The sequence below is a fragment of the Prunus persica genome, chromosome G8 (assembly GCF_000346465.2).
Source record: "Prunus persica cultivar Lovell chromosome G8, Prunus_persica_NCBIv2, whole genome shotgun sequence".
Taxonomy (NCBI): Eukaryota; Viridiplantae; Streptophyta; class Magnoliopsida; order Rosales; family Rosaceae; genus Prunus; species Prunus persica.
Genome location: NC_034016.1, coordinates 1,487,588 through 1,555,470, shown reverse-complemented (window position 1 = coordinate 1,555,470; position 67,883 = coordinate 1,487,588). Strand labels below are relative to the sequence as shown.

General features: G+C 35.1%; 7 protein-coding genes across 22 annotated transcripts; 5 read left to right on the top strand and 2 right to left on the bottom strand.

The window, feature by feature from the left end:
- Positions 8,972–13,378, top strand: LOC18766862 (protein MAK16 homolog). 3 transcript variants are annotated; one of them, XM_020553683.1, is made up of 9 exons: positions 8,972–9,239; positions 9,363–9,472; positions 10,136–10,254; positions 10,368–10,465; positions 10,662–10,749; positions 10,840–10,992; positions 11,141–11,249; positions 11,460–11,590; positions 12,979–13,378. In XM_020553683.1, the coding sequence occupies exons 1-9, from the start codon at positions 9,178–9,180 to the stop codon at positions 13,198–13,200; spliced, it is 1,092 nt and encodes a 363-aa protein (XP_020409272.1). In that variant the 5' UTR covers positions 8,972–9,177; the 3' UTR covers positions 13,201–13,378. The 3 variants fall into 3 exon arrangements, with proteins under 3 accessions (XP_020409272.1, XP_020409273.1, XP_020409274.1); XM_020553684.1 differs by lacking the exon at positions 12,979–13,378 and adding an exon at positions 11,928–12,368; XM_020553685.1 differs by lacking the exon at positions 8,972–9,239 and having other exon boundaries at positions 9,471–9,538.
- Positions 14,597–19,345, top strand: LOC18766850 (phosphatidylinositol N-acetylglucosaminyltransferase subunit C). 10 transcript variants are annotated; one of them, XM_020570769.1, is made up of 6 exons: positions 14,863–15,047; positions 16,412–16,582; positions 17,325–17,404; positions 17,504–17,607; positions 18,146–18,534; positions 18,625–19,345. In XM_020570769.1, exons 5-6 carry the CDS (start codon positions 18,163–18,165, stop codon positions 19,231–19,233), a joined length of 981 nt encoding a protein of 326 aa, XP_020426358.1. In that variant the 5' UTR covers positions 14,863–15,047; positions 16,412–16,582; positions 17,325–17,404; positions 17,504–17,607; positions 18,146–18,162; the 3' UTR covers positions 19,234–19,345. The 10 variants fall into 10 exon arrangements, with proteins under 10 accessions (XP_020426364.1, XP_020426358.1, XP_020426360.1 ...); XM_020570771.1 differs by having other exon boundaries at positions 17,501–17,607; XM_020570768.1 differs by lacking the exon at positions 16,412–16,582.
- Positions 20,698–23,388, bottom strand: LOC18766322 (ribosome maturation protein SBDS). The gene is made up of 5 exons (XM_020570670.1): positions 23,170–23,388; positions 22,589–22,718; positions 22,302–22,502; positions 21,658–21,825; positions 20,698–21,474 (listed from the first exon to the last, which is right to left on the bottom strand). The coding sequence occupies exons 1-5, from the start codon at positions 23,301–23,303 to the stop codon at positions 20,971–20,973; spliced, it is 1,137 nt and encodes a 378-aa protein (XP_020426259.1). The 5' UTR covers positions 23,304–23,388; the 3' UTR covers positions 20,698–20,970.
- Positions 23,427–32,273, top strand: LOC18766786 (small RNA degrading nuclease 5). 2 transcript variants are annotated; one of them, XR_002273015.1, is made up of 15 exons: positions 23,561–23,767; positions 24,121–24,177; positions 24,312–24,377; positions 24,719–24,852; positions 24,959–25,071; positions 26,555–26,662; positions 26,759–26,829; positions 27,543–27,602; positions 28,370–28,425; positions 28,903–28,963; positions 29,134–29,401; positions 29,725–29,906; positions 30,006–30,301; positions 31,533–31,955; positions 32,095–32,273. XR_002273015.1 is itself a non-coding variant. In XM_007198929.2 (14 exons), the coding sequence occupies exons 1-14, from the start codon at positions 23,654–23,656 to the stop codon at positions 31,654–31,656; spliced, it is 1,710 nt and encodes a 569-aa protein (XP_007198991.1). In that variant the 5' UTR covers positions 23,427–23,653; the 3' UTR covers positions 31,657–32,184. The 2 variants fall into 2 exon arrangements, 1 of the variants encoding a protein (XP_007198991.1); XM_007198929.2 differs by having other exon boundaries at positions 23,427–23,767; positions 31,533–32,184.
- On the bottom strand, positions 33,162–36,547 carry LOC18767651 (scarecrow-like protein 1). 4 transcript variants are annotated; one of them, XM_020570669.1, is made up of 4 exons: positions 36,427–36,546; positions 35,945–36,006; positions 34,953–35,258; positions 33,162–34,832 (listed from the first exon to the last, which is right to left on the bottom strand). In XM_020570669.1, exons 3-4 carry the CDS (start codon positions 35,197–35,199, stop codon positions 33,439–33,441), a joined length of 1,641 nt encoding a protein of 546 aa, XP_020426258.1. In that variant the 5' UTR covers positions 35,200–35,258; positions 35,945–36,006; positions 36,427–36,546; the 3' UTR covers positions 33,162–33,438. The 4 variants fall into 4 exon arrangements, with proteins under 4 accessions (XP_020426258.1, XP_020426256.1, XP_020426257.1 ...); XM_020570667.1 differs by having other exon boundaries at positions 33,162–35,258; positions 36,427–36,547; XM_020570668.1 differs by lacking the exon at positions 36,427–36,546 and having other exon boundaries at positions 35,945–36,402.
- Positions 53,836–55,773, top strand: LOC18767161 (transcription factor MYB44). Its single transcript, XM_007201075.2, has 2 exons — positions 53,836–54,278; positions 54,568–55,773. The coding sequence occupies exons 1-2, from the start codon at positions 54,131–54,133 to the stop codon at positions 55,503–55,505; spliced, it is 1,086 nt and encodes a 361-aa protein (XP_007201137.1). The 5' UTR covers positions 53,836–54,130; the 3' UTR covers positions 55,506–55,773.
- On the top strand, positions 58,532–60,594 carry LOC18767781 (basic blue protein). The gene is made up of 2 exons (XM_007200058.2): positions 58,532–59,339; positions 60,061–60,594. Exons 1-2 carry the CDS (start codon positions 59,162–59,164, stop codon positions 60,258–60,260), a joined length of 378 nt encoding a protein of 125 aa, XP_007200120.1. The 5' UTR covers positions 58,532–59,161; the 3' UTR covers positions 60,261–60,594.

Genomic DNA, 67,883 nt, shown 5'->3' with positions numbered 1-67,883 from the left:
TCACAAAGGTATATATATATATATAGAATCATGTGCGCTTAAATTGTTTCTCAAGTTTGTTTTACCAAATAAAATGAGGCATCCAAGTTCAATTTTAGTTAACATATTTTGTGCAAAATCATTAATTTGTTTGATTCTTTTTCTCATATCTTTCTCACTATTTGTTCATGCATATGCGGCCTTTGGAACTGATCCTCTTGTTCCTATAGGGTATGCTTGTTTCAATGCGTTTCCATCCAATGAGACTTATGAGGCAAACTTGATACAATTACAAAGAAAATTAAGTAATATAATTGATACAGCAGAACAGTAGAATATGGAAGTGGTGTCGTGGGCACGAAAAAAAGAACTCACAGTGTATGGGATAGCACAATGCTAGAATACAATCTCCTGCAAAGACTACAAAAAATATATGAGTCATGCAAGCCAAGAGCTTCGACTACTATTGTGCCCCAATAAGAAAGGAGCTATAATTTGGTATGAGTTTAAAATACTCAAATGAAAATTTCTTGCGAAAAAAATGACATGTATAACGCAATGAATACAAACTTCATTCATGGTGATCCTAATTTGTTCTATAAGAAAGTCCATTATTTGTTGATGAAAGTATGTGGCAAAGCTTATGCAAAACAAGATTTGTATGTCCATTACAAGTTACGGCTTGGGTTGTCGATCTCGAATACGATTTATGATGCAGCTTAATGTACTGGTGATCTTTCTGGCATAAATTATAAGATGTATCTTGATGTAGCAGTAACTGAACTTCCAAATAAAATTCGTGGAAGGATTGGTGGCAATGCATATTATAGTAGTTGTTAAAAAAATACTTTTTTTCCTCTCTCTTGAATGAGAGCTTCTCTCTCTAGTATGAGAGCCCCTTGACCTCTGTGTGTGACTATTTCCAAGTAAATCCACCAGATCTTGAGTGTTCCATCTGGAATTGAACACAAACAAATCCGCAACACCTTACATCTTCTATCAAAATTAAACACCATCCCACACCCAACCACCAACCCCCTTTTGCTTTAGTTTTTGAAATCCAAAAAGTGGGCAGAATAAACACTACCCACCAAGCCGAAGAGCAGTAATGGATTCTAACAGATTTGATGCCCAAGCCAAGTTTTAGCTTTTCTTGCTGCCTTAATTTTGTCTCCAAACAGGTCTGATGCCATTTATTTGCCCAACCACCAAATCTAAGTAATTTCCCCTCTTTGTTCCCCACAACTCCTGCCCCCTGCATGTCTTTCTCCCCCATATCCTTATTTAATCCCCTTCCCACCAACTTGCAACCCAAATCTTGTCCAGTCAAATCTCTGTACCTCCACTTTGTCCCCTCTATCATGAATGCATTTCAAATTCCTCGGATCCTAGGAAGAAGTAGCTGTTGCCTTAGGAACTCCATTAAGTTATCTCTGTACTCTCCACCAACCAGCTCTTCACAAAACCACAGCCAAAGCATTAACTCTCATATCTTTATAACCCTCGTATATGTTCTTTTCCTAATGGATCCTTACAAATATGGCATGCACTTGAAAGCAGTAAAAATCCACATATCAGATCAGCTGGTACAAGCAAATTCAGGAAATAAGGGCTCAAGTCTCATATAGAGGTATCTCTGACCTCAAACCAAGCCTCGACATGAGCATGACTAGGGAACGTACCAGACAAAGGTCTAGAGACAATCCTTCTGCAGAGGAGCTCACTATTCAGTTAGAAGAATCTTTGGGAATCTCAACCCTGGAGTATTGTGCCATTGTAGATATTAGACAATTAATCATCTCATTTCTTATGAATATCGAACGTTCCACAAAAGCTAACATAATTTTTTTGAGTACATCAAAGGTGAACACGAGAATAATAACTCCGTTATTGGGGTTCTTGGAGCCTGAGTATGCTTTTATAAATTTAACTTCGTAGTGAGGAATGCTGTGACTTGCGTTCATTGCAAAGGATTCTTTCATAGTAGCTTGAAGAAGAAGAAAAATTATGTAATGGGCGAGAAGGGTTTGAATATTAACTTCGGTGGTTCATTGGAGGGAATAGATGTTACATATCAAGACAAGTCAAAAAATGATGATTTTCTTGACATTAAAAGCATGTTGGGATATTTGTTCGAGTCGTTGCTCGCACTCAAAACTTTATTTTTGAAGAAAAAAGCAACGAATTTTGACCTTAGGAAAGAATGGATTGAGGCTTATAGGTTTCTTAAGCTTTTTTTTTACTATATTCATATTTGGAAGTGAGTTCGATTTTTTGTTTTAATGGATGCATGAATTTTTTGTCATGACTAACCTTATTAGTATTATGCAATATGATTGATTTTGAAATATGGATAAATTTTTTTTCTTCAAGTTTTCAGTTATGCTAAGTTTGTTTCCAAATTGCTTGGGCATCCATTCTTGAAGAGTCCACAGCATAGATTGGAGTGAATTGCAAGCAGAAGATGTGTTTCTACTTCCTCAGTTTCTTCTATCTTAATTAAAAGAAACTATTTATCATTTATTAGTGTTGTTGAAATCCAATGGGGGAATGAGAAACATTAACAACTCTAGTTGTTTTTCATCCATCACCCTCTCATAATCATACAATAGACTAAAAAAGATATCATGTTTAAACTTCTCATTTGACATACTCACACAAAATCTTATATGCATCCCTAGCATCCAATTGATCTTCTTTAATGCGTCTTTCAAGAGCTTATTAAAAACACATATTTTTTGAAAATAGCGTGATTAGCTTCCCCTCCAACTCTACTTCACGAATCAGTTCCGGAAACAAGGATTTTTCATTAGAGATTGTGCCTTTGTAGATATGTACTCATCTTTGTTTTAAGTACTAGACAATTAATCATCTCGTTTCTTATGAATATCGAACGTTCCACAAAAGCTAGCGGAGTTTTTTTGAGTACATCAAAGGTGAACACGAGAATAATAATTCAGTTATTGAGGTTCTTGGCACCTAAGTATGCTTTTATAAATTTAACTTCGTATTGAGGAATGTTATGACTTGCGTTCATTGCAAAGGATTCTTTCACGGTAGCTTGAAGAAGAAGAAAAATTATATAATGGGCGAGAAGGGTTTGAATATTAACTTCAGTGGTTCATTGGAGAGAATAGATGTTACATATCAAGACAAGTCAAAAAATGATGATTTTCTTGACAATTAAAAGCATGTTGGGACATTTGTTCGAGTCGTTGCTCGCACCCAAAACTTTATCATCGAAGAAAAAAGCAACGAATTTTGACCTTAGGAAAGAATGGATTGAGGCTTATAGGTTTCTTAAGTTTTTTTTATATTATATTCATATTTGGAAGTGAGTTTGATTTTTTGTTTTGATGGATGCATGAATTTTTTGTCATGACTAACCTTATTAGTATTATGCAATATGATTGATTTTGAAAGATGGATAAAAAAAATTTCTTCATGTTTTCAGTTATGCGAAGTTTGTTTCCAAATTACTTGGGCATCCATTCTTGAAGAGTCCATAGCATAGATTGGAGTGAATTACAAGCAGAAGATATGTTTCTACTTCCTCAGTTTCTTCTCTCTTAATCAAAGAAACTATTTATCATTTATCTGTGTTGTTGAAATCCAATGGGGGAATGAGAAACACTAACAACTCTAGTTGTTTTTCATCCATTACCCTCTTATAATCATACAATATACTAAAAAAGATATTATGTTTAAACTTCTCATTTGAGATATTCACACAAAATCTTATATGCATCTCTAGCATCCAATTGATCTTCTTTATTGCGTCTTTCAAGAGCCTATTAAAAACACATATTTTTTGAAAATAGCGTGATTAGCTTCCCCTCCAACTCTACTTCACGAATTAGTTCCGGAAACAAGGATTTTTCATTAGAGATTGTACCTTTGTAGATATGTACTCATCTTTGTTCTAAGTATTAGACAATTAATCATCTCGTTTCTTATGAATATCGAACGTTCTACAAAAGCTTTTATAAGTACATCAAAGGTGAACACGAGAATAATAATTTCGTTATTGAGGTTGTTGGCGCTTGAGTATGCTTTTATAAATTAACTTCGTAGTGAGGAATGATAGTAAAGACAAGGTATACGAGGGTGGTTTATATTATGAGAAAGATGGTGAAATCATGCATGTTAAGTTTGTTAAGGTGGATAAGGAGGAGACAACTAGAAGTGCTTTTAAACATTCTTCAAGAATATCTGAGAGGAGATTTTATGCTCGCGGTTTTATATGTTTTGTAAGCAAAAGCATTTTGAGGGTTTACTTTATAATGAAGAGTTGGTGAAGGATGTTTGGACGGTTTGTTATGACCATTATGATGAGTCTTTATATGCTTGGGTTAGAAGAGTGGTGGGAGAGAAGGGTTCTTCCTATACTGAAAGTAGCAAACTCCATATTAAGAATGCATGATACTGTTTCCATCTTTGTAAGATATAAACGATAAGGTAATTTTTTGAACTTTGTCAAGAGTTTTTGTTTTGTTATGTTTATATTATCTAATTTATGTGTTTTGTATATATTGTAGTCAATTGACTAATGTTGTGACTAGTATTCATGACAAATGATTCTTTCACGGTAGCTTGAAGAAGAAGAAAAATTATGTAATAGGTGAGAATAGTTTAAAGATTATTAACTTCGGTAGTTCATTGGAGGGAATAGATGTTTCATATCAAGACAAGTCGAAAAATGATGATTTTCTTGATATCAAAAGCATGTTGGGACATTTGTTCGAGTCGTTGCTTGTACCCAAAACTCCATCGTCAAAGAAAAAGCAACGAATTTTGACATTAGGAAAGAATGGATTGAGGCTTATAGGTTTCATATTTGGAAGTAAGTTCACTTTTTTGTTTTAATGGATGGATTTTTTTTCTTCATGTTTTCAGTTATGCGAAGTTTGTTTCCAAATTGCTTGGCCATCCATTCTTGAAGAGTCCAAAGCATAGGTTGGAGTAAATTGCAAGCAGAAGATGTGTTTCTACTTCCTCAGTTTCTTCTCTCTTATTCAAAAAAAATCATTTATCATTTATCTGTGTTGTTGAAATCCAATGGGGAAAGAGAAACACTAATGACTCTAGTTGTTTGTCAACCATGACCCTCTCATAATGATACAATAGACTAAAAAAGATATCATGTTTAAACTCCTCATTTGACATCTTCACACAAAATCTTATATGCATCCCTAGCATCCAATTGATCTTCTTTAATACGTATTTCAACAGTCGATTAAAAACACATATCTTTTGTAAACAACTTAATTAAATTCCCTTCCAACTCTACTTCATGAATCAATTCCGGAAACAAGGATTTTTCATTAGAGATTGTGCCTTTGTAAATATATGATCATCTTTGTTCTAAGTATGAGACAAAAATAATCTCGTTTTTTATGAATATCGAACATTCCACAAAAGCTAGCAGAGTTTTTTTTAGTACATTAAAGGTGAACACGAGAATAATAATTTCGTTATTGAGGTTGTTGGCGCTTGAGTATGCTTTTATAAATTTAACTTCGTAGTGAGGAATAATAGTAAAGGCAAGGCATACAAGGGTGGTTTATATTATAAGAAAGAGGGTGAAATCATGCATGTTAAGTTTGTATATGTTGTAGTATAGAACCGGAACGGGAACCAATTCGGTTTGGTTTTTTGAATTGGGTTTGACTTTTTGGTCAACACTGTTTTTTTCGATTTTTTTCAGTTTGATTTGGTTTGGTTGATCGGTTCTTAAGTTCCAATGTCCACCCGTAGTGGCTAAGGAGTTTTGCCGAGAGAAAGAGTTGCAGAGAGAGAGAGAAAGTGAGGTTATTTTTATTTTTATTTTTGCTTTTCAGTTTTTTAATACTTAATAATTATTTAAATTTAATTCTATTTTGTCTAAATTATTTTATTTCAATTAAACAAAACGTGGGTCCCACGCGTGCCATTTTTAAAGTAATGTGATTAACTCTGTGAAAATTTTTTTTTTTTGAAGAAGAAGTAATTATAAAATTGTTGTGGAGAAAGTAACTTAATGTAATATAAGACATTATATATGAAATTTTTTTTTTCTCTCATAATCCAAATCACCAGGATTTCTAAAAACTCATGAAACTACCTTCTAAGTTTCTCATACACGATACTTCCCAAAATATAAAATGAATTCATAATTTGTTTAGTTATGGAGCATCACTACATACACCAATTAATGTTGTCTCTATAAATGTCATAATTAACTATATACCAAATGATTGAACCACATTGTATTAACGTACAAAAAATTAAAACTTGTCAATTATCGACTAATTATTACTAAATTATTGATTACAAAAATAAAAATGTTGTGAAAGAGATTAAATAAGATAGTGACACCGAATATGATAATAGAATTGTGTTTATTTTGCGCTGAAGAAGAAGAGAAGTTGCAAAGAAGAAGTCATAGAGAATTAGAAGAGAAGCCTCCAAAGGAAGAAGACATGGTAGGGAAAATCTTGAAATTTTTTGGTGTTGCAGAGCCGTAGGAAGTGCGCTGGGTTTAGGGTTCAAGAAATTACTTTGCCCATGATTTTGACCCCTCCCCATAAAGATCTCATCGCTCAAGTCACAATGGTTCGGGAAACACCACTCCCTCTTCCCCCTTCTCCTAACTTCAACAAAAAAACAAAAAAAGTTTAGAATTTGCACACAATTGATAAGAATTTGTATGACTATACGTGCAATTGCATGTTCGTACCTGTAAATACATAACGATGATTGGCAATTGCATGTCGCGGGTTAAAAAATAGCATATTTAGTATGCCCTTGCATATTCGCGTATGCAGTTGCACCTTGACCATCATGTCATATTGTTCGCCTACATGCAATTTCCCATAATTGCATACAACGGGTCGATTTTTGCACAAATCTAGGTGAAATTGCATATACTATTTCTTGAAATGACGTCAACATATAAAATTTGATCACAACAATAGTACTAGAATTGCGAATATTCTAATGTCTTAATTCGGAATGAAATAGCTCTTGTGTTACATTTAAATCTTTTTTATTTGGAGTTCGTAATAATTATAGAATCTTTTTAAATTTTATTCGATCCAAATAATAAAGAGACGCGTTTGTGGGTAAAGGTAGTGAAAATGGCAATTTTATCGTTTAAACGTGCACTTTACTCAACGAATGCAAGGATGGTGTTTGAAATGTAAAAATCACGTTTAAATGGTAAATTACCAAGCAAACACCTCCATTACCATATAAATGTCACCCCTGTGTTCGATGAGTAAAGAGACACGTTTGTGGGTAAAGAGGAAATTTTACCATTTAAACATGCATTTACCATTTAAACGTTTGTGGGTTCGTTGTCGTTGTGCAGTACTCTAGAACAACTAGCGAGGTCCTTGGCTGTCGTTTCCACCAAGATGACTTGTCGAGATCAAGATTGAGGTTCCTTTGATATCACTGTAAAATTCCACCATAATCTCAATCTCATACCTTCGTGCACAAATCCACAAGCAAAAACAAAAACATGAAGACGAAAGTATAGGAGACCGAACTTGGAGAGATCAAGATCGAGATCGAGGTGATCTAATTTGGCGAGCTGAGGCTTGATCCCTTGAAAAAGTGTCAGAGCTAGCAAAGGAGAGGAGACATAGACATTTGCACAATCCAAAAAGTCCAAAGAAAAAGATAATTTCAAAACAAGAAATGGAAGAACAAAAACTGAAAATTGGGCTTGAAGATGAAGATGAGAGACTGGAGCTCGTAAAATGAGCTCAGCTCTGGCTTCAAGGCCAGATAAAGGGATTAGAATTCTAATTATATGTTAAAAGGGTAATAAAGGTATTTCATCTTATTAATTAAATTAAAAAATATACTGCTGCCGATTTTTGGGTGTGTTTATAGTTTTTAAATGGTATAGTGTTTTTTTATTATAAAAATATGTCTAAGATTGGGTATATAACTAAATTTGTATTATAATTTCAAGTTTGTTTTATGTAGTTTTACAAAAATTGAATTCATGTTCTATGTTATTAACTGAAATATTTTTCTCAAAATTACTAATCCTTCCAAGTCTCTTATCTTTCTTTGTTTTTGTTGATGCTCAAAATTTTGTTGGTCACATTGTTTTGGTCACATAGATTTTCTAGACGGGGAGGCATATGACGAAATCTTGGTGACAATACCCACAAGATTTGATGGAGCAACTCCTAAACCAAGAAATGTGATTGTAATCATTCACAGACAAGAACCGAATCAAACTTTATATGAGCTCGCTAAGTGTTGGGGATCAATCGTTTCAGATTTTGACCACATATCTTGTAGAAGATGTATCGGTATAGCTAGCCTAGAGGTTAGAAAGCGTTGCCCTCAACAGTCAGGAGCTATAATTTGGTAAAATCGACAATGTTAACGCGATTCATTTGGTGAAAACTATAGTGGATGATCATCCACTGTTGTTTTATAACCCAAAGTTGATCTTACCAACTGTGGCTAATATCATTTCACCTCTAGTATCTCATTGCATATAAATCGCGAAAAATAAATCTGGTTGCACTTAAGCTGTGAAAAATTATGAATTGGCAAATAAGTTGGTATACAAATTTTCTTCATAACCAAATTTTCTTCATAACCAACACGAAAAGTTGGTACCCCAAAAAAAAAAAAAGAAGGATCAGCCCAGAATATAGATCAATAACTGTGATAAAAATAGACTCATTTGAAGGACACAAAGAAACATGGGAAAAAAAAAAAAACGAAAATTACCAATGTTTTTCCAGAACGGTGAAATCCAATTACTTTCCTGCAACAGATCAATCCAAACATAAAATCTTTTAATTATGTTTTCACAGTTTTACCCCCATTTATATTGATATTTTTGTTTTGGTGTTTTTAATAAAGTAAGGGCATTTTTGGGGTTTCTGAGTGTTTCACTTTTAAGGCGTTCTGCGTTTTTTCGCATCCCTAATTTTCTTCTTCTTCTTCCCCAGCACATCAAAGCGCCTCTTCTTTTTTCATAAAAAAAAGGCGCCGTTCTCTCTCTCTCTCTCTCTCTCTCTCTCTCTCTCTCTCATTTTTTAGCCGAACCCTATTCTCTTTCTCTCACTCTTTGCCTCTGCAACTTGTATGGGGTTTTCAAATTTATTTATTTATTTATAATATACTGGGTCCGTTGCGGTCATCCGCTCAGCAAAAATCGAAATCGAAAGTGTCTGATTAAATATGCAAAACGACGAGGTCATATGGCAGGTTATCAGGCACAAACACTGCAGCTTCATGTCCAAGTACGCCATTTTCTTTCTCTAATGTTCTTTTTGTCTGTAAATTTTTATAATTTACCTTTTTTTTTTTTTTTTTTTTACTGTTTTTGAGTGTTAATTGGTTTTTTTTCTTCCTGTTTTTGTCAGAATTGAAACTGGGATATTCTGTAGAAACCCATATAACGTCACTGGGATTTGTAACCGAAGCTCGTGCCCTCTGGCTAATAGTCGCTATGCCACCATTCGCGACCATGATGGTACTTGTTTCTCATTTTGCTTCGTGAATATTCTTTGAAGATGGCGAAGAATGACTGTATTTTAAGGTCATTTCCTGATTTAACAAAGTGGCTTGCTTAATATTTAGTTGACACTTGATCAGAGTTTGATGGAATTTAGGTAGAGCTACGAATTTGGAATTTAGGCACTCTTTAGTAGACCAAAGTCAATTATGTTAGCAGATTCTTCATAATCCTTTTAGCTCGGGGCCATTTTTTTTAAATCCATTATGAATAGGCACCCATATAACTTTCTCCTTGATCAACACAAAAGCCTCTTAGCTGCTTCCGTTCACATACATAAACCTTCTGCCTTTCATCCATGGAGATGCCATCTTTGAACACGATATACTGTATGTCAAAAAGAAGCATCTAGAAAATGCTGCGCGCAACTTTCCCCCTGCAAAACTAAGAGCACTTAATGTACGACATCTTACAACTACAATATAAGAGATCAAACAGTCTCCAATCTCCTTTGAAACCTATTTGTTTTCTAACATTATCCGAAAAGCTTATATGGTCTTGTTGATTTTCTAAGAGTGTAAGTTTACTTAAAATTTCTAATTATGCTGATACCAATGAATTTGTTTCTATACAAGCAGCAATGCATATAATGTTTTCCTATGTTATGTTTGTGTCCTGCAGGAGTCTTCTATCTTTATATGAAAACTATAGAAAGAGCTCATATGCCAAACAAATTGTGGGAAAGAGTTAAGTTACCCAGGAATTATGAGAAAGCACTTGAAATTATTGACAAACATCTGGTATTGAAAATCTGAACCCTCTTTTTAACTGTTTCTGATTAAATGTATGTTAGTTTTCATAAAGTTAGAGGTTCTTGAAGTGATTAATCAGCATGACCTTCCTGAATTGGCAGATGTACTGGCCTAAGTTTCTTGTGCACAAAACAAAGCAACGGCTGACTAAAATGACCCAGATGAGGATACGCATGAGGAAGCTTGCTTTGAAAACAAGGTCTGTATCATCTCATTATGTAATGCTTCGTGTCCATGTGATAAATGTCCACTTCATCAAATAATTATGTTTTTTAAAAGAATAAAAATTTGTCCGAAAAGTGACTCCAGAGAACTGACTTCTTTACCTTTTTAATGTTGATATTGAAGAAGTTGTTTTGAGCCATTGTATTGATGCAATTCATTGTGTTTACCAGGGAGAAAATAATGACGACACCAAGGAAAGAGAAAAAGAGAGAGGCTAGAAGAGAGGAAAAGGCTGAAAAAGCTGCAGTGTTGGATAAGGTTTTAACTTAACTGCCATACACTATAAATGTACTGGACTTGATCTGTTATTGTTGCTAGATCTCATAAAGATTTACTGTCCTTCTGCAGAGCATTGAGAGAGAACTATTAGAACGCCTCAAGAAAGGAGTTTATGGTGATGCATATAAAGATATATATAATTACCCCTTTGATAAATACCAAAAAGTTCTTGAAGGGGAAGAAATGCAGTTGGATACTGAGAGAGAAGAGGAAGAGGAGGAGGTATTCTTTCGCAAGTTTATCGTTTCCTTCTTTTTGGATGATCTTAATCTCAATTATTAGTATTTTGAAATGTGCAGTATTTCATGGTATGCTTACTTCAAATTGTATACTTTCATAATCTAAATACTTTTGTGGTTGGAATAAGCAGGAACCTGAGATAGAATATGTTGAAGGTTATGATGAACTTGAAGAGGAAGATGATATTGAAGATTTTGCTGGTTTTTCAATGGACAATTCTCATGCAGATGATGATAATGGTAAAGCTAAATTCTAGTCTTAACAGAATATGAAATGGATGCATGCATAGTCCACACAAAATTTGCATAACAGACTCTAATTTTCTAGTCAGCTGTGACTAAAGAAAAAGGTTTATAATGCTTTGTTCCTACTGTTGTATAAAATTATGGGGAAGAATTTGTGTGCTTGTGCGTATCAAATGGACTCATTGAAGAATCTTAATGATGCAGTTGGAAGTGATGAAGAGGCAGAAGCAGTTACTCGCAAGAGAGAGAGAAAGGAATCTGCATTTGCTTCTAGAAGATTTGAGAAAGATGAACCTGCTGCCAAATCGAAGAAGAAGCCGAGGGTACTTGTTGAGGTAATGGCTGGTTACATCTTTCAGTCTTGAGATCTTTAGTTGGTTCGGCATAGTTTTCTCGCTTTTTCTTGTGTGAAAAATATCACTTTAACTAGAAACTATCTTTCCTATCCTTAGGACTAAGGGGTTGCTATTAGACCATATCGTATGTTAAATCCAAGCTGCATCCATCTTATCTCCCTTTTAGTTGTAATTGATTAGTAGAGCAGTACACTTAATGTAAATAATACCCTTTTTTAAATAATTGTGAAATCACTATAAATAACTTGCTACGTCTACACGTCTGTTGTGATATGTAAGTCATCCTTCGAATCTGAATCTATTCCTTATTTATCAGGTTGAGCATGAAGATGCTGGTGTTAGGCAAAAGGCAGTCCACTGAGAACTTTTGCTTATTTCATTATTTGATCTGGAAAAGAGATGGTTGCAACGCTCTTCTTCGGAGGTTGGCCATCGATTTTTCTAAAAGCTTGCTGGGCAAGGAAGAAACTTGCTGATGGTGACCAAATTTTGAAAGATTTTGATAGCTGAACAATTTTTTTAAATAACCGTAGAAAGTTAATTTGTTGTTTTTAGTGTTGGGAAGCCATTGTATTGCTAGCTTTGAGTTGGAGCTGGCTTTGGCCTGTGGGTTGATTTTAGGCCAAGGGGCATTGTTAGTTAGTCCTTGGTTTTCTGTATTGTAAACGTCTTCTTTAACAAAGAAAAACAACAGTCTGTTGGAAGGATCCTAGCTTTTTCCTTATATAATTAAAATTTTCTTTTGTTTTGGATTTTATTTCTGTTTATGAATCCTTGTTCTCTTTTCATTTGGGTGACGTTAATGAGTACTTCTCCTGTCATTGCCTTCGAAGTGTAATTTAAAAAACATAGTTCTAAATTAGAAGGTTCTACAGTCTGGGTTGTTCGAGATCCAACAAGTCATGTCGTCTCTAGTTGGTTAACAACAGTTAAACCCTTTCCTTCGTCGTATCAAAAGAAAACCAGCAGCTGAGCAGCCGCCCGGTTGGAGCCCACAGGTTTCTCTAGTACTTTCCAGTTCTCTCCCCCTTTCTCTGGATATATGTTTCCTCTTTCTCCAACACTTTGTATTTCTGCCTCTCTCTCGAACTATCAATCTATTTGTCTATCATCTTCTACTTGTATAGTCTGAAAGAAATGGATCCACATTACTCCTAGGTGACTGTTATTTCGTCCATGTTGTTTCAATTTGGTCAATTGTGCTCTTGTAGTTTTATAATTGTAGCAATTCAAGGACAAGTTATAATTTCTGTCAATTTCTTTCACGACGTCACCACTACGTGCACCTCACATAGAGGAGTAAACTCTAGGGGACCAAAAATGACTTTCATTGAAATTTGATTTGAATTTGTGTATCTTGTATGTAGGTTTTGAGTAATGGAAGGTATAAGAGCGTGCACCACAGGGCAGTGACCAACAAAGTTGAGCCAAGGTTGTCATTAGCAATGTTCTATGGACCCAACAAGGACACAGTGATTGGTCCAATTGAGGATTTGATTGACGAGGAACACCCTCCATTGTACCGGAGATATATGTATGTAGAGTTTTTTGAGAAACTCTACAAGCAAGAAGGAAAAGAAGATTGGTGAAGGAAGCTTTTGAGTTTCACAATTGATAATGGCCATGAATCAATGATCTGGTTGATGTATTTCAAAACCATTAGGAGGAGAGTTCAATTGACCATTCTCTTGTCTAATAATAATAAGCCAAGAATTGACTCAAATCTAGCAGTTTAAAAGCACCTTCACTTGATGAAAAATTAAAAACCAGACTTCAATACTCCATCAAAAACTTGAGCTAATTTCCAAAGAAAAGAAACTAAAGATGGCACATGCTGCCTGCTTCTTCAGCCCAAATCCCAGAGGTGGTGCTTGGCTCATTAATTGTTTCATAGCAAAACACAAAGTGTCATTATTTTTCAATCAAAATTAGGAGTAGATAGAACCCATTTATTATTTTCAAGTATGTACATTTTATGCATGGCATCTATTCAAAGTTTCAAACAAAGAATTTGTGACTCTGTCTGTTGGTACTTATACTTTGGCAGGTTTGCATTAGATGGGTGTACCACTGCCAGGTAGGGGCAACTCTTGCTGTTAAGAGCTACAAAGGAGGGGTTAAAGCAGAATCTGCAGGTGTTTGACTGGGAGCTAACAGAAGATGACCTTGACAAGATCAATCAAATCCCACAGCACAAAATGATGATGAGAGAAGAACTGGTTTCGGCTGATGGATCATCATTCCTGTTGAAGAATTATGGGATGGAGAGATTTAGGCCTGAAAACCAACCCTTGTTATGTAACATGTGTTGTGTGCATCCGAAAAAAGGCGACAGGGCCCATCTCTATGGGAATTTTCTCTCCAAAGTTTCTGTCTCTATCTAATTTTTTTTTTCTTTTCCTTTATAGTATTTTATTTATAATATAGGATCTAGTTTATTATTATGCATCGGATTTTGTTTACTTATCGTGTATTGGAATCATTCTAATTCGTGCTTTTCTTCTGTTTACTCACACATGGATAGTGGAATGATTCCAATTCTTAGCTCTCCATGCGTTTACTAACACATAATGAATAAAAAAATTATGTAGGCTCAACATTAAAATCCATAATCGAATGCACTCAAAATTAGGAATGGAATTAACTAGAGGAAGTAATTGACCCAATTCCAATTCCTTAATTCTAGTATCTAAGTTCCACCATTCATGGCTTCTCATCATTCATGACTTCCCCAAATCAGGAGCCTCATCAAGCATATACAAACCCAGTAAATATGCTTAGTAAAAGGCATTGTACTAAAAACGATCTTTTTTTTTTTTTTTTTTCCTTTTTACGAAGATAAAAAGCTCTCTCTTTTATTTGTTTGTGCTTTTTCCTCTTTTGATAAATAAAGTCCTGTATTTCTTTTCATTTTAATGGTAAACCAATGAAATTATAAATACTATAACAACAAGAGCATTCACAATGGGTTCTTTAAGACAAATTTTAGGAAGAAATTGGAAAAATACAAATAGAGAAAAAAGACTTCTAATAGCTTCCTATAATTTAACGTTGATAATTATAGTATTTATGGCCCCATCAAATTAGGAGAAACACTTAAATGAAATTGGAATAACACTATTTTACTATCTTCAATCAATCATGTTATATCACATTTGATATTTTTTTACATGACAATCTGTGATTTGTTGAGAATTTGAAAACAGTTCTATTCCAGTTTCATACAAGTTTTTATGCTAAATTTGAGTAGATTCGAAATTTTTGTGTGTTTAGCGTGCTATAATAAAGGAAAGAAAAGAGGCCAAATATACAGCCCATTAGTTTCTGTTCCGTAACTCCAGAACACAAAACTCAGCGGTAACCTAGAGAGTGAGTTCTCAGATTTTTCCGGTGGAGATGGGATCCTTAACGAAAAGACCGTCTTTTTCTCTTTGAGGTATTTCCTTTCCTTATTCGCACCCACACGCACACCCACACCCACACCCACACCCACATTTTCTTTTTTATATGGAAATCCTTGGTGTTACTTCTTTTCACACAATAAAATTCAAGTCTGCAGATTGTGTTGTCTTCTCTTATTCTTCTCTTGTTGGTGTCTGGCTTGTCATATTTTGTTCTTCCTTGCCGTTGTTCCGCATACTTGTGATCATTAATAGCAGTATCATTGAAGACCCACATGAGGGTGGGATTTATATAACTGAGTAAAGATTTCATTTTTGCTCAACAATAGGATTTTGATGGATACATTCTTGAATGATATCCTATCTCCCACTCGACCCAGATGGAGAAAAGTGGCATATGGAGGGATGCAACCTGGGTTTGATGACAACCATACAGATGACTCTTTTCTTGAAGATATGGTTATGAATGCCAATGTTGTCAAAAGGGACATTCTGAAAGTGATGCTGGATTCTGTTTCCATCTCCCAATATCTGTGTATTGTAGCACTTGTTGGTTTGGTTTGGACCTACACCCTCAGATCAATTCTGAATGAAAATTCACTCTTGCTTCTTGATGTCACTCTTCTTGGATTGGGTTTTCTGGTTCTCCTTTTAACTAAAGAAATGCTTTCCTTCAATCTTTTCTTTCGTTACTTACTCAATATTTCCTTTTTCATCAGTGGCTTGTATGTTTTAGCTCCCATCTATCAAACACTTACAACATCCATTAGCTCGAACTCCATTTGGGCAGTAACTGTGTCACTCCTTGTGCTCCATCTCTTCCTCCATGACTATTATGGATCCACCGTAAGAGCTCCCGGGGCTCTACACAATCCGACCTTGACAAGTTGCATCTCTTTAAATGCTTCTGTTGTGGCCTCAGTTTTCATTGCTTCATGCCTTCGTTCAAGGCTTCTTGTTTTTGCTATCATGCTTTTCTCCTTGCAAGTTTTCCTTTTCGCTCCGTTGGTTACTTACTGTATTAAGAAGTATTCCTTCCGTTTGCACCTTTGGTTTTCTTTTGGTCTCATGATCGCAACCTTGGCTTTTGTTTATACCCTGCATTTGTTACTTTTTGTGATGTTGTTAGGATTGTTGATTTTTGTATCTGTGGTTTGTCCATATTGGCTTATAAGGATGCAAGAATACAAATTCGAAATCAATGGTCCTTGGGATGAGGCTAAACTTTGTTTTGATATAACTGATTAAGATTTTCGTGCCCTTTTGTGTATTTGTGGTTATCTCCCGCTTCTCTTGTCATCCATCATATTTAGGCCTATGTTTCATCTGCATAGCAATTTGCTCTCTGCCATTTCTTTGTGGATGGATTTCATAGTATTCCATTGTCTTTGCTTTCAAGGAAGTTGGGATATGTTAGGTTGCTGTTATTAGGGAAACACAAGCCATTACCCTCATGTGATAATCATAAGCACGCCTCGTCTGTTGTTGGCGGCATGGGATAACAGAGGTGGCTATTCAACATTATCTACTAGTTCTGGAGGGACATTACAATGGCGCGAAAGTTCCAATGGTAATTTGATATAACCCCTTGTGTTCATAGTTCATTGGGTATTCAGCAACTTTGGACCATCTGTCTACTAATCTATGTGAAGATGCAAGCTGTGTGATTCAGAGAATTGAATTTGAGTTGGCTAATTCCAGCTAGATGCTATTCTCACTTGTGTGAAAGGGTGGATAATTTGGGTGGAGTAGCAGAAGAGGATTTTGACAATTATAGTAGGGTGGAGGTGGAGCTGCTATGGGATAGAGTTAGATTTTGAGCTTCACTTTGTGCTTCAGTTTCATCCGAATTTTGGGTTTTACTTTCTTTTACAATTGTAGATTGGAAAGCAGCAGTTATGTAATAGTCTATTATCAGATAAGGTTTTTTTGTGGGAAGTCTGATGGTTTTTGTTGTTTTGGATGTATATCTTTGATGGATTAATTGCCCACTGCGTTTGTACACTATCCTTATTGTTTAATAAAACTATTCTTGCTTCTCATAAATTAATAAATAAACAATATGTGTGCTACTCATTGTGCACACACTTAATTATGTTGATATGAGTTTTGACCATAACTTGTTGATTTTCATATTTGAAATGCAGACAAACAAATTGAAATGGATGTCAGTTTTCACTATTAATTTTTTTTCCTCTTGCATTTATCTGAGTGATGAAGATATGTGTGATGGATAAACTACTTTGTATGTTTTATCAGTGACTTAAAAAATTTGCCAACTGCTATACATTTACTTTTCTTTTTCTCTACAGATCTGTTTCTGTGAACTCATAAATCTAACTTGTCCTTTTTACACCTTCATCACCTTCCCCAAACATTTTAAAGTTTAGAGGTTGTAACACTTTTCTTCTCATCTTAACATAAATTTTTATTAATAGTTTGGTTAAGCAGTTTTTGTTACAAATTAGTGCCTTTTTTTTTTCCCCAGCAGGCAACCTCAAAAGTTCATTACTATAGAAATAGTTCTTGCCAGAATGCTAAAGACCAGCTGATGAGACTGAAGGTGACATCTTCAAGAGCTTTGAAGGCCTCATGGTAATATTCTCCACCTAGTGATCGTGTGCTAAAACTGTATGATGTAACCTCACCATATTTTATCTGCATGGATGACAAACCAACCATGTTTTTGCTATATTATTGAATTCAACTCCATTGGAACTCTGGAAACAAGCATGAAGAAGTACTTTTTCTGTGTCATCACCCATCTCATGCACCAGATATGAACTTAACTAGACTAATCATCAAAATTTCAAAAGCAAAACTAATGTTAGGAAGCATGTTCCTGAGTCCTGATTAGACAGCACACCAAAGCTGGTGGTATTGTACTGCATATAATTCTTATTGGATGAAAGACACTTTGTGTAGGCTTGTCCAGTTGACATCATTAATGTACTCGTAAGAAACAAACCAGGGGCCATCAAACGTGAAAAGGAGCTTTACAGTTGTACTGTGAAGAAAAACATAAATGGTGGCTGTTTGTCTCCTATCTCTGTTTGACTATATACATATATATATATATATATATAATTGTATACATATGATATTTTGTTTAATCAATGCATTTGACTTACAGTTTATACATGTATATGCATGTGCACACAGATGGGAAGGAAGAACAATAAGATGAATTGTGTTGAAAAGGTTGGAAGTAGATCACTAGCTGCGACCATATGGAATGATCTAAGTGTAGCTATATTCTGTGACCTGTGTATTAAGGAGGTGGAGGCAGGACATCCTCCTGACACTCACTTTAGCAAAGTTGGATGGAAAAATTTGGTTGCACACTTAAGTAAGGAGACAGGAAAAGACTATGATAAACCACAACTGAAAAATAAGTGGGATTCACTTAAAGCTGAATGGAAAATGTGGAAAGAACTAATTGGAAAGGAAACTGGTTTAGGATGGAACCCCTCGAAGAATACCATCGATGCATCTGATGAATGGTGGCATAGTAGAGTTCAGGTGTGTAAACTTCTTTTTAGTTTTTAAAGTGGTCTTTAATTATATCATCATGAATCTTTTCTAATAGTCGTATCTCTCTCTAAAATGTAGGTAGATTCTAATTATGCAAAATTTCGAAACAAAGGCATTAAACCTGAGATGGTGGAGAAGCTAGATAGGATGTTCTTGAAGACCAGAACCACCAGGGAACATGCTAAGGCACCCTTGTTTGGTGTTCCATCTGAAAGTGAGGAAGCATCCAAAGATGATGCTGTTAAACTCAAAGGTAGGGGTGATTCTGAACAGTTCATCCCAATTCTGACCACTCCAGCTACAAAAAGGTCATCAGGGAGGGGGAAAAGGAGAACAGTTCAAGAAGCTGACACTCAAGTTAGGAAAGAAAAGAAAGGCAAAAGAGTTGCTATAGGTGGGCAGAAGGTTGGAGGCACTGTGAAATTGTCAGAAAAGATTGATCACCTTCTTGAGTCAGTTGACAGTAGTAGTTCTGTAACTTTTAAATTGGAGGAAGGTGTACATGGCAGTAGCATTCCTGAAGTGATGCAAGCAGTTCAATCTTTACCTGGAGCAGAACCCGGTAGCAAATTGTGGTTGTTTGCAACTCGGTTATTTTTATCTGAAGACAAGAGAGAGATGTTCACTTACATGAAAGATCCTGACATTAAGCTTCAATGGCTTAATTATGAATTTGCTGAAAAATAACTGGGATGCACTTATATTATGAACCTTCTTGTATTATGTTGTTGATATTATGGTTTAAACTAGTGACTGTTGTTTTTGATATCATATGTATTTGTTTTACTGTTGGTGTTAATTCTTATAATTCATGTTCGGATGACTGCACTGTGCACCTGTGGAGTGGTGATGAAAATTGGCTATAAATTGCAGATTTATTTATAAATGTGGACATTCCATAAGATGACAAGTTTAACCAAGCTTTATGTGTTTGTGCTCGCACTAAAAAAAAGCTTTTATCATAATATGTATTGAATTACTTGCAGCGCAATTATGAGTTGAGGGTTGAAGGAGAATTGTTATTAAAATGGAATGTTCTTGTGCATTATATTAGATTCAATAATCAAATATATTATATATCTGTGTTTGGTAAGGAAATATCATATATTGGTAAGGAAATATCATATATATACTACTTACACACAGCTTCAGTCGAGGATCTCTCAAATTTTACCACATATGCGATCATATAAAGGGATGAAGGTGTCATTTTCCAAAATTTGTCACATATGGCAACCTTACCCGTTGCCACCCAAACTTGTAAAGTCTGCTTGGGCCAAAATTGCACCTCAATCTTTTGGATTAATCCAAACTATTCCCCCATGTCAAGGCGTAAATGTTTCTCCCCATTCAAGCTTTTTCATCGCAACTATCTCACATCTGTTTGCTAGAAAATCCTTTTACTACATAAAATCTGAGGACATAACTGCTCGACTATAAGAGACTCTGAGGGACAAACGTATGAAATACCTTTTTTTTCGTAGGATCTAGAATGCATGTGTACATATTCTTAACTACTTGGATTACAAGCCCCTTATGGTTAATAATGTATAACTTATTATACTCATGCCCGTATAGGGGGGAAAAAAACCCGAGAAACCCATTTGAGTTCCATTTCACGGCAAAGCTCTCTCCTTTCTCTTTCCCCACCTCTTTACCCATCCCACCTACAGGCCACAGACGAGCCAATTCATCTTTGACACACGATAAAAGAGATAACACACTATTTTCTACATAAAAAAGATTAAGGGGTAAAGCATAAAGCTCAGATGAATAACTGATATTTTGATTAATTTTCTTTGGTGGAAGAAAAAAAAACGCAAGCGTCTCAGGCAAGGAAAATTGACCAAGAGTTCAAGGATTCAACCAAAGCTGGGTCGTCCAGCCAACGAACCAATCTGATGTGCACTAAATATTCACCCAAACCAAATAAAACCATACTTTCACTTCCCACTCACCAATCTGTGCTTTCTACAACAAAGAAATGGCTTAGAACCCAATGCTTGTCTTGGCCAATTTCTCAACTTCCACATTCCATACCTTACTATCTTTCGGGTCGTGAGAGTCGACCGCACACTCAGATTCACAACAGTAAAGAAATTGAAAGAAAACTGAAACGGGTTTGTACGGATTTATATTAAAACGGCTTCATGGGCTACAGAAATTTACATACGTGAGAAAAATTTGTAATACAAGGATGCATAGGATTTTCAGTCCATAGGGAACACTGCCTCATACATTGGCTTTGAGATATAGGCCAAGAATTTCTATTATAAGTTTCAGCGTAAATAATTCTACACAAATCTCTTGTAAAAACAGATTCATTCATCATCTCTAATCAAAATCAACCCAGAAGTGTATTGTCAGATTTTGTAAATCAGTGACCAACCATTTCAGGCTTTCAAATTTTAACATTGACGTTCATTAAAAGGAATAATCCTTCAAATCCGCCTTATGGTCATCCATTTCCATGTCAGCCGCACACTCAACTTCAGTAAGGGAAGGAAGTTGTCTGGTTTTGCGCTTCAAGTTATGCTTGTGCCACTCACTCTTGAAATGATCCCTGTACTGCTTGGAATCACCCACAAACGCATTGCATGTGTTGCATTTGTTCTGCTTTCCCTCCGATGCAACAGTTCCTTTCCCCGTAGAAATGCTCTGTTTTTGCATTTCATTGCTCAGTTTTAGCATAGGATCAGCCAACTCCTTTTTCAATAAGTCAGAATCAGTAGATTCTTTTTTCTTTGATAAGTCAAAATCAGAGGACTCATTGAGCGAGCGCGATGGTTCATCCTCATGATCATCGTATTGATCAATAACAGTGTCACCCTCAGCATGCACAGAGAGTGCAAGAACTTCATATCTCCCATGCAACTTCATCATCAATCCCTCGCAGTCACGATAAAAACCAGGATCCAATTCACAAATCTGCACAAAATAAAATACAAGATGAACAGACGATAAGAGTTCACGATTACTCCCACAATGGAAGAGTATTGCATAAGCAATTGTATATGCGTGACTCGGTAAGTAGCATGCTTAAAGTACACCAGTCTCTATTGCACTTTAAGAAATTAATTTGAAAAAGACAAATAAAATATCTAGACTTACAATAGATATCTGACTTCCAGTTTGATCTTTCGAAACTATTGTAGCATTCCAGGCAGTCAGCTTCTCAGAAAGGGATGAAAATTCTTGTTCAGGTACTATGAGTCGCAATCTCATTGGAGACCGTTTTATCGGGAAGTGCTTCTGAAGCTCATGAATAACTTCCAGAGCCTGCATAAGAAATGGTATAATAGATATTCAACAGATAGTAACACCATGTGCCATATTACCTAAATCAGAAACGTTGCACCTCACACAAATAGAGAGATATATGTCCTATATTTGTACAGATATTCCACAGACAGAAACACCACATGCAAGCACGCATGTGCACACATACGCAAGTCTACATATTATACACATATTTCACAGAACAGCAACACCATGCACGTGCACACATACACACATACACATAAAAATAAATGAATGCTTATATTTCAGACAACAATACCCTGCAACATAATTTTCATACCGGCAGACTCATTTAGAATGCACCAATCCTTTTCTTTTCCCTGGTACTTGTGGTATTTAAGGTAATACAGTAATTATCAATAAAAGTGGCTGAATTCACATCTAACAGGCATTTATTAAACTCCATACAACTATATATTCTTATGTAAGATGCAACGAAAGAAAAATTCAGACACCTGCTTCTTTGAACCTCGATGTGGATCTACAGCAAAGTGAATTTCATGCATTAGACTCTCAATCAAGCTAATAGTGTAAGGGCGTCGAGTTTCGGGATTATAGGTTTTCTGCATAACAATGGTGGCAATGTCTCGAAACTGACTGGACAACTGAGATTCCCTCTCCTTCCCAGCCACTTGAAGCTCTCCTTTGTCCAAAATCTACAACAACAAAGCTTACAGGTCAGCCATACATTTACAAAGCTAATTGACCAGATAAATAACATAAACAAATTTATTTCACTGACCTCCAAACAAATCTTGGTCTGATCATCTGAATCAAATGCAGCGTTCAAATCTTTTGTCTTGGCAAGAATACCTTTCGAGACATTTGTGTAAACGGTATGTGATTGTAGCACTTCATCCAAATCTTTCTCTCTGTCCCAAACATATAACATAACCACTTTCTTGAATTATTTATATTAGAACATATTAATGCCTCCATTGATACTAAATTAAATTCAAAATGTTCTTTAAAAAAAAAAAAATAATAATAACTAACGAGAACACATTACACAAGTTTCCTTTATATCCACAAATATCAATTGACAACAGAAGTCTGCCCAACATTTTGCTTCTCCAGTTAGACTTATATATATAAATCAACACACATGAATAAATTTACTTATATAGAACATGTTACAGACTGTATGATAAACACCTCAAAACTAGTTTATAAATATTTCTCAATAAAAATGGTGTATGCATATTATTCTAATTCTTCTAGGAAAATATGCTGAGGGAGCAAAGCACTTCTTGCAAATCCTTCTTTAGCAATAATTTGGCATTTAAATTAAACAAATTTTAGAGGTTGAGAAAGAGAGCTTACACGCCAGACCGCCATGAGAGGACCTTGTTCTTGTAACAAGCGATTTCGAAGCGAGTGCCGCGCTTTTTCAGACGCACCACCGCCACGTTCGTTAGCCTCTTCTGCCCTACGGGCTGCACCAATGATCTAGACATCTCTCTCTCTCTTGCTTTTTCGCTTGCTCGTCCTGCTGCTGTGTGTGAATTGTAGAATCGATTAATTGTACAATCCAGAGTCTTCTTTTAAGTGTTGGGCGGTTTGGCTGACCAAACTAACGTGTCATAGGCCTTTATACTAACAATGGATAAGGATATCCTTATCCTGGATAGGACTACAACCCTCGCAAATTTCAAGCCCAGCCCAACTCAACAATTGGGTTGTCGGGTCTAATCTCGGATTGACCCAGAAAAATACAAGGGTTTATACTCTCTCTCTCCCCCTCTCTCTCCCTCTCTCCCTCTCTCTCCGTGTTCTCGGGGTTGATTGGTTAAGCTTCACAGAAGCCATGCCTTCTTCCCTCAATAAATGCGAAGCTTTAGTTTCTGAGGAAGAAGTTAGCTCCAGCAGCAACAAAAATGATAGCAAGCGCTCCACTTTCTTCGATGTTTATGGCCCTCAAGTACTCTCTCTCTTTCTCTCTCTTCAATTTTATTTTACTTTTCTTCTTTGTTTGGCCATGAATTGGTTTTGGGATTAATAATAATTGCTGATCGATATATTGCATTTGAATATTGAAATTTTTTTTATAAACAAAATAGTAAATATAGAGGTGGGCATATATTCTTGTATCTGAAAGAGGTGTGTTTATAGCTATGCATTCGATTGTTGTGGTGTTAGTGTTATGCATATATGCAGTAAACTTTAGCTTATAACAGTAATGCTTTTGTGCCTGCCTTATAGTTGCTCTGTCTGGTGGCTTTTGATAAAGAATGAACTCTAGTGCATTACTTATAATTTTTCCTCCCTTTTCAGAGTAAAGCAGAGGTGGTTTTTAAGACGCCAGAAGCCAACTCAACTCTGAACTTGCAAGTGGGTATTCTCAATCACCCAATTTTTTTGAAATATTGTTAATTTTCTGTGAATTGGTTGGAAAAGTTTTGATTTGAGTTTGGCCATTTATTAATTAAGAAAAAAGAGTCAGCCCAGTTTGTGTTGTGGTGCAGGAGGTTCAAGAACTAGTGACATGGGTGCTTGGTGAAGGATTTATGCCGTCATGGGTTTTTATTAAGGTAAAGGATGCTCTCATTCCTTATCGTCTATTTTGATAATTCCAATGTATGAATGGTTACAGACCAATGAACCATAATGAGCAATATTACCAAAAATAGGTGGAAGAGTCATTAATATTCCTACCAACATGGTTATATCCATGGATAAGTTGTAGAGAGTTTGACCATAGATAATGTTAACACATCGCATCAAATAGGTGAAAGACTCATTAAACTGTGAAATGTTACCCTGTTCTATATATTTCTCAATCTGTTTGGATTTGGTGCATAATTTACAGACATGCAGTGGAAAGAAACGTGAATCCTTAGAGTTATTTATACTGTAACCTTGCATTTTGCAGAACAAACCGCTCATTCCCAAAGTGGTTATGCTTTATGTCCCAGGCCTGGATGCAGCTTTGTACTTATCACAGCACCGACTACTTAAGAGTCTCAAAGAATTTTGTGGCAAGCCAAGGCCAGTTTTAGCTCTCAGGTTGGTGATGAATATGATTTTTTTCCTCCACCTTACGAGGTCATTGTTGTGTATTTTCCTGTGCTTGCACTTTTTATGGCTTTATTCTTTTTTTTTCCTATGCTAGCTGTATGTCAGATGGAATGCAGACGATTGATGCCCTCCTAACATGCAAAGTGAAAAGAAAGAGGGAAGAAAATAGTACAGCTACAGAGAAATCTAACCTGGCATCGCAACAAGGTATGTGACATTGATCATACCAAACTTCTTGCTCTAATCTTAATTTGCTAATTTGCATGAAAAAATTGGTAATTGTACGGAGTTCAAGGATAATTTACTTGGGGGAATGCTATCCCAACTTGTCTGAGTAGAAAAGCAAGCCACAAGCACCCTGAATCTCTGAGTATTTATATAGGTCTCTGGTGTTTCAGTAATATGCATGCACTGAAAAGAACACTGCTCAGATGGCTGTCTACTTATTACAGCGCTCTAGTTGCTTTTTTAAAACTAATCCATTCCAGTTTGGCTAGAAGTCCTCTCTTTGGTAATATTGTTCATTATAGTTTCATGTACACTGTTCTGAATTAACGCGTCCCTTGTTGGGAGTGTATTAATGTTATGTAAGAGGAGAAAAATTTCTCATGTGAGGAGGAAATCTTGGATTGGAACTACTAGGACAGAGCCTACAGGGTTGTGATTAAAAATGAGAAACCAAATGCAGCATGTCATATGGATGAAGCAAATTTCGCATGGCCAACTTTGCTTGCTTCCAGAAGTTGAAAAAAAGTTTTTGTTGTTTTCTTCACGCCGTCAAGTATTTACTCTCATTGTAGTATTCCCAAATATTTGCATGCACAAAGCATGAACAAAAACGCAATGCCATCCGGAAAGAGTAGTTTCTGCTTCATGTAGATAGCTAATGATTCCTAACATTGAAGTGTAACATCAAAATTATTACACTATAATATTGGAGTGCACCATAAAAATCTTTGGATTTCCCTTTTGAACTTCATGCATTGTTTCATCAGTGTGAATAGAGTCCAGATGTCTTGGAGATCTCTTTTGTATGTGTTATTTAGCCATCCGGAAAGAGTAGTTTCTGAATCATATGGGCAGCTAATGATTCCTAAGATTGGAATGTCTCATCAAAGATATTACAATAAAATATTGGATTTCACTGTAAAAGTCCTTGCATATGGAAGTCTAGAAAAGCTTTCGCTTTTGAAATTCATGCAGTGATGTTAGTATGAATAGAATCCAAATATCTTGTCAGTTTTCTCTTATCTTTGAGATATCTTTTGTATTGGTTATCTAGTCATACAGTTTTTGCATTTCTTAAGTTGGTTTAGGTTTTTATCATTTGATGCGAGCTGCATAATGGAAGTTATGATATTTTTATCTTTTTACTTAAAATAAGTAATTTCCTTACTGAAGTTATGCAAGGAAATTTAAAAGGTCCTGTACTTGAACCATTGTTGGTCTTATTCCCTTGACCTATGCATTTTTATTTTTCTTGCACTTTACTAAGATATATTTAACCTTGCTTGAGGTTTCGTCCTTCATGCCTTAAATTAACTTTTACTATTAGCTGTTTGTGACTGGACATGAATGAAGGTTTTGTTCCTTTATAACAAGTATGTCCCTTCTGAAAATTATTTTGCCACTCCTTGCGAATCATCTTAACATTCTTTTTTGGTTGTCTGTACATGTCATTCTGGTACAGATGATTCATCCTCTGTGGACCTTATGAAAGAGCTACCTTTCCCTATTACATTTTATACTCTTACAACAAAACAACTTGAAGACAATGGATATTGCTTCAATCAGCCAGGTAACAAGACATGTGCTGTTTTAGTTATTATTTAAACATTTCTCTTTGAGTTAATTTGTGGGTAGTTCCTTAAACTCTTATATTGTTTCAATACAGGTTTTCTTTCTACTCTTCCAGCCCCTTCAGGATCATCTCATTATGAAATGTTGGCACTTGATTGCGAGATGGTAAATCCTTGAATGTCAATTTTGTGAAGATAGGAATATATTTAAATTATTTCCATAAAGTACTAGATAACTGTTAGCCTGTGGGAAGTTCATTGTCGGGCACATTCTTCCTTTCAATTTATTTTGTACTTGTTAGCTGAATCCTAAATGGGGGGTTTATCCACCAGTGACTTCGTGTCTGAGCCAGTAGCTGCTGATTAAAATGTTTAAGTGCTGTTTGTTGGTGATCTTGAGCTCAACTACTTTGGGGTTGGGGTGGTTATGTTTGATAGGTATATTTTTTGGAGGTAGTGCAGGGTGCTTCTAGGCTTTTCTTTTCCCTTCACCTTGGGACAGTTTCATGGTGGGAGGGATGATGTTGGTTTTGGCTGACACAAGGTGGCTTGGTGTCTTGTTCAGAAAAGAGAAAGGACAACATGGGAAAAGGAATGACAAGTATAAGACTTGGTTATCGATAAGAGGTCATGTACTGACATTTGAGCTTGAAGTTCTAAAACTAGATCACTACCTTCTGAAAGTTGCTTATTGAATGCACATGCTTCTACTTTTCTTTAAATCATATATGCTAATTTTTGTTGCTGTTAGCGCTTTAGCTGTTAATCTTGTCTCCCTGTATATGATGTGTTCAGATTGTGGAAATTTATTATTTAATATTTTCTCATAAAGTATTGGTGTACTCATGTCATCCTGGTGGATCCATTTTGTTTTGTTAGTGTGTCACAAGTGAGGGTTTGGAGCTAACAAGAGCAACATTGGTGACTATCAAAGGAAAGGCAAGTTCTGAATATTTTGTTTCCTAATTCTGCAAAAGTATCTGGGTTTAAATGTGGGTTGGATGCAAGAATTTCATAAATTTTTTTTTATAAATTTATTTAATCTAGAAGTTAGATTTTAATGTGACTTTGCAATTGTTGAGTGGTCTCATTTAAATTGGAATGTTTCAACACTTGTAAATTCAGTTGAAATCTTGCTCATGTCTCTTCAACTTTGGCCTGTGTCTCATTTTAGTCCCTAAAATCTGAATGTCACTGCTTAAACCCGTAAATCAATAATCCTTCATCGAGTTGGTCCAAATCTCAACTTTTGTTAGTTTTTCAATAAGTGATTGTGTGAGTAGCACGTGGTCACTTAGTTAAGGCAAATTAGTCATTTCCTTTCTTTCCCTATATGTGCCACACCAGCACATTTACAGAATTTTAACGGAAATGAACAGAAAGGACCTGTGGAAAACATGAAGACGTCATTGATCAATTTTAAACACGAAGACGTCAGGGGCCATTTATGATAAAAGCCCTCTTAATAGTATTGCCGAAGTTCTGTTTAGGCTTTTTGGAATTCCTCATATAAAATTATTTCAAGTTCTTGCTTGCCAAGATTTTTTGAAATTTTGACTAGTATTTATGATTCTGAATGCTTTGAAACTCTTAATGTACTCTAGAGTGTTAAAATTTATTCTATGTAGTTTCGTTCTTATGGTTTTGTTACCACAGCTGATAACTTGTTTTCTCAATGTTTGAACTTTCCCTTTGATGAATCTCAGGTTGTGCTAGATAAATTGGTTAAACCAACAAATACTATCGTAGACTATAACACCAGGTATGTTTTATTTCTTTTGTTATTCCTTTAATGTATTTGCTCTAGTCTTTAAACAGTTATGGCTGCTGATATTGCTTGGAAATAATTACACTCGATAGGAATTGAGAGAGCTAAGGAATCCAGACATTTTGTTGTCTCACAGTGCTGGAGTAATGAGTAGATAAAAGAAGAGGAAGTAACTTATCTGGGAAAAAAAAAACAATTAGACAGAATGAGCTAAACGTTATGATTTTTATGTATGACTCAACCAAACTTGGGCGTTGATAGTTTTCTATTCAATATGAAAAATAAAAATACTATAGGAAACGTGTAAAGCTTTAATCAAACCATCAGTTTTTCATTATTTATTATTTTATTTCTGGGTATAGGTGATTTTTAATGTTGATGCACTTTTGGATATACATGAGCCCTATAATTTGATTGCAGGTCTAATATTTGATTTACTGCTTAGTGAATGACAACTGACTTTCTATGCAGGTTCAGTGGAATCACAAGTGAGATGTTAGATGGCGTGACTACAAGTCTTAAAGATATTCAGGTTCATTCTTGGGTCTTGCTCTCCATTTTGTACATATGTATATATTGTATTGGTGCTTACTGGTTTTCCATGGTAATGACTTATGAGATGTTACTTCACTTATTAATTTTATCATATCATGTTAAGACACCATTTCATTCTGATTTATAACATTCCTTTTCTATGCTCAGGACGAATTTCTAAAGCTGGTTTACAAAGAGACCATCCTAGTGGGGCATTCCTTGGAGAATGACTTGTTAGCATTAAAAATCTCTCACAATCTAGTGATTGATACAGCAGTGTTGTACAGGTACTCCCGTGGTGGATCTTACAAATCTAAACTTCGGGATCTTGCCCGGAAATTTCTTTCTAAAGAGATACAGCAGTCAGGGGATGGCCATGACAGTATTGAAGATGCAAGAGCTGCTATGGAATTGGCACTTCTAAAGATTAGACATGGTAAGTGGCCATCTTTTGCATTTAAATCGTACCATTAGTGGAATTTAAGGGCATTGGTGGAAATCAAAAAGGGTGTGTAGTTTGTAAATTCACGAACAGGAAGATATGTAGCCTGCCAAAGAGTTTAAATCTTGCAAAACAGCTTTCTCTTACACCCTTTTTTCTGTATCACAATGCAATGTGTACATATCAACTGCACTACTTTTCTTAATGTATATATCTATGTAGCTGAGATAATTATCATGTGCCTTTGAATCCTTCAATGTCTGTTAATGTTGAAATTTAGTTTTGATCTTATATGCATGCCCCCTTTCTTGCATTAGGACCCGACTTTGGCACAAGACCATCACTGATACGGAAAAGACTCCTAACTGTTTTGAGTGAGAGTGGAAAGACCTCCTCTATCATTGATGATGTTTCTATTGTGAAGCGATATGCTTCTGAATTATCCCATGCAGTTCCTGTGTCCTCTGATGATGAAGCTTCTTCCAAAGCTCAAAAGGAGGTAAATTGTAATGGATGTACCCCCGTACTTGTCGCGTATTTATTATTTGTCTTGGCTACATCTTTTGACATGCTTGTCTTCATCTACTGTTGATCGTAGGCAAGGAATGATAGAGTGCATTTTGTCTGGACTCAGTTTTCTGAATTGAATGCTTATTTCAAGAAACAAGCAGAGGATCCGGAGAAGTTAAATGGAAAACTTGCAGAGATGATATCCTTGCTTACATGTGATAAGAATTCGGGAAATAAAAAAGGTATTAAATGCAACTTGGCATCTGAACTGAAGGAAATTCTAAAGCGAGTGGATACTAGAATACGTACCCTCTATGCTGCATTACCCACTAATGCCATGATTATTGTCTGCACTGGTCATGGGGACCTAGCAACTGTCTATAGGTATGTTCTACATTGCACCTTGATCATTACGATGTTGTCTTTTGTTTGCCCCTTGAAAATATTTTTAGAGAGCAATATATGAGTAATTGATTCTGCATGTTGGGGAAATTTGCCCATCGCGAGAGTCATATTGTTGGTGATCCCTTAGTGGAAATACATTTGGTGTTGTTTAAATGGCAATCAGCGTAGTATTCTATTGATGCCTCAGCGTAGTATTCTATTGATGCCTCAGCTTAACAGATTTGTTATGAAACATTGGTATAAGCAGTAATTTTGAATGTTGATTCAATTACTAGTAGGCTAGAAGGGAAATTATTAGCTTAACATTGGAGATGGCATGGGGGCTGTGAAATACCAGTCCATTGTTACTGAAGTTGATTCCATTGGTGAAGATACCCTTTTCCTTAGCATGCATTTCTTAGTACCACCATGTGACCCATAAAATACATTAAGACCATAAACCAGATGCATGCTTTTGAAATAATAGCTTTTCTAAAATCGTCAAATTTCAGAAATATTGTTTAAGAAGAAGGAATTAAGATATGTGATGGTTAGAATATTCCAAAGTTTCATGGTGATCAAACAGGTTATTTTTATAAGCAAAAAATGTTATGTCAACCAACAATAAAGTTTTTAACAAAGTATGCGAAGACAAAAGAATGTGAAACTAATGTGCAAGCTCAGTAACTTTTAGTGTGCATGAGAGTCTGCTCTTGAAGTTTATCATGAGAAAGAAGATTAAGTGTTTAAATTTCTGAAAGTCAAATACCCTTAAACCTCAAGGGAGGAATACTTAATTAGACATGGGGTTGAGTTTGATTGTGATGCCTGACTTTTTGCTGCACAATACACAAGTTCTTAGTGTCAAGATCAAGACTGCCTTGGTCTTCTAGAACAGAGCAAACTCTTGGAATAGTGTAGTCACCTCTGGTGATAGGATTTTGTGAACATTGTGCACGATATTATTTCTTGCAAGTAATGGTAGCATTCAAAAGTGTAGCTTGATGAGTTCTATCCTTACTTCTAGTGTATGTCCCAAAAGAGATGCAGCTCAAGGATAGAATTTTCTTCGACTGGTGAATCTTGTTTCATTGAAATCTAAGGCTTTGATATCAACTATTTGGTTGACATCTTATAAAATAATACAAATTTATTTGGATTGTTGCATGTCAAGTTGCTTAATTGAAGTTGATTCGTGTCTGACCCTGATAACTCTTGTGCATGGGTGAAGATTAAGGAAATTGCTTTTGGATCGTAGTGAAACCACAATGTGCCGCGAGAGCATTGTAAAGGTATTGGAAGAGCTCCAAGCCCAAGCTGAGGTAGCATTGTGTTTTGTTGGTGTGAAGAGTTGAGTAGAGATATCAAAGGGTTGTAGGAGTGACTTCCAGGGAGAATTAGGTGAGGAGATATTATGGACAAAAATGAGCATTCCGGTGGCCTTTTCTACTTATGATCAGTGTTCACAAGAGCGAGACGGTTCCATATCTTACAAGGTTCAAGCAGCTTCTTGTCCGAATGATTTTTTTAGGGGGCTTGGACAACTAAAATCCCTATGGAATATCAGAAGTCGGCAAAGGTATGAAAGAAAATCTGGAATGAAAACAAGTTCTCTTAAAAGAGGGGCTGAGAAAGTGCTGGAAAAGTTGAAGAGGTAGTATATTCCCATACTTACCAGAGGAAGTCCTAATTGTATTTTCTGATCTTGTAATTTATGTATAATATTATTTTTCACAATTTTGATGATGTTCAATCATATTCAAAATTAATCGTCACCTTTTTCTTGGTGGCAGGGAGGAATGTGATAGAAATTATCATTGTAGCGGCTGGTATTTCGGATAAAATATAAAAGTGAAAATATGATTGATATTTTACTCTTCTTAGGTAGCATTTGTATTGTGCAAAGATATTTTGTTGTTCTTTTTTTATACAAACAATAGTCTAAACTATTCTAAATTAATCAAATTTAAGGAATTTGAACTTGGGTCCAAGGGATTGGGTTTACTGCTCTGACTAACTGGTCTAATCCACGTCTGCGTACAAAGGGTTTTATAGACCCTTCTACTTTGGGAATGCAAAACTCTAAATTTTTTGGTTTTGGAAAAGGAATCTTAATCTTATTAATTTACCCATAAGAAGACTACTTTGGGAATGCAAAACTCCAATTTTTTTGGTTTTGGAAAAGGAATCTTAATCTTATTAATTTACCCATAAGAAGAAAGGAATCCTTGGTTGGAGAGAGACTTCTATGAAATGTACTATGCTAGTCAATAACGTTATGACACGTATGATAATATTTCTACATAACATGGTATTATTGATCGAAGATAGCAAAACAGTGCTATCACTGTTGCACCTAAATTTTGCTTTCTTGTGGAGGGGTTGCCCCCCTGTTGTCAAATCAAGAGTAATGGTTTGCTAACACGTTTGCATGCAACAGTTATGTTTTCATCTATCTTCATATGACCTGTAACGTGACAAGAGATGCAAACACAACCAGTGCATGCAACTGAGATGGTCAAATTTTTATTTTTATCAAAGGGAGAGGAGATTCGAATTTGGAAAGGCCGAATTTGTTTAAACAAAACCACAGTGGACATTATGACAATTGAATTAGAATTAGGTTAAACTTGTCTAATTCCAGGGAATGGGTGCCTGGTTCAAATATGACATTTGAATTAACAGACTGTCACCGTTGAATGCAATCTGAAGGTGATTTGAATTATTTCAATTGAAGTGATGTGTGTTCTATATTTGGCTAATGCGGATAGCATCAGAAACCTTGGCAATGAAAACACCTGAAAACACTAAATTTAGGCCATACAGTGTCTAAATATTAAATTTGAAAGGCCTCAAAATGTCAAGATAATACTATCGTTTTTCTTACAAGCAAAAAAAAAAAAAAGCAATAGAATGATAAGATGGAGAAGAGTATAGAAAGGTTATTCTATTACAAGCATAGAGATCATATATCAATGTGTTAGATAAGTAGCAGCTCCCTAGGTCCTTATTTATTAACTCCGAATACGATTACCTGTATCAGTGTACGTTTTGATCTCACACAAAACTATAAGTACAAGACTGAATGAAAGCATAACAGTAGTTTGGAACTAAATGATACATATCCCTCAACATCATCACCTCCATGCTGAGGCAACAATCAAACTTTTGTTTTCCCATCCAAAATGAAGTGCACCGGCCTCCTCCTTCACCTTGTACCTGTCACAGTACTGTCTGATAAGTTCCCGAATTGAATCAGTTACGCTTGTGCTCATAGGACATGAAGTAAATCCTGCCATGGTCATCCTAGCCCTCCACTTTCCAGCTACCTCATAACGCTCTATTCTTTCCTCTCCTTCGCATGCAACAATGTTCACTATGTCCCGTGCCAGGCACTGCCTTTCAACATTTATCCTATCCTGACTCTCCCTTGGGAGAGCTGCATCAAGGGAATCAAAAACAGCAGAGTAGTAACTGTAGGCTTCAATAAATCTTGGGAAAAAGGGGGTAGTATTGGTGTTCACATCTTGTTCTACAACTGTAACGAGTTTTGGCCTCAAGCTCTTGACCATCCGAAGAAGCTGGTCCCTCTGGTTTACTGTTGAAACACTTTCATCAGGCATGTGGTGAAGCTGAAAAGCAAAGTTTACCAAAAGTGCTTCCCCGGGCCTGCAGTCCAGCATTGAGGTATTGACGATTGAAGTCCTCGAGGCCACTGCTTGAAACTCAAATGGAACTTTAAGTGCTTCGGCAAGCTTCTCAAGCCTTTGTCCAATGATGTTAAGGCCCCCAACAGGACGTTGAACGGACTCAGGATCATCAACCCCTGTTAACCTCAAGTGTGGTGGCTTACCTAGCCGCTTAGCAAGTGTTTGTATGAGTGTTATGTATTGATTCCCCTGGTTTATGTCGAAATCTATTATGTGAACTTTTTTTTCATCTTTACATGCTTCTATAATGGCTCCATTTGCAGCCATAAAGCCAAATTTGAAGCAAGGGCACACCTCAAAAAGGACTTGCATGGCTGCAAGGCGATAAGAGGATGGGGGTTCCTTGCATTTCAAAGATCTGTAAAGAAATTTTCCCGAGGAAGCCACGCGAGCGGCAAGGCCTTCTACCATGTAAGCTGCAATCCTCTGAGCAGGATCTCCTTGAATCGAGACCATCTGCCGGAGCTCACTTATCATTGTTGATGCTCCTTTGATGTTGCCCTCTGAAAGTGCACCAGCACAGTTGTAAAGCAGTTGCTTGGGTGTCCGAGGAGAAGCTTGTGATATTTCTTTGTTGCTGCTGATGCTGCTCACATTAGACTCAGATGATGAAGACTCCTTGGGCGAGTCATGGAGCAATTCATTCTGGATTGGATCTGTCCATTCACCATCCACTTCCATGCTTTGACTACTGCAGTTTATTTCCTCATCATTTTCATCATCATTGTCCTCAAGAAGTGCTCGCTCCAATTCTTGAAGCTTCAGTCTCATCTTAGCTTCATCAAAGCTATCTGCATCGGGGCTTTGACTCTCAAAGTAATCTGATTCAAAATTGGATTGATAAGCATCATGTTGAGTCATGGACATTAAAGAAGTGTTAAATGGATTTTGAGTGTTCAAGGAGGAAACTGATCCAGCTCTGAGCTGGTAAGATGAGTCACCTTGTGGATTAGTTGAATTTCCAGAAATGCCAGAGCTAGATGGATTTGCAATTCCTTCCACTGGGGAGTCAAGGAAGTACTCATAGCTCTCAGCGGAGTAAGGATCAGCAACATAGAGAGTCTTACTCTTATCAGAGGAAAATGTTTGAGTGGACAAGGTGGAACTGTCATTGCTGCCCTTTGGAGAGTAGAGTTTGGGGTTTCTGTAAGATGTGGCGGAGAGCTCCGCTGGTCTAACTAAAGACATGGTCTTGTTTTACCTCTTCAGTTGTTGAATAAGACTAGTTCTATCACACAGGTTGAGTTCTGTATCACAATTTGTCACACATTAGACGGTAAATTACTGTCAAACTCTCAGTAAGACTGGAAATTAGCAAAACAGATCAAATAAATCCGGTGTTAGTTTCTACGATGCAATAAGCAGAAATTCTGCGCAGAACATTGAAATTAACAATGTATTCTAAACTTTTTTCAAAAATTGTATTCCGTATGTTCTTTTGCACTTTCAGGTAAAAACTTGTGGAAGGAAGCAAAATGAATGAAATTGCATGAGACTCACAAAAAAGTATAAGCTACAATTACGTTCTGTTTGCCAGGATGGAGAAGATATAGCTTACAGAAAGGCCCTGGGATGGAACACCAGCACCAGTTGTACGGTTTTCTTTAAAATCATGTCTCTGAAATATGAAAGCTTTGAACAACATGGCAACTCCAAAGAAACCCAAAAACCAAAAAACAAAATTGTTGTTTCATGGCAGCTGGCAATTACAGAGGAGTAAGTTGCCAAACTGGAAAGGACTAAGACAAAAAAAACTTTCTGAGATTACAACATGCATAAACATCATCACAGGAAGAGAGAGATCCATGACTAAGCCAATGATTTCATTGACTTTGTGTAAATATAATATGAAAACATAGCTCATGACAGTTCAATTCATCAGAGGAGAAATTTAAGAAATCTAAAATACAAGGAGAAGGAAAAAGAGATATACCTGATGCTGCAAGATGAAGACCTCTATGAAGAAGGTGATGAGATGATATGAGCAATCGAGTCCTGTATAATTCAGTAGACGACCCAAATGAAGATGAACCTCAAAATTTGCTTTGTAGGAAGGGGAAAGGTTGAGGATTTGACCTTGGGATTAAGACAGAGGAAAAGGGCCAAAATACCTTCTTATATTTATTTAAATAATTTTATTAGATTGTTGTGAGGTTAGGTAGATTGAAGAAGCAACAAACAAGTAGAAAAAATAACCCTAAACAAATTTCAAGAAAGACCCACATAAGGAAAATTAAAATATTACAGGAAACTATATGCCATTTGGGTGGATATTTACTAGCCATTTCAAGAATCTGACTTTTCTGGAGAACCATTTGTTGGAGGAGACTTTGTACAGAAAATTAACGTTCTGGAATTTCAGAAAGACCTAAAAAAATAAAAAAAATAAAAAGGCAGTGAGAAAGAGAAACTTACCCAACAATTCTATTCTTAAAGGAAACTTCTCAATTCCACATTCTCCTGGCTTCTTCCTGTGGTTTTCACCTTTTCTTTCTTTTGCTTTCATTTGTGTTCATCAGTCTGCATGTTTATACCAACTTGTCTGACTAACTTTGTTTTCTTGACAGGAGAATGTCACATTGTGTACTTCAAAGCACTACTATTGGGGTGTTCCTACTTTGGCCAGCCAATCCTGACCATTCAATCTGCAATCTGCACAAAAATGGATGAAACCTACGGTGGCAGATTGGGTTTGCAAAAGTCAAGAGAGTTGGGTAAAACAGTACTTGAACTGGTGGTCTTCGACTGGTATGAGGAGCTGTTGTACGGTAATGTTTGAAAACTGGTACAAAAGTTGTGTTATGTGGTTAGTGACGATTGGTCGAACATAATTGAATGTGTTCATGGTGGGGCTGCTATTCTCCTCGGCATGGAATTATTATACCACCTGTATGACAAAGTCAAAGGTTTTACCATCCTCTTTATTCATTCCTCATGTGGTCTCTTTTTTCTCTTCTTTTTTCTTTGTAGGTCTCATGAAAAACCTTTGGACCTTCCCCTTCACGCTTAACATCACAAATTGTCGACCGAAAAAAAAAACATCATAAATGGTCTTGATGGTTTTTCCCATGCTGCTTGGTTGGTTATACCTTTCACACACATTCCGTGAGAATGAGAATGAAAACATTTCTATGTGCTAGTGTTTGGAAATACTAAGGAATGGTTTGGTTGGGACTTCCCTGCCAATATGAGTGGCATGAACTGCTAAATGCTTATGTGATCATGTTGTGTTTTGACTGGACAACGTGTCTCCCGCTCATAATAGAAAGCCTCACCCAAGTTTCCATTTTTGGTTTATTCAAGTTTCCAGAAATACGGTTATATAAAGGAAAAAAAAATTGATAATTTTAGTCAAATCTACTACTTTCTTATATTTGTGTAACAGAGCATGCATGTGTGTGTGTGTCAGGTACAAGGTTATTAGAGTCATATTGTGTACCTTCATCCTATGACTTATACAACCTGGGCTATAGCCCAGGTGAGTTTTATTTATTTATTATAGTTAGTGTTAATGTTAATTCTATTTATAGTAGAAATATTAATTTGAACTAATTGGATAATTGCAGTGTAACTTCTAGTTGTTGTGTGTCTATCTGATTCTATCTTTGTGATGATAAATTTCCAAAAAAATCTAACAGTTCAATAAGATAAATCTAGCCCACCTCATTTTGAAATCCTGAGTCCGTCCTGACTTCATTGTTTAGTGTGCATGCTTTAGTGAAATAGATGCAAATGATTGAAGTACTTGTAAACACAATTTTCCAACGGCAAATTAAACAAGAATATATGTATGCAAAATAAATTTTGTAGGGCCGTTTGATTACTATTTTATTTTAAGTTTTAAATTTTTATTTTTTATTTTTTGTGCTAAAAGAGGAAAAAGAGGGAGAATGGAAGTGAGAATGAAAGTAGAGATAGAATTGAGAGGAGAGAATGAGAAAGAGGAGTAACAAAAGTGAAAACAAAAACAAAAAACTGAAATTAATTTCAAATTGTTTTTATTTTTGTTACTCATCCCTCTCATCCTCTCTCTTTCTCTCTCAATATTATTCTCACTCTTATTTTCCTCGATACTCTAGCATAAAAAATAAAAACTAAAAATTGAAATTGAAATGATTATCAAATAGGCCGTAGTGATATTCTATTCATTATATTTCCAAGATTTGAGTTTGATTCAAGAGTAACAAGCACTTGTTCTAGAATGACATGATTTGAGTCGTTCAGGTTTCACCAAGGCCCGCCAATGCTTGACTTTGAACAAACGAGGAACACAAGGAGTGTCATGTGGTAGTAATCATCTACGGTTTTGGTGGTGGAGAAATCGACATGTGTGTGTTGTTGGCGAGTCTCCACGAGCTTGATGAAGAACACAAGAGACTTTGAATATTTAAGTGTTTGGGAGTTTGTTTTGGCTTGAGAGCTTTTCTAGTTTTCCCAAAGCTCGAGTCTTTTTTGTTTTTTTGTTTTTTGGTTTCCTTGAAGTCAATAAGCCTATTATTATTATTATTATTTTTTATACAAATCATGTATTATTTTAATCTAATCTAAATTATTGGAAAGGAGATTCGAACTCGGATACTGAGTGGGGAGCACATCCGTTCTAGCCAACTTAGCTAAGCCCATATCTACGAATAGTATTCTTCATAGACAAATAATTGAGTCTTTGTTGTAAGCCCCCAATTCAAATTTCTTAATTTTGGGAATTGATTTGATTTAATTTGAGTTAATTGATTTATTTTAATTTAAAAAAACCGATAGAATTCCCCAGTAACCTACCTAAGTTAGCCAAAAAGATGAAACAATATGGAGCACTCTAAAAAATAACTTTTCTATAACTCCTTTCAACTGCCATAATTTCATCGAATTTAGTCCAATGACATCAATGACAAAAACTAGCCGCTAACCGGTATGACTTTTCGAAAGAGACTAAGAACACTCGGCAAACTCAACTAAGTTCCTGAAATCATTGGAGGAAAAAACCACATAAAAGTTTATGCACTTTATTGAACAAACTAAACCAAAATAAAAAAATTAAAACGCCGGCAAAAGGAAACCAATTGTCATGAATTTTCTTGAGGACATGACATCAAGAGCGCCACTTAGTTACTCCATGACCTCCATCTATGCACCAATGAGCAATGGATCTACTATGACCAAGCCACAACATCTCAAAGAGTAACTGGTAAGATGAGGAACAACCAAAGCCAACCTAGATCTAAGACAATAGATATGCCAACGTAAGAGTAGATCGATATAAGTCCTCCAAAAGCCGAAAAACACCAAAAATTCAACAGGATTTGTGGGAAAGCCCCCGAATCTGAAGCTCTCTCTCTCTTTCTCTTAGCAGCTAAATTTAGCTTTTAATTTAAATCAAACTTCTTGATTTGGGCTACTTAACAATGAAAGCTAAAGTATCCTTCATTCACCTTGGTTTGTGATTTGATTGAGTAAATTAATTTGATTTAACTCTCGATCTGAATAAACCACATAGGTTGGCCAATTAAGCATCATCTTCTCTTTTTGGCATTTAATTGAATTGCTAGAGCTTTTTCAGATGGTGACATGTGTCACCTGCAATGCTTAGCGTTGCTTTGATTGTGTATTTTGTGTTAAAACTTAAAACCCACGACTTGTCCTAATAAGCTCTGACGAATCACACGGTGAATCCTTTGAATTGTTCATCATAAATCATTGGATCCATCCATTATGACACCTAATGACTTGATTCAATCCAAAGAAGAAGGCGAGAAAAATGAAATAAGACCCATTTGATACATAATAAAATCTAACATAAGAAAATTAACAGCTCTCTTTATTTGTTATTACAACTTTTTAAAAAAATATATAAAGGAAGAATTAAAAAAAATAAACAAAAAAGAAGACGTTTTGTTTTTCTAAAAGAGGAGTCTCTAGGGAACGGAAATTTTCAAATGATTGATTAATATATTTAGAAAACATAAATAGAAAAACAGTTGAAAGATTCTTTTGGTTTTCTGAAAAATAAGTCTAAAAAAGAACTGGAAAGTCAATAATTAGTTGTATTATCTTAATGGTGATCAATCATTAGTGGTATTTGCTATGTAATAAAAAAATTAGTTTGTTATTGAATTTTATTATTATTATTATTATTATTATTATTATTATTATTATTTTTGGGTACAAAGGAGGTCAGAGGAAAAGAAAAAAGGTTGCATAATTGCATTGCATCATGTGAGGGTAGATACTCGTTAGTTAGTATAATTAACTTAATGATACTTCTCTTTCTAATGTTAGAAGAAGTTTAAATATCTTAATTGACATGATAAGAGTGTTTTATTTATACATAACTCACTCTCGATCAGGAAAATCAAGATCACCTATCCACACCATTGAAGGTTAAAATTTCGAATTCTTTGTAACAGGTCACATTTTATTTTATTTCATTTGGCAGTTGAGCAATAACAAGAACAGGAAAATCAGTTTAAACCTGTGACGTGCCCCTCTAATGGGAAAGGAATCAAAGATGTCATCAATCATGCTAATAGAGTAATTATATATGCATTTGAAAATTTTATAGGATGAATAGATTAATATCCCCACAACTTGTAATTTTTTTAATACTCAGTCCTAATCATCCTCACTATATCTTATCCAATACGTGACTGCAGTCCAAATACATGGACAAGTAGATATGTTTCTGTTGACACAAGAGAGGTTAGAAGTTGAACTTGTGTGATAATCTAAGTATGAGTCACGTATTAATTTGACGAACATTTTTAAGAATGAATGGGCCACCAACCAGTATATATATATATATTAACAAATTTTTTTTTTTGCTTCTTTGTTTTTTTTTTTAGCTTTTAATTTTTTATTTTTTCAAAAATTGAAAATTTATTTGGTAATTGATTTCGGTTTTAAAAAAAAAAGTGAAAGTGAAAACTAATAATAGTTGTTTGGTAACTGATTTTAGTTTTCAATTTTTAATTTAATGTGGAACTTGGAAATGGAATTTTTATTGGCCAATTTGTGAATTTGAGATCGTAGAATGAAAGTGCATGTTACAAAGAGTTTGTAGTATTTTTTGGTGAATTTTTTGGAAGGATTATTTTTATTTTGTGAATTTTGGATTTGGAGGTTCCGAGGCTTGGATTGGGTCCGTGGTCGAATGCAAGAATCAAGTGACCGAATCCAAGTCGGGAGGTCTCAAATGTTAAGTTTTATAATTGGAGTACATTTTATGTGTGGTGATATAAAATTTTTTCTTTTTGGTCGGAAGATGAACTTCATTTCAAAACCTCACCCAAAATGGGGAGGGCACAGTTACAACAAACAGAGCAACCTAGTAAGGAAGCTAGAGAAACTAAACTAATTTGCAATATCAGGTAGACAAGAACAAAGAGACTATCCCAGATAATGATATCATTAGATAAACAAACTTAAAAATGACAAAGCAAATTGGATTAAAAGGAGCAAAAGAACCCAGTAAGCAAAACAACATCAAACTCAAATGAAACATAAATCCACCACAAATCAGCCACCATAAGCCAACCACAATCATAGCAGCCCCAAGGTGAGGGAAACAAGACTATGAGGGTGATGTAAAATTAGTGAATGAAAAAGAAGTGTAAAAAAATAAATTCAAAACTGAAAAATATTTTCAAGTTGTATTAAAAAATAAGGGTGATTTTGAAAACTTAAAACACAATTTGTTACAAAACATGTTTTCAGTGTTTAGCTTTAAAAAAAAAAAGTAAAAATAAAACTTAATTGAAAATTAAATGATTATCAAACAGGCATATGCCTCAATAATAAATGCGTTTCAAGAGAAGTATATGCCATGAAAGCTAGATAATAAATGCATTTCAAGACAAGACAAGTATATGTCATCTTTATGATATTAAAAAAAAAGAAAAAAAGTAAGAAGTTCTAAAAGAATGCTGATGGAGGCCCATGACTAAGGATTTGTCTTTGGAGAAGTGCAGACAACATGTCAACATGTGCTAGTGCCACGATGGGATTAGAAAAAACAAAAAACAACAAAAAAACAAAAAATCATCTTAAAATTGAGTAGCAGGGACATGCGAGATGAAGGTATTGGAAGGGCTTCAAGAACACCTATAGGATATGGACAATTCGATGCAAAGCAACTCGATATAATTTACAATAGAAAAGATATAGACACGTAGGGTTCGAGGTAATGATGGTTATAACAAAATTCTAAATGTGAATCATTTTTGAGTAGAAAAGGTGAGTTTTTATGTATAAGAGGTGGTGGTAAATTATTGGACATTATATATGGGCATAAGAGAAGGCATTTGAATGGAATTTGAACTTGGGACAAGCCATATATTTAAGCTTCATATTAATTTCAAGTTGCTAAGGAGTAATGCTTTTGCTTTTGCTAGGACATGCTTATGCTTTTGCTTGTAGCATTTATTTGCACATCAGCCATGTACTAATGATGAATACATACTCTTATTTCTTCCTTTAGCTAACATACTATTATTTCTTACTTTTCCAAAGTTTTCTCATTCATGAATAATGTTGGTGACGTTGAGGATATTGATGCATGCTACGATCTTGTTTGGTGGGTTGGACTGGATTTTATATTTTCAATTAAAATGGACATAGGTCCTAGTCATTGTTTGGTGAGTTTAAGTGTGTCTTGAAATGGATATGGACATGAGATCCATGTCCCAAATAACTATGGCTCTAGAACCCAAGCCAATTTGTGGGTTTAGAATCCAAGGCTTTTCCAAGCAACCTCTTCTCTCAGCAAGACCAAGCACGCCTCTTCTCAAGTTCTTCTCTTCTCTCTCTTTTCCTCTTCCCTCTCTATTCTCCTCCCCTGATAATTTGAAAGAACTCCTTTTTCGATTTTTTTGTTAGATATTGAGATGTGTTGATGATGTTGAGTGCTTTGATTTTTTTTTTTTTTGTTTTTTTTGTTTTTGATTTCTTTTGATTGAAGATCTTTTCAGGTTTTGTTTTCTTCCCTTTTCATTGAAGATTTTTTCAGATCTGGTATTGGGGTTCCATAATTTGCATAATTCCTTCTTCTTCTTTTTTTTTTTTTTTCTTCTGAGTGTTGTTTTTCAGTTTGTGTTTTATTGAATTTGAAAGTTATTCCATCGATTTTTTCTTCTCTTTCGTTTCAAATTACAATTTGTTTTTGGCTAACAACAATTTATTTCTCTCTTGTAATTATCTTCTTGTAAAATTTAAATAATAGAAAAAGGGTTTTGATTTTTAAAAAAAAGAAAAAAAAAGAGATGATTTTTAGCTGATAAAGAAAGATACTGGAAAAAAATATGACAAAACTGAGAATTTTTTTTTAAAAATCTTGATATGAGTTATCTTTTTCGTTTGATTAGGATTTTGCATCTGGTTATAGTCTTTTTGCAAAATTTGAGGGGTTTTCTTCGATCTGAGGAAAAGAGTTGGAATATTGTTAATTAAAAAAATTAAAATAAAATTGTGATTTATTAAAAAAGATAAAGTTAATTCTAGTCTGTTGTTTGGTGCAAAAATGAGTAGGACATGACTCAAAACCTAGCTAGTCCTATCCAATGCTTCAAAGCCCATCCTAACCAGTCTAAGCCAACCCACCAAATGGGGCCTACATGTACATATGGATGTTCACCAATTGACGGGGATCATTAACTTTCAATTCTATGTTTTTATGATACTAGAAAGACAGTTAATCAACCACTATTAGAAAACATCATTATAAGCCATAACAACTCATGGCCTATATTCATGTTTGTCACATAAACTCGTGGCCAAAGGGTGTTGGCCACAAATTGGCCACAGTTCATCAACCATTACTAGAAAACCTCGTTATAAGTGACAGACAACTAGTGGTGGAGTCAGAAATTTTATCAAGGAGGATCAACCTTAAATAGCGAGAGTGAGAAACTTGTCTAATTAATTGGCTCATTTGATTGAAGAAATCACGAGAAATTTTAAGAATTATGAGGTGTGTTTATGTGTTAGAAAAAAGATACTATTATAGCCAAGAGGGATTTTGTAGTGTACTTTAATTATTATAGGATTTAAACAAAGAAAAGGAGAAAGTTAGTAAATAAAGTAATTCAGTCAAATGCAACATGCAAAAAAAAAAAAAAAATCAAAAGGTGAGAAGGGTCAAGTGACCTTTGTAGACCTTAATTGGCTCCACCCATGCAGACAACCCTAAATAAAATACTGGTACATCCTATACAACGTCAGTGGCTAATTGTTTTCCAGCCACAAAGTGATTGTGGCTTATATATTACAAGCCTTTGATGCACACTAACTGTGGCCATTATACACCAATGGCCACTGTTGGTTAGTCGTGGCTAGGCAAATCATGGCCTTAGCTCCTTTTAACCGACTTTGGCCACGAAAGAATAGTTACTTTTGTTGGTATCGGCCATAAATTGATATGTGTCCAAAATGAAGGGCACTTTTGATAACTATTTCATTTTTTAGTTTTTCATTTTTCATTTTAAAAAAAAAAACTGAAAACTTGTTTGGTAACTAATTTCGGTTTTCAAAAAAAGTGAAAAGTGAAAACTAACAATAGTTGTTTGGCAACTGATTTCAGTTTTCTGTTTTTAATTTAATGTGGAACTTGGAAATGGAATTTTGTGTGTGGCCAATTTGTGAATTTGAGATCATAGAATGAAAGTGCATACTACAAAGAGTTCATAATATTTTTCGGTGAATTTTTTGAAATTAGGATGATTTTTATTTTGTGAATTTTGGATTTGGAGGTTCCGATTGGGTCTGTGGTCGAACGCAAGAATCAAGCGGCCGAATCCAAGTCGGGAGGTCCCAAATATTAAGTTTTGTAACTGGAGTACATTTCATGCGCAGTGATGTAAAACTAGTGAAAGAAAAAGAAGCGGAAATAAAATTTCAAAACTGAAAATTGAAAAACATTTTCAAATTGTTTTAAAAAATGAGGATGATTTTGAAAACTGAAAACTGAAAACACAATTTGTTATAAATACATGTTTTCAGTGTTCAGCTTTAAAAAAAAAAAAAATGAAAATGAAAACTACGATTGAAAACTGAAAATAAAATAGGTTATCAAACAAGTACATGCCTCGAAAGCTAAATGCATTTCAAGAGAAGTATATGCCATGAAAGCTAGATAATAAATACATTTCGTCAAGACAAGTATATGCCATCTTTATGATAAAAAAAGAAGAAGCAAGAAGTTTATAAAACAATGCTGATGGAGAAGAACCCTAAACAGTGTCAACATGTGCTACGAAGGGATTAGAAAAAAAAAAAAAAAACAAACAAACGAACAGTCATCTTAAAATGGAGTAGCGGGGAAATGCCAGATGAATGTATTGGAAGGGCTTCAAGGACACCTATAGGATATGGACAATACGATTGTACTGCAACTCAATATTATTTACAATAGAAAAGATAAAGACACATAGGGTTCGTGGTAATGATGGTTATAACAAAATTCTAAATGTCAAATCATTTTTGAGTAGAAAAGTTGAGTTTGTATGTATAAGGTGGTAGTAAATTATTGGACATTATATATAGGCATAAGAGAGAGCTTTTGAATGGAATTTGAACTTAGGCCAAGCCATACGCGTAGGACTTTGCCATAGGAACAACAAAATTTTGAACAGACAATCCGTGGCGAAAGAGTGTTGACCATGAAAATTCATCAATCATTATTAGAAAATCTCATTATAAGTCTCAAATTTCTAAATACAATATTAGCGCAAGCAATGACGGATTCAAGAATTTTTATAGGGGTAGGCTAATTTTTTTTATTTTATAGAGGAGATATATTATAAGCATTTTTTTTCTTGAAACAAAAATGTAAATAAAATTTTATAAATCAAACAGAGCCACAATACGAGCAAATATAACACAAAGAAGTACAAAATATAAATAAATACCAAACAATCTCAAAAAAAACGTTCTCGTACAAAACTATCCTTATCAACAAATCTTAAAACAATGGCCATTTGCTCTCTATTAGATGCATCTTTTTCTTTATCAACAAGATATAATAAGTTGATTCTCCAAAAATATTAGACATTAAAAATCATATATGCTAATTAATAATTCAAGTTGCAAAAATAAAACATATATCAACAATCTCCAAAAGTTTTCACTCAAACCCTAAATCATAAAAACTTAACAACAACAATTAAAATTGGAAATTGAATATATATATTTTAAATAATTAAAAAAAAAACTTACCAAGATTGAAGAACCCACTCAAGATAGGTTGGTACTTGGTACAATTTTTAAGAGGAGGAGAGCTATTTCCTCTAGGTTCTCAAGGTTCAAATATGGCGTTTTGGGTGGCTAGAAGAAATTTTTTGATGTTTGCTCTATGTGGTCGTAGGTCAATATCAATATGATTAGAATAGCTCAAGTTGATAGGGCCTTAGCGTGAATTCTGCTTCTAATCAAATTTATATAGGTTTAGATTGGATTGACGTTTATTATTTCCTATATGCTTCAAGAGTGGACTTATTTTAAATAGAGGATTGAGCTATTATTTACTTTACTTAGATTGAGCTATTATTAATTTATTAAAAAAAGAAAAACAATGCATGTGTGAGCTATATTTATTTGGTGCAATAGGCTAATATTTATTTGAGTAGGAATAAACCTATAATAATAATTAAGACCATATTTAATATTTCATAAATGTTCCCCTAGGCTGGAGCCCACTCCAGCCTAGCCTTAGATCCGCCTTTGGGGGCAAATCCTATACAATGTTAATGGCTATTTGTTTTCCAGTCACAGAGTCACTGTGACTTATATATTATGAGCCTTTAATGCATAATAACTGTTGCCATTATACACCAATGACTACTGTTGGTTCGTAGTCGCTAAGCAAATCATGGCCTTAGCCCCTTTTCCTAGTAGTGAACCCACTTTGAGTATGAAAGAATAGTTACTTTGATTACTATCGGCCATAAATTGATATGTGTCCAATTTAGAAATTTTCTAGTTTCATGAAAGTTAATGTACGGTTTATGACTTAAAAATGTACCTTTCTTGTGAAGCAATATATTGTGTACATAAAAACTGTACTAGTTGTGATCACCATAGAATCGTCGCAAAATAATACCAGTGGTGATCATGAGTCTACGGCTTGAAAGTTAAAAACACTAGTGTTACAATTGATGTTGCACATTAGCTTCAATCACATAAAGATATATATTGAATAAAAGTAACATAGACAATGGGAGGGAGAATTTTTAACACGCACTATTAAGATGTCATGGAAGATCGAACTTGAGATCACTGATTTGCAAGTCAAAGTCCTTTTTCATTGAGCTAACCCCATTAACCACATAATCATATTTAGAATTGGATTGTAAGTTGTTTTGGACCTTTAATTCCATAAAATAACTTTCATTGCTAGTTTTTATTTTATTTTATAAATACACTTCCATATACTAGTTTGAGACAATGCCTAGTTTGATGAGTCTATGAAACCAATGATATGGAATTTATCGATCGTCTATCACAAAGAAAAATAATAATATTGGGGTAAGCCCCTACTCAAACCAAAATAAAATAAAAATAAAAATGATGAATTGGGCCTCTTTTGAATGGGGCGGTGGCCTTTTTGACCATGAGTAGTGCTTTATTGAGCCCAAAAGTAGTCAAGTCTGGCGTGGACCTGATTGGATTTATTTGAATTTGGACACAAAAAAACAAGAAGAAAAGTTGACATTCCCCCAAAATACTATTTTCTTCTTTCTGATCAAGTAATTTCAGTTTGTTATTTTTATTTCAAAGTTATATGCATCATCATTAAACAAAGGTGGATATTATTGGTTGTTGAATATCAAAACTATCATCTAAAACATGAAAGCCTGAGTCAAGCGAGGACTCTCTGCCACACCAAGCAAGTAAAATTTACGATCATTTGGATTGGACTCCATGTAGCATTGCTGTTTCAAATATTTCTCATAACTATCATAAGACGTTTTAAATATGGGTCCCTCCGTCAAATTTTCTTTTAATAAAAGTCCATTGACTTCTTTTGTTTTGTTTATGTTTTTTTAAAGACTAATATGTATTTGTTTTATGCTAAAGTTTATTGGAAATTGCAAGGGGTTTGTAGCTCAAATAGTTAAAATTATTTATCTTTGTCCTAGGTTGAATTTTTCCTTTCTCCAATATCGCTTGTATCTAGAGAAAAGAAAAAAAAAAATAGAATTGGTTAATAGAGCTATGAACTAGCGTGGTTTATATGATTTAATGTATATATACTTTTATTTCTAATAGGACTATAGAAATGGTAAGTATATAATTAAAAAAAATGATCATAAATTTTTAGCTAATAACTTTAGCTAGTCCACTCATTAAAAAATTTCCTAATTCTGCCTTGTTGACCCTGCGTATATGTGATAGTGAATAATTGTGTTGCCCATGAGGATATATGTGATAGTGAATAATTGTGTTGCCCATGAGGATAAGTATCGATCGTATGAAGTAAAGAAAAAAATATTTGGTAGACACAAAAGTTGACCTTTTGAATATATTTTGGAAAGAGAGAATTGAACACATAACCTCGAATGCAATGTAAACGATCTTAACCACTTATGTTATAAACCATTTTGAATATTGAACAATATATATCAATGCGCATGTATGTATGGAAAAGTTACATATTAGTAGCTTCATGAAACAAATTATTGAAAGAAGTGGGTAAGATTACAACTAAAACATGCGTTCCTTGATTATAATAATTATGATATGGACAGCCTCTATAACTTATAGAATCAAAATGCATGATTTAATACATATTTTAATGTGGCATATTGCAATATGTATAGGCCTAACTAGTAGGTAGGATGTCATACTATCACTAAACGTTAACCGTAACAATTCCCGACTATAAAGAAATACTATAGCCTTGCAATAAACATGCCACAAACCTTCATATGCATACATAATGAACAAAGTTGAGGTGTAATCTTAACATTAATTATTTTTTAATATGGGACATTTTTATTTTTACATTCGAATTTTCAAGCCTAACACGTGGACAATACAAATTGGATGATATGGAGTACATGTGGTCGTTAGGCTTTCACACGTGACAAACCTGCTGAAGTTGAGGTTCCACTCCAAAATCAATTTGCTGAGGAGAAGGGGTGTTGGGGGTGGTCTAATCTTAAATTTAAATACTTTAATGGAATACATAGGAGATTTGCTCAACTGAAAGGCTGCGCAATAGTAGAATTAATCAACATATACCTAATTAATTTGATTGGATTGATGATGCATGTTTGTTGATCATCACATCCCACATATTACATATATCATAATTAATCAACAGCTGGCAATATGCAGAGTTAGCTAGAGATAGGTTCAGTTTTGGTAGGTATAAGCATGAAATTATCATCATAATTGATTTAAAAATATTTATTAAAAAATAAAAAAATAAAAAAACTTTCATGGGTCTGCTAATTTTGTGATGAGTTTTGTGCTGTATGATTAAGAGTTTTGAGATTAGACACATTGGACAAAGTTTAGAGAATGTTAATTCTTGAACAGCCCCAGATAAGATAGAGGTAACCACCAATTAAGGTAGCTAAACTGTCCTTGTCTTAATTGTCTCAAGCCACTAATTTTATATTAGTGTTTGTTTAATAAGAGATATCACCATCAATGTGGTTTGTTGGGATTAGACTTAATCACCACTGAAAGCCAACTAACTGTACTTGACTCTACATAAAACGCAGTATTTTATTGCCGTTTATTAGGCGTTGGGTTGTTGTTATTGTACAAGACATGCATGAAAGAAAAAACAAGCCATAAGAAATAAATCCTTATGGGTTACTTCATTGTTGTATTGGGTAACACGTCACACTATAGTCTAAGAACCCTCTTACTTGGTTGTCTCTCAGAATTCGTTGCCGTTTAAGAATGTTCATATATATAACATAATTAATACATAATGGCATCTCCACGTCGACCCTGTTGATTCATTGTTTCTATACCATATGAAAGTTGAAACCAACTTCGTAACAAGGTCACATTTGCTAATTAATGAACAAAACATATGCTTCAACGGTTACTTGGTCGAATTGGTTTAGAAAACCAAAACAGAAAACATTGAATTTCACTCGAGCAATGAAAAAAGAGAGAGGGAATAAAATAAAGGTGACTTTGCAGTTGTGACGGTTTTTACTTATTTAAATCTGGGTCCACTTTAAACTTAATTTATTAGCATAACAAGTAAAGTATTGACACATTTACAACCTAACACATCATATATAGAGAATGCATTTGATGAATAAATCTGGTGATTTTAACATTAATTATAAAGCATGATTTTGCTTTTAACCATGTTTATCATGTGACAATTCCTTCCAATTAGTTGTCCAAATTAATATTGTTTATGAAGGCATGTTATGGGAATTTAATGAAGCCAACATGCATTCATATCATGAGCTACCAATGCAACAAAATTCATTCAATGAGGACAACAAAAAGGGTAAGTATTAGAAAGGTAGAGTTCACACAAGGCAAAAAGTAGGTTTTGTATGATGTGGAACAGTGGGTGCATTGATCATGCATATGTGTAAGAGAGAGTTGGATAGGGGTAGTCAAAGTGGTTTGTTGAAAACTTTTCACGGGCTCTGTTGATGTTTACAATAGGGTGTGCGTATGGTTGGGAAGATCATAAGATTTTGGGTTGCTTGTATGGGTTTCTATTGGGAAGGTGAGAGAAAAAGGTATATAATTGTTTTCATATAAAGACATTTGAAGGAAATGGATTGTTTGGCTGTGCAAGTAACTGAAATGCTTTGCATTTACTGTTTGAAAGCTCTTTCAAACCCTTCTATATATGCAGCTTCTTTCATACACACTCAGAGTTCAAGAGAGAGAGAGAGAGAGAGAGAGAGAGAGAGAGAGAGAGAGAGAGAGAGAGAGAGAGAGAGAGAGAGAGAGGAGTGCTATTCTTTAACGGTCTATTTTGATATGTGAGTAGACAGATTGGGAAGTTGGTATATGCACCTCAAGAACAGCATAACATGACCTTTCACAACAGTTGGGACGGACGAAGCTTGAGTTGAGAAGCAGCTTCGATGAAGAATACCTCATCAAAATCATACCTGTATTGATTTGATTTATAATGGCCCTTTTGTCGACATATTAGTTTGCGACTTCTCTAATTGATCATATATTTATTTCATTATTTACCATGACGTAACTACCATTATATTGTTTAGTGGACAGAATAATTGTGTACCCATCATGGATAACAATTTTTATGACTTTCTGTGTTCACACAAATTACTGCCTAATTATAATTACAGAAGATGAAGCCGGTCTGGGGAAGATGGTATTGTCAAATTACTGGCAAATTAGTCAAATATATCCATATATGTTGTAAAAAAACTGGTTGTAACCAAAAATAAAATAAAATTGTTTCTTAGTATCCGAACTTAATGGCAACACTATGTGAAGAACACAATGACGTAATTTGTAGCTTATCCGTGACCAATCCATTTTGACCACGGATAAATTACTGTCCTCAAATCATTCATGATTCTTTTTGAGGTTTTCTAGTAGTATTAGAAGAGCAAGGCCTAGAACTCTTCTATCTTTAGGGCTTTCGTTCAAGGATTTCCTCCCCATGCATATATCTTTTGACCGCATGCTTAATTTTAGGAAAATATTCAACATTGTCATTCTTAATTATTTTTTTATTATAAAATAATTTAAGTTTTAAGTGAGATAAAATTAAAAAAAATTCAAACCTCGTGCAAGATATCCTCTGGAAAGAATCTACAGTTTCCAATTAGGCTAGAGAGATCACATGTAGCTAATTAATTGTTAAACTGGTTTTACATTAGCCTTAAGGGATAGCTGGAAACATGGAGCCAATCAATCACCAAACTTCTTCATGGTGGTTAGTTTCTTCAATCCCACATGGGCCTCCTACGTTTGCCTAAGAAAAAACAAAAAACCTTACTTATAGATGATTTGGAAAACATAAATATTGCTGCTTTTGACCCCCTCTATCAACCTTTCGTCTATTTTCCTTCCATTATTAAGCACATTTTGTCGTTAATGGAGGCTTAAAATTTCAGTGATGGTGCACCTTATCTTATTTTACGGTCCAGATTTTGACCTTCCTCCGTCTGAATTTAATATTGTTTTTTGTTAAAAACATAATTAAGAAATTCAAACAAAGTAAAAGACATATTAGTAGTGATTTGAAGCAATTACCGCTTGAAGAAAAGTCATGAATTCGAGTCTTAACATCCGTGTAGTGTGTGTGAGTTTAGGATTAAGACATAAATTACATGATAGCATGGACCTGTTGGATTGGGAGATCCACACCAATTTTGATTCATATACCGACTATAGCTAGGACATTAATTTGGAGCATTGTGTGATTGGTTAATGTTGATGTTAATGTATAAACTAGTTGAAGCATATTTTAGATGCTAAGAAAAGTGTTTTGATTTCGTGGGATATGAAATCTCAATCAGTTAAGCAACATTATATAATAACATATGTGTTTAATTAATTAATTTATTTTTCACAAAATGTTTCAATGTTTTCATTTTGACTTGTCGCTCGTCTGAGTGGAATAGAGTATGGAAAAAGGCAGACGGTTTACCCATACTTTTCTTGATGTTGTACTTGCACGGCATTATTAGCCTCAACCTAAAAGACCCTCTCTTTTCGTTTGCCATGATAAATAATTCACCATAAAAATATATATATATATACATATGTATATATATAGAAGGGTCATAAAACTACTGAAGTTGCTTTGATAAGGCATCTACCATGCATGTCGTCAAATAAATATATATGCTTTATATATAATACCCAGAAGGGTCATGGTGAGTGCCCAATTAAAACACTAATTAACCTTTTAAGTACCTTAATATGTTCCTCTAATAATAATGCTACGGACACCAATGAGAAGCATTCTACGCCTTGCACCCCAATAGCATCTCTCTCCTGTTTTCTTTCTTTTTGTTTTATTATGTGTATGCAGATCAAAATTAAAGAAGGGTCTTTAGTGAAGTTGGTTTGATACATAAGATAATTTTAATTATGATCATAAAACACTCGTTTGAAGAATCTTGTAGTTCAATTAGCTTAATGTGAATTGCTAAGAATGCAGTACTGCTAACCTAAAAAGCAAAATTACATAATAATTTTTTAACTACATATGTATACGTACACATTACGCGACACGACCGTATATATGATTACTATTTACATGGCCCTTCTTGATATCAAGACTTTACACACTTGAACAACACATATATATCCTTTTAAGGACATATAAGCTGCATTACATGGCACATGTATTGCTTTAACAAACTTTACTAGCCAATTAAGGGTTTGCCAGCTTGAAGTTTATCAACTGTGCCCTATACATTAATATATGTAACCCCAAATGGTTTTACCTGTTGCATCTACCATATAAATTGTTTCCAATGAGAAGCATCATGAGCTAAAAACAGAAAAATTTAATAAATTACTCTATTAGTAAACAATGAAATGGACCTCTATATTTTCCAAAACAAGGTTGTGCTCACCAAACTTCGTTTATAAATACATGAAAAAATAATAAATTAATTAAAATAGATGCAAAGCCATATTCTCTGCACTAGGAGAAATGTCCCTTTAATTAAACCTATAAAGCTGCCCAAATGTTTAGGTCTAGATTAACGTAGTACAATGGCTTAAACATATTTGTATGTTTAATTTTCTATTAATTATTTTTAAATTTAAATTTAAATATGGGTGTGTGCGTGTGAGAGGGAGAGAGAAACAGTTGGGAATATAAGGGTGAAGTTTAATTGTTGGCCAATGACATAACAAGCAAAGGGTCATTTGGCTCTACAGGTTTCATCTACATATTTAGAGGGCTTTAGCTTAATGTGTCGTGTAAAACCAACAAAAGTGACTGCCCATCCATAACCCTAAACCGACCCCTCACTTTCTTATTCCATTTGGTCTTCAATATTTTCTCTTCTATATATCTTTGTGGGCTCGCCATAAGCTTCCCTCCTCTGCTGTAATTGATCATGTCAAGAATAATATTTGTCATATAATATTGTAGCTAGCTACCTTGTCAAACATAAAGCAGCCTCCGTAAAACGTTGCCATGGATGAGTATGGAGATGAAGCAAAGAGTACTAGCTGCCCTCGTGGACATTGGAGGCCGGCCGAGGATGAAAAACTCCGGCAACTTGTTGAGCAGTACGGTGCCCAGAACTGGAACTCCATAGCTGAGAAGCTTCAAGGAAGATCAGGTATATATCTAACTATGTTGTGTACTATCTTGTGTTGAGTTGTGTGTTTGTTGTTGTGGTGCTTGACTGTGCTGGGTTGGGGACAACTTCTGGATCTTTTTCTAATATGAAATCTCAAACCTAAAATTCTCTTTAATTTGGACCAGCATAAGCTTCTTTCAACTTCATAAACCCTACATATATAATTTGGGAGGTGATAGACATATATGCTTTTTCCCCTCCTCTTTTTTCTAATTTTGCTTTTTTTTTTTTTTGTGTTGTGGTTTTTATTTTTGAAATTTTTTTGTAGGGAAGAGTTGTAGGTTGAGGTGGTTTAATCAACTAGATCCGAGAATCAACCGAAGGCCGTTTAGTGAGGAAGAAGAAGAGAGGCTGCTAGCAGCACATCGCATTCATGGAAACAAGTGGGCACTGATTGCAAGACTGTTTCCAGGCCGTACTGATAATGCTGTGAAGAATCATTGGCATGTTATAATGGCAAGAAGACAAAGAGAGCAGTCCAAAGTTTGTGGGAAGAGAAGCTACCAAGATTTCTGTAATGATCACTCATCAAACACCTCCTCAATTTCCAACAATTTTGATGTAAGCAGGAAATTTAAATCTCAAGGGGAATTGAGATCTTCATCATCAATTGGGTTTGATCAGAATAGTAGCACTAAGTTCTTCGAATTCCGAAATCCAAATAAAGATAGGACAACAATGTTCATGGACTCAAGGCATACTAGTTCTTCCCCTTACAATTGGAACTTTGCTACAATGTCAACAACCTCAAACAACGCCGCATCATCTTCAGTTGGTTTATTGGGAAGGGAAAGAAGAGATTACTTCAACAATGTTATTAGTTCTAACAACAACATTCCCGGTTGCTCGAAAGGTTCGGATCATCAATTCGTTCATCGGAGAAATAACCCGACTACTTCTTCATTCATGTATGGCAGCTACATAGGTTCCACTAGTGCATTTGGGCTTCCAAATTACAAGAGGGTTAATGTTCCAAGTCCTTTTGGGTGCCTCGGTCTTGGCGATCACATTAATCGTCCTGAGCAACATGGAAGGACATTCAAGAAAGAGTTGGCTAATTTTTGTGACAATGCATCGACATTGGCAAAATGGAGGGTTGCAGCCACAGCTAAATTTGGCGACCATGATTGCCAAGATCACGAATCGATCGATCATCACAAGGAAACTCCCTTCATTGATTTTCTTGGTGTGGGGATCTCTTCTTAATAATCGTGCACCAAATTAAGCACATTTAATTTAATCTTTCTCTTTCTATCTATTTTGAAACTTTCTTGTAGTTTAAGAGGGAGAAGGGCATGCAGATGTTTAGGATATATATGTAATAGTTTTAATATATTATGACCTATACATACTCTCTAGTATGTAGTTGCAAGAATCCAAATGATATATTCTCTAGGCTTGAGGCTTTAAGAATCAAATCTTTAATATTTTGTCCTCAAGGATAATAAAAGTTGTTGGTGAGATTTTTATATTATTTGTCTCATTTCAATCAATGCCAGGTAGCAAAAAGGATTAGCATTTCAATTGGTCTATGAATCATGAGGCTTGAAATACTCCATGCAAGCTGCAGCTGCAGCTTGTAGTTGTTTAATTTTGCCTCTTTCTGACAGAGGATTTGGTTTGGTTGCTAGCTGTATGTGTAGTTTTTGGGACAAGTTACATTGATGAACATCAGCAGAATGGCATTTTCATAGTTTTCAACTGGAACCTGCGGGCACCTGCATCTTTTACTCTTTGGCCTTTTCACTTTAGCAGTGAAAATCACTTTTAGAAAAATCTCTGCATAATTTTCCAGAAAAGAAGTTCATACTTGTTAAAGTCATCCTTCTTTGAAGTCCCATTTTAGGCACACTCTTAAGGCAAGTTGCAAACCCTTACAGCTACTAGTCCTTAACTTATTATGTCTATATTTTCCTTTTTCTCATATCTCCAATTGTGCAATCAAAGCCTTCAAATCTTCTTTGGGATCCAATTTTTAATTTCCTTTTGTTTTTGTTTTTGTTTTTTTTACTATAAGTTGCATGTGAAGTAAAAAAAAATAGATCTGTCAGCCAAGCAATTAATCCATATAATGCCATTGAAAAATATAGCTATCAAAAAGAAAGTTTGAAATTTTAAACTTTGCCATCAATATTGAAACTGTACATACCAGTGATGTGATGCATGAATTTCCACAGAAGACTTGAAACTTACTTTTTGTGTTTTACTCTGAATTCAGTGGGAAATAGTCAGGATTAATTTGTGCACATGTGCCATTTAATCTGTCACAATTTTTTTTTTAGAACCTTTCCTATTGAGAGAGACAATAATATACTAAACTCACACATATTACACTGATGCAAGACTCGAACCCATGACTTTTCCTGAATACTAAACTCACACACACTACACGAATGCCAGGACTCGAACCCATGACTTTTCCTGAAGAAGCAATTACTTCAAACCACTACACTAATAAGCCATTTGCTAATTTGCCAATGCTTAATTTCCTCTCTAGAGATATGTAAAAATAAAACCGTACAATATAATTGAACTTATGCTCCATTGAAATTTGGCATAATTTATAGGTCTTCCTCTGAGGTAGCCAGAATTAGTTGCATGATGTTACTGCATGGAAAACCATTTGCTCCCTTAATCTTCTATGTCTTTCTTGTTTTACGACTTAATTAATTTTTTTCAAAAGCCTTTCATTGATTGACCCCTTTACAAGAATGTCTGCTCTGCTTTGGTATATGTATATGTCCATTACATTTTTTTCTTATCATGTAATATTCATTGAATCAAGAAACCGCCATATTTGACTAAGCCAACGTATTGGGTTTACTTACTGCTAATCTGATTAGTCATGATTGTTAATTGCATCAAGACGGACTTCTATGACTTGCAATTCCTTGGATTATGATTCTTAATTTTTTAATTTAAATACAGAACTAATTTGGGACAATTAAGGGATTGGCTAGGTGGGAAGCCTGTCTTTCCTTTGTTTCCAAACTTGAGGAGCAACACTTTAACTCTAGCCGCGGGACTCAGTCAAATGAAACTGTAACAAAGCAAAGACATCCACCATCAACCACACAAAAGTATAGCAATTTCTAGAACTCTCAACTTTTTCTTTTCCCAACTATTTAACCCTAAATCACAATAATTTTTTGTTTAAGTGGGGTCGCCTTACTCAATTAGCAAAGCAATTTACTTGGTAAGAGTTTAGATCTTTTCTTGAAGAATCTTCCCCTCAAAGTTTAAAAAATAAATATAAAACAAATTGTTCACATAGCATGAATACGGAAAAAATGTCAAATTGACGAAAAAATGATCGGAACTAGAGAAGTGGAAAAATTAGCGACAAAATGATGTCGTGTTTATAAAATTAATAAATGTATCGTTGTTTCAATTTTTAGTTACCAACTGATGTAACATATGATATGACAATTTCTTATTTATTATGAAAACAAATCTAAAATAGAGCTCAAATAAAAACAAATGAAATAATGTCAAATTTGTTCACATGATTGCAATAAAGGTTGCCCTCGTTTGATAATTTAAGCCTCACCCTTGAGAATGTGCTGTACAATTTCCATTCCTCCTCCCTGCGGATTCTAGGCTTTTTGTAATATTTGTTGTATAACTCGGCCAAGGAATGTCTTGGGCTAGTTTTCTCGTATTTGGGCCTCTAGCCTTCTTTTGTACCAAAACAAATAAAATAACAATTGGTGTTTTTTTTTTTTTTTGGTCGGAAAAATAACAATTAGTGTCTGTAACTTGGAATGGCACTTTCGAGTTGGTACTTATGGCCAAACAGATTTTTGTGACTTTGGACTTCAAATCTGTTTTTGAGTTTATAAAATTGGATCCAAGTAGGATACCAAACCCTTAAATTACCTCATATAGAATGATGTAGTGGAACCTATGAAATCAAATCTTCATATCACCTCTCACATACGTGCTTCGTATGAAAAATCATTAGGATACTATATCTCACAATACGAAATCTTCATATACAATTGTTAGGTCCTTATCTTTTAATAGTTAAGGTATTTAATAGTTAGGTCCTTATCTTTTACTAATTAGCAAAAACAAGCCTTAATAATGTTTCAAAATTTTATACAATTGGCCTCTTTGACCGTCAAATTATCAAGATAACCACTATTTTTTTCCGAGCCAGTATGTATTTGTATCGACACTGACAACAAATTGATGCCACGGGGTCTCTTTCATGCCTTTAATTTATGTAAGAGGTTAAGAATTTCCCTAAAAAATGTTATTATTTGTTGTTCGTATATCATATGTCTGTCCGTGATCGATACGACATATATGTAGATTAAAAATGAGTTGACATATATTATAAGAATTCATAATTTTAAACGTTATTTTTGTCAATTTTTAAATCCCTTCTCTCCAATATTACTTGTATAAAAAGAAAAAAAACAAAAAAATTTACCGATGAAATTCTAACCCCAAACCACTGAGGTTCAAAGTGTAATTGACAAAGAACTTGAATACGCCCAAAAAAATAAAAGAAAGTTGAGCTTCCAAGTTCTAATAGCAGAAGAAAAAGTTTATATATGGTCCCAGCAAACGTTCACGGGTGAGCTACATAAAATGCACGTGAGTACTTATGCAGTAAACACTTTAATTTTTGGATATACAATCGCTTCTCTTCAGACCCTCAGATTAATAATGCAGAGCTGTTCGCCATGTCCCAAAAGTCATCACCTTGTCTTTGCCATCGTTCAATCATTTTCAAGCAAGCAGCTAAAATACAAATCAGCTTTTGAAACCCTCTATATAAAGCTAGGTTGGGCCTTTTTTGGTTCATAAACAAAAAGCTGGGCTGATCTGCTTTGGTGTTTGAGAATTATAAGATGTCTGAGCAGGGAAGAGGCAGTGCAGGAACCATAGGAGTGGTGGTAGTTTTATGCCTAATGGTTCAGCTGGGATGCAGCAACGCAGCCACTTATAAGGTTGGAGAGTCTGGTGGCTGGAGCTTCAACACAGATAGCTGGCCTAATGGAAAGCAATTTAGAGCTGGCGATGTGCTTTGTAAGTTTCTGACCTACCCTCGAGAGATCTTAATACCATATGAATCAAAATGTAAGCTATATAAAACAATCATTGGAAAATTTTCAAACCGAATACGAGTAGCTGAAGAAGCTTGACCATGTCTATCCATAATATCTGTCACTTGATTAGATTTCAAATAGGCATGTTGTATGTAAACTTTATTAAAGCCCTTAAGCAGCTGTCATATATATATATATATATATATATATATGTATCTTGAATAAAAATAATAATTGCTAGTTATTTAATTAATTATTTTTCATTTATTAGTTAGTACTAGAAAATTTTTGATCCATGTGAAAACATATAATTTTAGAAAAGTAGGACAAATTCTGAATATAAAGAAAAATTTCTATGACAGTTTTTTCTCTGGAGAATTTAGATCTTTGAATTGAAGATGATATTCTGAAAATTATAAGAATTAAAGAGTTGATTTTCTAGTAGTTTAAATATTTATTTTACAAAAAGAAAAAAAAAAACCATAATCATAGTAATTAAAGATAAATTCTGCTTTTAAAGTTTACCTTTTGTTTCTTAAATCGACGAACAATTTCTCAATTCCATACCAAATGGGTCCAAACATTTTATACTTTGCCTGAGGAATTGTTTATAACAAGTCTGGAGGAATTATTTAGAAAAACTGGGTCCAGACATATATTTTATATATTTTTGCAGCGCAATTAATTACTTGAATTTGCAGCATTCAACTATGATCCAACACTACACAATGTGGTAGCTGTGGACAAGGGTGGCTACAGCAGCTGCACAACTCCGAATGGTGCAAAGGTGTATAAATCTGGAAAGGACCAAATAAGGCTAGGGAGGGGACAAAACTACTTCATATGCAATTTTCCAGGGCATTGCCAGTCTGGGATGAAGATTGCTATCAATGCTGTTTAGCTATGGATATACAATATCATACGTGTTCATCCTGAGCTACTAAATTCGTGTCGGATGTATGTATGTATGTATATATACTCATATTTTATTATGTGGCGGTGTTACGATGACACTGAGAAAGTGTCATAAATGTGTGAATGTAACTATCAATGGCAATACATTGGTGCCAGCCAGTGGCCAACTATAAAACTAGATGCTCCTTTGTCGCTCGTGTCCTTTTTATAGATATTCCCAACCTGGCAACCAAAGTTCACGGACTTGCATTAAAATTTGTCTCGGTGAGCTTCTCTTCATGTGCATGGTCCAACTTTCCATCATATTATCGTTTTTTTTTTAAAAAATTTTTAATTTTATATAAGTGATATTTTATTTTAACATGATCTAAACTACGAAGAGAGGGATTCAAAATTGAGTGCAGAATGAAGAGCACATCTGTTTTAGCCAACTTGATTAAACTTATATATGCTCCATCAATAGTGATATAGTCCGATGTAGAATGAGGAGACCTACATGTTTTACCTGAGAAATAATACTCCAAGGTATATATATAAAATATATATATTTTAAAAAAAAGAAAAAAGAAAATTAGACTCGGTTTAAGAGGCAAAAAGTGATAACCAAACTGGTCTAGATTTCAACTTTTCGACTTAGTTTAGCTCGGTTCATTAGTTTATTGGTTTAAGGCCCCGTTTGGGATTGCTTTTTTTCACCAAGAACCTGCTTCCCTTTAAAGTTAAGCAGTTTAATGTGCTTGGTAAAAATAAAATATCCCGATTATTTTAAAAGCAGTGGCCTTTTGACAGCAGCTTTTAAAAGCAGGCTATGAGTTGCTTTTCAAAGCCGCTTTCAAAAGAAGCAGAGATGAACCTTTAATGAATTTTTTTTAATTCCCAAAATACCATCATTCATTTTAAAAAATAACACCACCTCCACTTCCACATCCAACTACCACTTACACCACCATATTCACTACCTCTACAACCACCGCCATTGCCACCGCCACCACCACCACCTCCTTCACCACCACCAACTCCACCTTTACCTCCACCACAACCACCACCACCACTACCACCACAACCACCACCACCAACTCCACCTTCACCTCCACCACTACCACCACCACCACCACAACCATCACCTCATCCAAAACCTCCACATCCACCACCACCTCCACAACCAACACCACCACCACCACTATGCTGCCACCTCCACCACCATGCTGTCACTACCACCATCTCCACAAGCGCCATCCCTACCACCACCACTACCACAACCACCAACTCCACCTTCATCACCACCACCACCTCCACTTCATCACTACCACTACTACCACATGATTAGTACATAACACTTTTAACATCATGTCTATTTTAGTCATTATTCACCGTTACAATAATTTTATATTAAAACTTACCAAACGATTTTGACATTGCTTTTTGTACTAACAACACTTTAAAAATATTATTTACCAAAAAATGGAGCTGTTTTACTTTACAGCTAATTATTTTCAAAGCACAATAGAAGCAACTTTTTTTAAAAAGTGATAGCAATTCCAAACTGGGCCTAAATGTCCACCCCAAAAGCGCTTATACATTCTTATTGTTGTCTTTAGGCCCACAGTAACAATTTCCTTAATTTTATCAAGGCCCATACCTATGATAAAGGCCTATTAATTTGGATCTCAGAGTGTACTTTTGGATTTCGTTACGTGTCATTACATTCTTTTCTTGATCTTACACTAACCTATCTTATTTCGTTAAGTGAGTGTCATTAAATCTTTTCCATTTAATAAAAATTCTTTAGAAAAGCCAATTATTCGATGACCATGGTAAATATTTTTTGGGTGATTTTATTGGCACCCCATTATTTGCTCTTTACACCCCATACTAATTTTAAAGATGAATAACCTATTTTATCCTTGTACACAATTACCGTTAAGGACAAAAAAATTAAAATTAAAATTAAAATTGCTCACTACACCCCCCATATGTTCCTGCAACCATAGTTTGACTTTTAACTCAAACTATCATGTTCCTAAACCCCAAACCCTAGATTTATACGTTTATATTGGTGAAAAAATATCTTGTATTTATTCATGAAGGGTGAGATTGAAGTTAGAGAGGCTTCGAATGAGGTACGAGTTTATTTTTTGGCATTTTGCAAGTTTAGTATTTCATAATGGTCGTTGATTGCGTTCAACACATCAGTACCAAACGCGACAGGTAAATTCAGTGGGATGCCACAGAAACGTTGCACCGTTTTCGAGTGGGTTTGACCGGTCATGAACGTAATATTTGGTGGAGATCCATCGTAACATGGAATGTAGCTCAGTGGTTCACTACCGAACTTTTACCTGCGTTTCAGTGGCATCCAACCGAAAGTTATTTATTTTTTCAGTAACTTATTGCTGACCACATATTTAATGCAAGCTATTTTGATCTTACTCCCATTGAAGGAACAAAAACAAGGTGACGCCCCTATTGAAGGCAACAATGTGTGAACAGAATATGTAATGGATTATAGTGATCAATTCACAACTTATTCAGTAATTATTTGTCTGAAATTCTTTTTAGTATCATTAACGTGGCATTAATGTTTCAAATTTTATGTTTAAATAATATGAGTTTTATTTGTAGATATTCAATGGTAGAGATGCATTACTTAGATGGGCTCGTGCAAAGGAAAAATGAATAATATTGTCATTGTAATTAAAACGTCAGATTATGGAGGTGAGGGCAAGAGGATACCTCGTGTAATACTTGCTTGTGAGAGGAATGGTAACTATAAGTCTTGCAAGTCTAGTGAGACAACTGATATGAGGTCGGATGCAAATAGTGATATGAAAAAATGTGCTAGGGACACTGGTACCAAGAAATGTGGATGCCCATTCTTGTTAAAAGGTGTCAATATTGGTGATGGGGATCATTGGAAGTTAGAGGTGGTTTGTGGAGTACACAACCATCTTATTTCAAAGTATCTTCAATGTCATTCATTTGTGGGGCGACTTTCTGAAGAGGAGAATGCCTTGTTGGTGGACATGTCTAAGAGTTTGGTGAAACCCAGAAATATTTTGGTCACCATTAAAGATAGAGATGCAATGAATGTTTCAACTATGAAGACAATATACAATGCTAGGATTCGAAATAGAACCAAAGAATTTGCTGGGAGAACCCAAATGCAACAATTGCTTACTAAGTTATCTGAACACAATTATATTGAGTGGCATAGGACATCTGATGATATTGTAACTGACATGTTTTGGACACACCCTATTAATATTTATATTTTGCGTGCATTTCCATATGTACTTATCATGGATTGCACCTATAAGACTAATAGGTATCGTTTCCCCCTATTGCAAATTTGGAGGTGACTTCTACTAATATGACATTCTCTGTTGCGTATGTGTATATGAATGCTGAGAAGGAAGACAATTACACATGGGCATTGATTGCATTGAGGAGTTTGTTGGAGGATAATTGTCTTCCTGGTGTTATTGTCACTGATCGAGAGTTAGCACTCATGAATTCTATTACGTCTATATTTCCGAAAGCACGACATTTATTATGTAGATGACATATTAACAAAGGAGTGTTGGCAAACTGCAAGAAGTTATTTGGGACCCTTAAACAATGGAAGCAATTTAATGAGGATTGGAATACTTTGGTTGGTTCAGAAACGGAGGAGGAATATTGGCGTTGTTTGCGACAGATTGAGTCTAAGTTTAGTGAATTTCAAAAAGCTCTTGAATACATACATGACAATTGGTTAAATCCATTTAAGGATAGGTTTGTGGCCACATGGACAGACACTTGTATGCATCTTGGATCGACGACCTCAAATAGGTAAGTATTTTAGTCAACTTTTGATATGTTAATTTGAAATTTTTTTTTGCTTCAGGAAAATTTATTATTGTTATCAACAGAGCGGAAAGTGCACATGCAAAGTTGAAGCGACAACTCTGCTCAAGCCAACTTAACTTTGACAGATCATGGGTAACTATACACTCATTGTTAGAGTTGGAGCACACATATATTAAGGCATCTTTTGAAAAGAGTCGATGTTTTATTCGACATAGGTTCAGGCATAAGGAGTTGAGAGAGTTAGTACACACTCAGTAACGTATTCGGTAGATTATCACTGAAAAACGGACATAAATTCGGTGGACTATCACTGAAAAAAGAACACATATTCGGTGGAGTACCACCGAAAAACTAAAATACATTTGGTGGGAATCTTCTGAAAAATAGAAACAAATTCGGTGGACTACCACCGAAACAAGGTAACAATTTCGGTGGTAACCCATCGAAAGTAAAATCAATTTTAGTACAACTCAGATTCAAATTCAGTGGACTACCACTGAAGCAATGTAACCATTTCGGTGGTAATCCACCAAAACTAAACTCCAATTTCGTAAAACCAGGTTCGAACGATTAAACCCGCGACATTGAAATCAAAATCAAAATCAGACTTTGGCTTTTCAAAAGTGAAATCAAACGTAGGCTTAATCAACACTTAGAAACGTAAATATAGATATCAAATTTGAAATCAAACCTTAGCTCTTCGGAGGATTTGTGAAAACTTGACAAAGATGGGTTCGGTTTTGCAGAGATGGAGATGGGTTGTGTGATGGGGTTCGTTGGTTTACAGAGATGGGTTCGGTGGTGAGCAGAGATAGGTGTGATGGCTCTGTTTCAGAGATGGGTTCGGGTTTGCTGGGTTGTGCGATGGGGTTCGGTGGTTTGCAAAGATGGGGGTTCGGTGGTGAGCAGTGATGGCAAATGGATGGGGTGTGTCTACAAGATGAGGGAATTTTCAATGGGGGTGGGGCTTGATATCAAATGGGGTGGGGTTTGATTTCAGATGGGGTGTGTCTGAAAGGGAAGGGGGTTTTCGGTGGGTGGTGTATGATATGGGATGGGGTTTACACAATGAATTAAGGAATGGGGTTCATGAGGGCAATTTAGGAAAAAAAAAGGGGTATAATGAGCAATTTGAAATTTTATTAAAATTTAGTGGGGTGTAAAAAATTATAGGGTGTAAAGAGCAATTAATGGGGTTCATATAGAATTTCCCATATATTTTTTACTTAAAAATATATGGGGTTGATTTTTTCACTCATCTTTTGTCCACTTACACTCCCTTTTATTGTATAGAAAAAAGTAGTAAAAAATAAAAAGTGGTGTAAGTTGACAAAAAGGGAGTGTGAAAATCAGCTCTCACTAATATGAGGAACTCCAACCAATCTATTGTGTTGAATATGTAGTACTGATCTTGTAGGTATTGGTAGTAGGGCAGACAAAGCATAGTATTTCATAGGAGTTAGAATGAGTTTAACTGGTATAGGATCCATCATTTTTCGGGCCTTGGTAAAGTATCTCAATAGCAAATGACAGGCTCACAATATGAGAAAATCCAAATGGAAAAGAGCAATTTGGAAGTTACCATTTAGTTACAATGAACCACCTTGCCTCTAAAGTTTTTAACACAACTTCTAAGTAATCTGATTGCATGGTTGAATCATCTTCTTCGTCCTCAACCATTCTAGAATGTTTTTAAGTTTAACCTAATATAAAGGAGAAAAGTTCGAATATGAGATAACAATTACCATAATATGCACCACCACCAATCCTTCCACGAATTTTATTTAGAAGTTCAGTTACTGCTACATCAAGACACGTCTTACAATGTATGCTAGAAAGATCACCAGTACATTGAGCTACAACATAAATTGTATCCGAGATCGACAACCCAAGCTGTATCCTATAATGGGCATACAAATCTCATTTTGCAGAATCTTTGCAATATACTTTCCTCAACAAATAATGGACTTTCTGATAGAACAAATTAGGATTGTCGTAAATGAAGTTTGTATTCATCGCATACATTGCGTTATACGTGTCACTTCTTTGCAAGAAATTTGTGTTTAAGTTTTTGAAGAGGCATTTCTCATACCAAATTATAGGTCCTTTTTTATTGGGGCTAGTCGAAGCTCTTGGCTTGCATGACTGATACCTTTTTTGCAGTCTTTGGGGAAGATTGTATCCAACATTGTGCTATCCCGTACACCGTGAGTATCAACTTAGATAGATGTGAAATGGTAGATGATGTGTGAAGACGTGGGCCTTCACCGTGTGTATGTAGTCAGTAACATTCAGCGTAAATAAGCATGCAGAAGACAATGTATACGTGGTTCACCCGAATAATGGGCTATGTCCACGGAGAAGGATGTTCTCATTATGACAATGTTTGTTTACATTTGTACAAGGGGATTAGACCCAAATGTAAAGGGAAGGAGGCCCAAGACCTAAGGTACAAAGCCCAAGATTCCAAGGCCCAAAGATCAAGATCCAAGACCCAAGACTCAAGACCTTTTTTCTAAGTGGAGAGTAGTCTTCTTTTATAAGTAAAGGGGAGTCTCCACCTCTTGTAGTCTTCCAATGTGGGACTCTTAACATTACCCCTAGTTGTGACTTGTGGCAAGGCTTTTTTGACTAAGGTGATGACCTCTTAGAGCATGGCACGTGGCTGATCTAGCCTAGCTAGTTGCTCGACTAGTCACAGTACCAACAGTAATCCTCCAAGTTTGCGAGTAAGAAAGTACTTCTTGGTTGGGGACTTGTAATTTTAAGTGCACTGGCCGAGCAACATTGTAGTTCATCATCCAGGGCGTATAGTGCACTACCCACAGTCCCCCAAGTCCCCGGGTAAGAAGGACATTAGAGGGAGGGAACTTGCAACAAAAACCCAAGTGGTTCGTAAGTCCCCATTGTGTTATGTAAGGGTGTGTAAGGGCATGATACTACGTCGAAGATCGAGGGTGCCAAAGGCCATCATAGTATGCCAGAGGGCAAGGGGTGTTAAAGGCACATGACTTGCATATCGCAAAACAATGTGCATAGGCACGGGGTGCTGAAGGCAAAGGGGGTTGCCGAAGGCACAAAGCTTGCATGTCGTAAGGCAATGTGCCCAAGCAAGAGGGTGCTAATGGAACAAGGCTTGCATGTCGCAAGATAAAGTACCGAAGGGCACGGGGTGCCAAAGGCACTTCCATAAAACTTAGGGCTTGTCAATGGGCCCGGCCCAAATTTAATGGGCTTGAGCCGGGCCGGGTCAAATTTTTTTAGAAAATTTCAAAGCCCAAGCTCGACCCATGAGCTGGGCTTGAGAGCCCATCGGGCCGGGCCGGGCCTAAACGGGCTCTACTTCAGTAAAAAAAATCATAAACTTAATCATAAGGGCATTTTAGTCCAAATTTGAGATTAAACTCACTTAATTCCAATATTTTCACATCAAACCAAATTCATAAAACACCCAATAAAGTCATACAACTTATAAGATTTTCCACAAAAATAATAAAATCAAGTATTATTTTTGAGGTTATTACATAATTAGATCGTAATACGTTTTAAGAAATAATTTAAAAAAATAATAAGTATCAAAAAAATAATTTTTTAAAGGATGGTATGAATAAATATGCAAATATTTGGTGATGTGTTCAAGAAAAGCATGATTATATTTGGTGGTACGATTATGTTTCGTGATATGATTATATTTGGTGATGTGATATGTTGTTCATCTTATATATAATTGTTGAATTAATAATTGACACAAATTAATGTG

Bases quoted from the DNA above. Each gene is read 5' to 3' on its own strand.
- LOC18766862 (XM_020553683.1), top strand. From the start codon at position 9,178: ATGCAAAACGACGAGGTCATATGGCAGGTTATCAGGCACAAACACTGC. The intron at 9,473-10,135 runs GTACTTGTTTCT...TGTGTCCTGCAG, and splicing joins CACCATTCGCGACCATGATG to GAGTCTTCTATCTTTATATG. The intron at 10,993-11,140 runs GTATTCTTTCGC...TGGAATAAGCAG, and splicing joins GAGAAGAGGAAGAGGAGGAG to GAACCTGAGATAGAATATGT.
- LOC18766850 (XM_020570767.1), top strand. From the start codon at position 18,163: ATGTGCACACAGATGGGAAGGAAGAACAATAAGATGAATTGTGTTGAA. The intron at 18,535-18,624 runs GTGTGTAAACTT...TCTAAAATGTAG, and splicing joins GGTGGCATAGTAGAGTTCAG to GTAGATTCTAATTATGCAAA.
- LOC18766322 (XM_020570670.1), bottom strand. From the start codon at position 23,303: ATGTCTAGATCATTGGTGCAGCCCGTAGGGCAGAAGAGGCTAACGAAC. The intron at 22,719-23,169 runs GTAAGCTCTCTT...TGTTTGGGACAG, and splicing joins CTCTCATGGCGGTCTGGCGT to AGAGAAAGATTTGGATGAAG. The intron at 21,826-22,301 runs GTGTCTGAATTT...TTTCTTATGCAG, and splicing joins ATCGAGGTTCAAAGAAGCAG to GCTCTGGAAGTTATTCATGA.
- LOC18766786 (XM_007198929.2), top strand. From the start codon at position 23,654: ATGCCTTCTTCCCTCAATAAATGCGAAGCTTTAGTTTCTGAGGAAGAA. The intron at 26,830-27,542 runs GTAAATCCTTGA...TTGTTTTGTTAG, and splicing joins TGGCACTTGATTGCGAGATG to TGTGTCACAAGTGAGGGTTT. The intron at 29,402-29,724 runs GTAAGTGGCCAT...TTCTTGCATTAG, and splicing joins ACTTCTAAAGATTAGACATG to GACCCGACTTTGGCACAAGA.
- LOC18767651 (XM_020570667.1), bottom strand. From the start codon at position 35,199: ATGTCTTTAGTTAGACCAGCGGAGCTCTCCGCCACATCTTACAGAAAC.
- LOC18767161 (XM_007201075.2), top strand. From the start codon at position 54,131: ATGGATGAGTATGGAGATGAAGCAAAGAGTACTAGCTGCCCTCGTGGA. The intron at 54,279-54,567 runs GTATATATCTAA...ATTTTTTTGTAG, and splicing joins GAAGCTTCAAGGAAGATCAG to GGAAGAGTTGTAGGTTGAGG.
- LOC18767781 (XM_007200058.2), top strand. From the start codon at position 59,162: ATGTCTGAGCAGGGAAGAGGCAGTGCAGGAACCATAGGAGTGGTGGTA. The intron at 59,340-60,060 runs GTAAGTTTCTGA...TTGAATTTGCAG, and splicing joins TAGAGCTGGCGATGTGCTTT to CATTCAACTATGATCCAACA.